The sequence below is a fragment of the Pseudoliparis swirei genome, chromosome 5, assembly GCF_029220125.1.
Source record: "Pseudoliparis swirei isolate HS2019 ecotype Mariana Trench chromosome 5, NWPU_hadal_v1, whole genome shotgun sequence".
In the NCBI taxonomy this organism is placed as follows: Eukaryota; Metazoa; Chordata; class Actinopteri; order Perciformes; family Liparidae; genus Pseudoliparis; species Pseudoliparis swirei.
This window is the reverse complement of record NC_079392.1, coordinates 28,181,439-28,252,463: the sequence shown is the minus strand read 5'-3', so window position 1 is coordinate 28,252,463 and position 71,025 is coordinate 28,181,439. Positions and strand designations below refer to the sequence as shown.

At 47.4% G+C, this 71,025-nt stretch overlaps 2 protein-coding genes and 2 long non-coding RNA genes across 8 annotated transcripts; 3 read left to right on the top strand and 1 right to left on the bottom strand.

Moving 5' to 3' along the window:
* The first annotated feature begins 21,954 nt into the window (after positions 1-21,954).
* On the top strand, positions 21,955-52,530 carry cdc14ab (cell division cycle 14Ab). The gene is made up of 13 exons (XM_056413969.1): positions 21,955-21,972; positions 22,184-22,263; positions 27,368-27,434; positions 27,508-27,570; positions 27,792-27,879; positions 27,981-28,211; positions 29,048-29,186; positions 29,340-29,475; positions 29,605-29,705; positions 29,795-29,842; positions 44,626-44,754; positions 49,479-49,749; positions 52,403-52,530. The coding sequence occupies exons 1-13, from the start codon at positions 21,955-21,957 to the stop codon at positions 52,430-52,432; spliced, it is 1,401 nt and encodes a 466-aa protein (XP_056269944.1). The 3' UTR covers positions 52,433-52,530.
* Positions 24,838-26,278, top strand: LOC130193920 (uncharacterized). The gene is made up of 2 exons (XR_008831726.1): positions 24,838-25,575; positions 25,930-26,278. It is a non-coding gene; the product is annotated as an uncharacterized LOC130193920 (long non-coding RNA).
* Positions 31,794-35,991, bottom strand: LOC130193921 (uncharacterized). Its single transcript, XR_008831727.1, has 2 exons — positions 35,864-35,991; positions 31,794-32,496 (listed from the first exon to the last, which is right to left on the bottom strand). It is a non-coding gene; the product is annotated as an uncharacterized LOC130193921 (long non-coding RNA).
* A 2,901-nt stretch (positions 52,531-55,431) lies between the features above and the next one.
* Positions 55,432-66,598, top strand: vcam1b (vascular cell adhesion molecule 1b). 5 transcript variants are annotated; one of them, XM_056415293.1, is made up of 11 exons: positions 55,432-55,517; positions 58,117-58,419; positions 59,862-60,167; positions 61,860-62,120; positions 62,612-62,881; positions 63,754-64,026; positions 64,304-64,377; positions 64,498-64,606; positions 64,680-64,952; positions 65,635-65,895; positions 65,991-66,598. In XM_056415293.1, exons 1-11 carry the CDS (start codon positions 55,487-55,489, stop codon positions 66,158-66,160), a joined length of 2,331 nt encoding a protein of 776 aa, XP_056271268.1. In that variant the 5' UTR covers positions 55,432-55,486; the 3' UTR covers positions 66,161-66,598. The 5 variants fall into 5 exon arrangements, with proteins under 5 accessions (XP_056271268.1, XP_056271267.1, XP_056271266.1 ...); XM_056415292.1 differs by having other exon boundaries at positions 64,477-64,606; XM_056415291.1 differs by having other exon boundaries at positions 62,639-62,881; positions 64,304-64,606.
* Positions 66,599-71,025: the final 4,427 nt, after the last annotated feature.

Below are 71,025 nucleotides of genomic sequence, written 5' to 3'. Positions count from 1 at the left end.
AGAGGAGAGAGGATGCTCTAGCAGAGTGAAGGATAAGGACAGAGGAGAGAGGATGCTCTAGCAGAGTGAAGGATAAGGACAGAGGAGAGAGAGGATGCTCTAGCAGAGTGAAGGATAAGGACAGAGGAGAGAGGATGCTCTAGCAGAGTGAAGGATAAGGACAGAGGAGAGAGAGGATGCTCTAGCAGAGTGAAGGATAAGGACAGAGGAGAGAGGATGCTCTAGCAGAGTGAAGGATAAGGACAGAGGAGAGAGAGGATGCTCTAGCAGAGTGAAGGATAAGGACAGAGGAGAGAGAGGATGCTCTAGCAGAGTGAAGGATAAGGACAGAGGAGAGAGGATGCTCTAGCAGAGTGAAGGATAAGGACAGAGGAGAGAGGATGCTCTAGCAGAGTGAAGGATAAGGACAGAGGAGATGAGGCTAGCAGAGTGAAGGATAAGGACAGAGGAGAGAGAGGATGCTCTAGCAGAGTGAAGGATAAGGACAGAGGAGAGAGAGAGGATGCTCTAGCAGAGTGAAGGATAAGGACAGAGGAGAGAGAGGATGCTCTAGCAGAGTGAAGGATAAGGACAGAGGAGAGAGGATGCTCTAGCAGAGTGAAGGATAAGGACAGAGGAGAGAGAGGATGCACTAGCAGAGTGAAGGATAAGGACAGAGGAGAGAGGATGCTCTAGCAGAGTGAAGGATAAGGACAGAGGAGAGAGGATGCTCTAGCAGAGTGAAGGATAAGGACAGAGGAGAGAGGATGTTCTAGCAGAGTGAAGGATAAGGACAGAGGAGAGAGAGGATGCTCTAGCAGAGTGAAGGATAAGGACAGAGGAGAGAGAGGATGCTCTAGCAGAGTGAAGGATAAGGACAGAGGAGAGAGAGGCTGCTCTAGCAGAGTGAAGGATAAGGACAGAGGAGAGAGGATGCTCTAGCAGAGTGAAGGATAAGGACAGAGGAGAGAGAGGATGCTCTAGCAGAGTGAAGGATAAGGACAGAGGAGAGAGGATGCTCTAGCAGAGTGAAGGATAAGGACAGAGGAGAGAGGATGCTCTAGCAGAGTGAAGGATAAGGACAGAGGAGAGAGGATGCTCTAGCAGAGTGAAGGATAAGGACAGAGGAGAGAGAGGATGCTCTAGCAGAGTGAAGGATAAGGACAGAGGAGAGAGAGGATGCTCTAGCAGAGTGAAGGATAAGGACAGAGGAGAGAGAGAGGCTGCTCTAGCAGAGTGAAGGATAAGGACAGAGGAGAGAGAGGATGCTCTAGCAGAGTGAAGGATAAGGACAGAGAGAGAGAGGATGCTCTAGCAGAGTGAAGGATAAGGACAGAGGAGAGAGGATGCTCTAGCAGAGTGAAGGATAAGGACAGAGGAGAGAGGATGCTCTAGCAGAGTGAAGGATAAGGACAGAGGAGAGAGGATGCTCTAGCAGAGTGAAGGATAAGGACAGAGGAGAGAGAGGATGCTCTAGCAGAGTGAAGGATAAGGACAGAGGAGAGAGAGGATGCTCTAGCAGAGTGAAGGATAAGGACAGAGGAGAGAGAGGATGCTCTAGCAGAGTGAAGGATAAGGACAGAGGAGAGAAGGACAGAGGAGAGAGAGGATGCTCTAGCAGAGTGAAGGATAAGGACAGAGGAGAGAGGATGCTCTAGCAGAGTGAAGGATAAGGACAGAGGAGAGAGAGAGGATGCTCTAGCAGAGTGAAGGATAAGGACAGAGGAGAGAGAGGCTGCTCTAGCAGAGTGAAGGATAAGGACAGAGGAGAGAGAGGATGCTCTAGCAGAGTGAAGGATAAGGACAGAGGAGAGAGAGGATGCTCTAGCAGAGTGAAGGATAAGGACAGAGGAGAGAGGATGCTCTAGCAGAGTGAAGGATAAGGACAGAGGAGAGAGGATGCTCTAGCAGAGTGAAGGATAAGGACAGAGGAGAGAGAGGATGCTCTAGCAGAGTGAAGGATAAGGACAGAGGAGAGAGGATGCTCTAGCAGAGTGAAGGATAAGGACAGAGGAGAGAGAGGATGCTCTAGCAGAGTGAAGGATAAGGACAGAGGAGAGAGAGGATGCTCTAGCAGAGTGAAGGATAAGGACAGAGGAGAGAGGATGCTCTAGCAGAGTGAAGGATAAGGACAGAGGAGAGAGGATGCTCTAGCAGAGTGAAGGATAAGGACAGAGGAGAGAGAGGCTGCTCTAGCAGAGTGAAGGATAAGGACAGAGGAGAGAGGATGCTCTAGCAGAGTGAAGGATAAGGACAGAGGAGAGAGAGGATGCTCTAGCAGAGTGAAGGATAAGGACAGAGGAGAGGATGCTCTAGCAGAGTGAAGGATAAGGACATAGGAGAGAGGATGCTCTAGCAGAGTGAAGGATAAGGACAGAGGAGAGAGGATGCTCTAGCAGAGTGAAGGATAAGGACAGAGGAGAGAGAGGATGCTCTAGCAGAGTGAAGGATAAGGACAGAGGAGAGAGGATGCTCTAGCAGAGTGAAGGATAAGGACAGAGGAGAGAGGATGCTCTAGCAGAGTGAAGGATAAGGACAGAGGAGAGAGAGGATGCTCTAGCAGAGTGAAGGATAAGGACAGAGGAGAGAGAGGATGCTCCAGCAGAGTGAAGGATAAGGACAGAGGAGAGAGGATGCTCTAGCAGAGTGAAGGATAAGGACAGAGGAGAGAGGATGCTCTAGCAGAGTGAAGGATAAGGACAGAGGAGATATGGGATGCTCTAGCAGAGTGAAGGATAAGGACAGAGGAGAGAGGATGCTCTAGCAGAGTGAAGGATAAGGACAGAGGAGAGAGGATGCTCTAGCAGAGTGAAGGATAAGGACAGAGGAGAGAGGATGCTCTAGCAGAGTGAAGGATAAGGACAGAGGAGAGAGGATGCTCTAGCAGAGTGAAGGATAAGGACAGAGGAGAGAGAGGATGCTCTAGCAGAGTGAAGGATAAGGACAGAGGAGAGAGGATGCTCTAGCAGAGTGAAGGATAAGGACAGAGGAGAGAGATGCTCTAGCAGAGTGAAGGATAAGGACAGAGGAGAGAGAGGATGCTCTAGCAGAGTGAAGGATAAGGACAGAGGAGAGAGGATGCTCTAGCAGAGTGAAGGATAAGGACAGAGGAGAGAGAGGATGCTCTAGCAGAGTGAAGGATAAGGACAGAGGAGAGAGGATGCTCTAGCAGAGTGAAGGATAAGGACAGAGGAGAGAGGATGCTCTAGCAGAGTGAAGGATAAGGACAGAGGAGAGGATGCTCTAGCAGAGTGAAGGATAAGGACAGAGGAGAGAGAGGATGCTCTAGCAGAGTGAAGGATAAGGACAGAGGAGAGAGGATGCTCTAGCAGAGTGAAGGATAAGGACAGAGAGAGAGGATGCTCTAGCAGAGTGAAGGATAAGGACAGAGGAGAGAGGATGCTCTAGCAGAGTGAAGGATAAGGACAGAGGAGAGAGAGGATGCTCTAGCAGAGTGAAGGATAAGGACAGAGGAGAGAGGATGCTCTAGCAGAGTGAAGGATAAGGACAGAGGAGAGAGGATGCTCTAGCAGAGTGAAGGATAAGGACAGAGGAGAGAGGATGCTCTAGCAGAGTGAAGGATAAGGACAGAGGAGAGAGAGGATGCTCTAGCAGAGTGAAGGATAAGGACAGAGGATGCTCTAGCAGAGTGAAGGATAAGGACAGAGGAGAGAGAGGATGCTCTAGCAGAGTGAAGGATAAGGACAGAGGAGAGAGAGGATGCTCTAGCAGAGTGAAGGATAAGGACAGAGGAGAGAGAGGATGCTCTAGCAGAGTGAAGGATAAGGACAGAGGAGAGAGGATGCTCTAGCAGAGTGAAGGATAAGGACAGAGGAGAGAGAGGATGCTCTAGCAGAGTGAAGGATAAGGACAGAGGAGAGAGGATGCTCTAGCAGAGTGAAGGATAAGGACAGAGGAGAGAGGATGCTCTAGCAGAGTGAAGGATAAGGACAGAGGAGAGAGAGGATGCTCTAGCAGAGTGAAGGATAAGGACAGAGGAGAGAGGATGCTCTAGCAGAGTGAAGGATAAGGACAGAGGAGAGAGGATGCTCTAGCAGAGTGAAGGATAAGGACAAGGACAGAGGAGAGAGAGGATGCTCTAGCAGAGTGAAGGATAAGGACAGAGGAGAGATGCTCTAGCAGAGTGAAGGATAAGGACAGAGGAGAGAGATGCTCTAGCAGAGTGAAGGATAAGGACAGAGGAGAGGATGCTCTAGCAGAGTGAAGGATAAGGACATAGGAGAGAGGATGCTCTAGCAGAGTGAAGGATAAGGACAGAGAGAGAGGATGCTCTAGCAGAGTGAAGGATAAGGACAGAGGAGAGAGAGGATGCTCTAGCAGAGTGAAGGATAAGGACAGAGGAGAGAGGATGCTCTAGCAGAGTGAAGGATAAGGACAGAGGAGAGAGAGGCTGCTCTAGCAGAGTGAAGGATAAGGACAGAGGAGAGAGGATGCTCTAGCAGAGTGAAGGATAAGGACAGAGGAGAGAGGATGCTCTAGCAGAGTGAAGGATAAGGACAGAGGAGAGAGGATGCTCTAGCAGAGTGAAGGATAAGGACAGAGGAGAGAGGATGCTCTAGCAGAGTGAAGGATAAGGACAGAGGAGAGAGAGGATGCTCTAGCAGAGTGAAGGATAAGGACAGAGGAGAGAGAGGATGCTCTAGCAGAGTGAAGGATAAGGACAGAGAGAGAGGCTGCTCTAGCAGAGTGAAGGATAAGGGCAGAGGAGAGAGGATGCTCTAGCAGAGTGAAGGATAAGGACAGAGAGAGAGGATGCTCTAGCAGAGTGAAGGATAAGGACAGAGGAGAGAGAGGATGCTCTAGCAGAGTGAAGGATAAGGACAGAGGAGAGAGAGGATGCTCTAGCAGAGTGAAGGATAAGGACAGAGGAGAGAGATGCTCTAGCAGAGTGAAGGATAAGGACAGAGGAGAGAGGATGCTCTAGCAGAGTGAAGGATAAGGACAGAGGAGAGAGAGGATGCTCTAGCAGAGTGAAGGATAAGGACAGAGGAGAGGATGCTCTAGCAGAGTGAAGGATAAGGACAGAGGAGAGAGGATGCTCTAGCAGAGTGAAGGATAAGGACAGAGGAGAGAGGATGCTCTAGCAGAGTGAAGGATAAGGACAGAGGAGAGAGGATGCTCTAGCAGAGTGAAGGATAAGGACAGAGGAGAGAGAGGATGCTCTAGCAGAGTGAAGGATAAGGACAGAGGAGAGAGGATGCTCTAGCAGAGTGAAGGATAAGGACAGAGGAGAGAGGATGCTCTAGCAGAGTGAAGGATAAGGACAGAGGAGAGGATGCTCTAGCAGAGTGAAGGATAAGGACAGAGGAGAGAGAGGATGCTCTAGCAGAGTGAAGGATAAGGACAGAGGAGAGAGGATGCTCTAGCAGAGTGAAGGATAAGGACAGAGGAGAGAGGATGCTCTAGCAGAGTGAAGGATAAGGACAGAGGAGAGAGGATGCTCTAGCAGAGTGAAGGATAAGGACAGAGGAGAGAGGATGCTCTAGCAGAGTGAAGGATAAGGACAGAGGAGAGAGAGGATGCTCTAGCAGAGTGAAGGATAAGGACAGAGGAGAGAGGATGCTCTAGCAGAGTGAAGGATAAGGACAGAGGAGAGAGGATGCCTCCAGCAGAGTGAAGGATAAGGACAGAGGAGAGAGAGGATGCTCTAGCAGAGTGAAGGATAAGGACAGAGTCGAGAGGATGCTCTAGCAGAGTGAAGGATAAGGAGAGAGAGAGAGAGGATGCTCTAGCAGAGTGAAGGATAAGGACAGAGGAGAGAGGATGCTCTAGCAGAGTGAAGGATAAGGACAGAGGAGAGAGGATGCTCTAGCAGAGTGAAGGATAAGGACAGAGGAGAGAGAGGATGCTCTAGCAGAGTGAAGGATAAGGACAGAGGAGAGAGAGGATGCTCTAGCAGAGTGAAGGATAAGGACAGAGGAGAGGATGCTCTAGCAGAGTGAAGGATAAGGACATAGGAGAGAGGATGCTCTAGCAGAGTGAAGGATAAGGACAGAGGAGAGAGTATGCTCTAGCAGAGTGAAGGATAAGGACAGAGGAGAGAGAGGATGCTCTAGCAGAGTGAAGGATAAGGACAGAGGAGAGAGGATGCTCTAGCAGAGTGAAGGATAAGGACAGAGGAGAGAGGATGCTCTAGCAGAGTGAAGGATAAGGACAGAGGAGAGAGGATGCTCTAGCAGAGTGAAGGATAAGGACAGAGGAGAGAGGATGCTCTAGCAGAGTGAAGGATAAGGACAGAGGAGAGAGGATGCTCTAGCAGAGTGAAGGATAAGGACAGAGGAGAGAGAGGATGCTCTAGCAGAGTGAAGGATAAGGACAGAGGAGAGAGGATGCTCTAGCAGAGTGAAGGATAAGGACAGAGGACAGAGAGGCTGCTCTAGCAGATTGAAGGAGAGAGAGGATGCTCAAGTAGAGTGAAGGATAAGGACAGAGGAGAGAGGATGCTCTAGCAGAGTGAAGGATAAGGACAGAGGAGAGAGGATGCTCTAGCAGAGTGAAGGACAGAGGAGAGAGAGGATGCTCTAGCAGAGTGAAGGATAAGGACAGAGGAGAGAGGATGCTCTAGCAGAGTGAAGGATAAGGACAGAGGAGAGAGGATGCTCTAGCAGAGTGAAGGATAAGGACAGAGGAGAGAGAGGATGCTCTAGCAGAGTGAAGGATAAGGACAGAGGAGAGAGGATGCTCTAGCAGAGTGAAGGATAAGGACAGAGGAGAGGATGCTCTAGCAGAGTGAAGGATAAGGACAGAGGAGAGAGGATGCTCTAGCAGAGTGAAGGATAAGGACAGAGGAGAGAGGATGCTCTAGCAGAGTGAAGGATAAGGACAGAGGAGAGAGGATGCTCTAGCAGAGTGAAGGATAAGGACAGAGGAGAGAGGATGCTCTAGCAGAGTGAAGGATAAGGACAGAGAGAGAGGATGCTCTAGCAGAGTGAAGGATAAGGACAGAGGAGAGAGGATGCTCTAGCAGAGTGAAGGATAAGGACAGAGAGAGAGGATGCTCTAGCAGAGTGAAGGATAAGGACAGAGGAGAGAGGATGCTCTAGCAGAGTGAAGGATAAGGACAGAGGAGAGAGGATGCTCTAGCAGAGTGAAGGATAAGGACAGAGGAGAGAGGATGCTCTAGCAGAGTGAAGGATAAGGACAGAGGAGAGAGAGGATGCTCTAGCAGAGTGAAGGATAAGGACAGAGGAGAGAGAGGATGCTCTAGCAGAGTGAAGGATAAGGACAGAGGAGAGAGGATGCTTCAGCAGAGTGAAGGATAAGGACAGAGGAGAGAGGATGCTCTAGCAGAGTGAAGGATAAGGACAGAGGAGAGAGGATGCTCTAGCAGAGTGAAGGATAAGGACAGAGGAGAGAGAGGATGCTCTAGCAGAGTGAAGGATAAGGACAGAGGAGAGAGGATGCTCTAGCAGAGTGAAGGATAAGGACAGAGGAGAGAGAGATGCTCTAGCAGAGTGAAGGATAAGGACAGAGGAGAGAGGATGCTCTAGCAGAGTGAAGGATAAGGACAGAGGAGAGAGATGCTCTAGCAGAGTGAAGGATAAGGACAGAGGAGAGAGGATGCTCTAGCAGAGTGAAGGATAAGGACAGAGGAGAGAGGATGCTCTAGCAGAGTGAAGGATAAGGACAGAGGAGAGGATGCTCTAGCAGAGTGAAGGATAAGGACAGAGGAGAGAGGATGCTCTAGCAGAGTGAAGGATAAGGACAGAGGAGAGAGGATGCTCTAGCAGAGTGAAGGATAAGGACAGAGGAGAGAGAGGATGCTCTAGCAGAGTGAAGGATAAGGACAGAGGAGAGAGAGGATGCTCTAGCAGAGTGAAGGATAAGGACAGAGGAGAGAGGATGCTCTAGCAGAGTGAAGGATAAGGACAGAGGAGAGAGGATGCTCTAGCAGAGTGAAGGATAAGGACAGAGGAGAGAGAGGATGCTCTAGCAGAGTGAAGGATAAGGACAGAGGAGAGAGAGGATGCTCTAGCAGAGTGAAGGATAAGGACAGAGGAGAGAGGATGCTCTAGCAGAGTGAAGGATAAGGACAGAGGAGAGAGAGGATGCTCTAGCAGAGTGAAGGATAAGGACAGAGGAGAGAGAGGATGCTCTAGCAGAGTGAAGGATAAGGAGAGAGGATGCTCTAGCAGAGTGAAGGATAAGGACAGAGGAGAGGATGCTCTAGCAGAGTGAAGGATAAGGACAGAGGAGAGAGGATGCTCTAGCAGAGTGAAGGATAAGGACAGAGGAGAGAGAGGATGCTCTAGCAGAGTGAAGGATAAGGACAGAGGAGAGAGGATGCTCTAGCAGAGTGAAGGATAAGGACAGAGGAGAGAGGATGCTCTAGCAGAGTGAAGGATAAGGACAGAGGAGAGAGGATGCTCTAGCAGAGTGAAGGATAAGGACAGAGGAGAGAGAGGCTGCTCTAGCAGAGTGAAGGATAAGGACAGAGGAGAGAGAGGATGCTCAGCAGAGTGAAGGATAAGGACAGAGAGAGAGAGGATGCTCTAGCAGAGTGAAGGATAAGGACAGAGGAGAGAGGATGCTCTAGCAGAGTGAAGGATAAGGACAGAGAGAGAGAGGATGCTCTAGCAGAGTGAAGGATAAGGACAGAGGAGAGAGAGGATGCTCTAGCAGAGTGAAGGATAAGGACAGAGGAGAGAGTGACTGCTCTTGCAGAGTGAAGGATAAGGACAGAGGAGAGGAGGATGCTCCAGCAGAGTGAAGGATAAGGACAGAGGAGAGGAGATGCTCTAGCAGAGTGAAGGATAAGGACAGAGGAGAGAGAGGATGCTCTAGCAGAGTGAAGGATAAGGACAGAGGAGAGAGAGGATGCTCTAGCAGAGTGAAGGATAAGGACAGAGGAGAGAGGATGCTCTAGCAGAGTGAAGGATAAGGACAGAGGAGAGAGGATGCTCTAGCAGAGTGAAGGATAAGGACAGAGGAGAGAGAGGATGCTCTAGCAGAGTGAAGGATAAGGACAGAGGAGAGAGAGGATGCTCTAGCAGAGTGAAGGATAAGGACAGAGGAGAGAGAGGATGCTCTAGCAGAGTGAAGGATAAGGACAGAGGAGAGAGGATGCTCTAGCAGAGTGAAGGATAAGGACAGAGGAGAGAGAGAGGCTCTAGCAGAGTGAAGGATAAGGACAGAGGAGAGAGGATGCTCCAGCAGAGTGAAGGATAAGGACAGAGGAGAGAGAGGATGCTCTAGCAGAGTGAAGGATAAGGACAGAGGAGAGAGAGGATGCTCTAGCAGAGTGAAGGATAAGGACAGAGGAGAGAGGATGCTCTAGCAGAGTGAAGGATAAGGACAGAGGAGATAGGATGCTCCAGCAGAGTGAAGGATAAGGACAGAGGAGAGAGAGGATGCTCTAGCAGAGTGAAGGATAAGGACAGAGGAGAGAGGATGCTCTAGCAGAGTGAAGGATAAGGACAGAGGAGAGAGGATGCTCTAGCAGAGTGAAGGATAAGGACAGAGGAGAGAGGATGCTCTAGCAGAGTGAAGGATAAGGACAGAGGAGAGAGAGGATGCTCTAGCAGAGTGAAGGATAAGGACAGAGGAGAGAGATGCTGCTCTAGCAGAGTGAAGGATAAGGACAGAGGAGAGAGAGGATGCTCTAGCAGAGTGAAGGATAAGGACAGAGGAGAGAGGATGCTCTAGCAGAGTGAAGGATAAGGACAGAGGAGAGAGGATGCTCTAGCAGAGTGAAGGATAAGGACAGAGGAGAGAGGATGCTCTAGCAGAGTGAAGGATAAGGACAGAGGAGAGAGGATGCTCCAGCAGAGTGAAGGATAAGGACAGAGGAGAGAGGATGCTCTAGCAGAGTGAAGGATAAGGACAGAGGAGAGAGAGGATGCTCTAGCAGAGTGAAGGATAAGGACAGAGGAGAGAGAGGATGCTCTAGCAGAGTGAAGGATAAGGACAGAGGAGAGAGGATGCTCTAGCAGAGTGAAGGATAAGGACAGAGGAGAGAGAGGATGCTCTAGCAGAGTGAAGGATAAGGACAGAGAGAGAGAGGATGCTCTAGCAGAGTGAAGGATAAGGACAGAGGAGAGAGAGGATGCTCTAGCAGAGTGAAGGATAAGGACAGAGGAGAGAGAGGATGCTCTAGCAGAGTGAAGGATAAGGACAGAGGAGAGAGAGGATGCTCTAGCAGAGTGAAGGATAAGGACAGAGGAGAGAGGATGCTCTAGCAGAGTGAAGGATAAGGACAGAGGAGAGAGGATGCTCTAGCAGAGTGAAGGATAAGGACAGAGGAGAGAGGATGCTCTAGCAGAGTGAAGGATAAGGACAGAGGAGAGAGAGGATGCTCAGCAGAGTGAAGGATAAGGACAGAGGAGTGAAGGATAAGGACAGAGGAGAGAGAGGATGCTCTAGCAGAGTGAAGGATAAGGACAGAGGAGAGAGAGGATGCTCTAGCAGAGTGAAGGATAAGGACAGAGGAGAGAGAGGATGCTCTAGCAGAGTGAAGGATAAGGACAGAGGAGAGAGAGGATGCTCTAGCAGAGTGAAGGATAAGGACAGAGGAGAGAGAGGATGCTCTAGCAGAGTGAAGGATAAGGACAGAGGAGAGAGGATGCTCTAGCAGAGTGAAGGATAAGGACAGAGGAGAGAGAGGATGCTCTAGCAGAGTGAAGGATAAGGACAGAGGAGAGAGAGGATGCTCTAGCAGAGTGAAGGATAAGGACAGAGGAGAGAGGATGCTCTAGCAGAGTGAAGGATAAGGACAGAGGAGAGAGAGGATGCTCTAGCAGAGTGAAGGATAAGGAGAGAGAGGATTCTCTAGCAGAGTTTAGGATAAGGGCAGAGGAGAGAGGATGCTCTAGCAGAGTGAAGGATAAGGACAGAGGAGAGAGAGGATGCTCTAGCAGAGTGAAGGATAAGGACAGAGGAGAGAGGATGCTCTAGCAGAGTGAAGGATAAGGACAGAGGAGAGAGGATGCTCTAGCAGAGTGAAGGATAAGGACAGAGGAGAGAGAGGATGCTCTAGCAGAGTGAAGGATAAGGACAGAGGAGAGAGGATGCTCTAGCAGAGTGAAGGATAAGGACAGAGGAGAGAGGATGCTCTAGCAGAGTGAAGGATAAGGACAGAGGAGAGAGAGGATGCTCTAGCAGAGTGAAGGATAAGGACAGAGGAGAGAGAGGATGCTCTAGCAGAGTGAAGGATAAGGACAGAGGAGAGAGGATGCTCTAGCAGAGTGAAGGATAAGGACAGAGGAGAGAGAGGATGCTCTAGCAGAGTGAAGGATAAGGACAGAGGAGAGAGAGGATGCTCTAGCAGAGTGAAGGATAAGGACAGAGGAGAGAGGATGCTCAGCAGAGTGAAGGATAAGGACAGAGGAGAGAGAGGATGCTCTAGCAGAGTGAAGGATAAGGACAGAGGAGAGAGGATGCTCTAGCAGAGTGAAGGATAAGGACAGAGGAGAGAGATGCTGCTCTAGCAGAGTGAAGGATAAGGACAGAGGAGAGAGAGGATGCTCTAGCAGAGTGAAGGATAAGGACAGAGGAGAGAGGATGCTCTAGCAGAGTGAAGGATAAGGACAGAGGAGAGAGGATGCTCTAGCAGAGTGAAGGATAAGGACAGAGGAGAGAGAGGATGCTCTAGCAGAGTGAAGGATAAGGACAGAGGAGAGAGGATGCTCTAGCAGAGTGAAGGATAAGGACAGAGGAGAGAGGATGCTCTAGCAGAGTGAAGGATAAGGACAGAGGAGAGAGAGGATGCTCTAGCAGAGTGAAGGATAAGGACAGAGGAGAGAGGATGCTCTAGCAGAGTGAAGGATAAGGACAGAGGAGAGAGAGGATGCTCTAGCAGAGTGAAGGATAAGGACAGAGGAGAGAGAGGATGCTTTAGCAGAGTGAAGGATAAGGACAGAGGAGAGAGGATGCTCTAGCAGAGTGAAGGATAAGGACAGAGGAGAGAGAGGATGCTCTAGCAGAGTGAAGGATAAGGGCAGAGGAGAGAGAGGCTGCTCTAGCAGAGTTTAGGATAAGGACAGAGGAGAGAGGATGCTCTAGCAGAGTGAAGGATAAGGACAGAGGAGAGAGAGGATGCTCTAGCAGAGTGAAGGATAAGGACAGAGGAGAGAGGATGCTCTAGCAGAGTGAAGGATAAGGGCAGAGGATGCTCTAGCAGAGTGAAGGATAAGGACAGAGGAGAGAGAGGATGCTCTAGCAGAGTGAAGGATAAGGACAGAGGAGAGAGAGGATGCTCTAGCAGAGTGAAGGATAAGGACAGAGGAGAGAGGATGCTCTAGCAGAGTGAAGGATAAGGACAGAGGAGAGAGGATGCTCTAGCAGAGTGAAGGATAAGGACAGAGGAGAGAGAGGATGCTCTAGCAGAGTGAAGGATAAGGACAGAGGAGAGAGGATGCTCTAGCAGAGTGAAGGATAAGGACAGAGGAGAGGATGCTCTAGCAGAGTGAAGGATAAGGACAGAGGAGAGAGGATGCTCTAGCAGAGTGAAGGATAAGGACAGAGGAGAGAGGATGCTCTAGCAGAGTGAAGGATAAGGACAGAGGAGAGGATGCTCTAGCAGAGTGAAGGATAAGGACAGAGGAGAGAGAGGATGCTCTAGCAGAGTGAAGGATAAGGGCAGAGGATGCTCTAGCAGAGTGAAGGATAAGGACAGAGGAGAGAGGATGCTCTAGCAGAGTGAAGGATAAGGACAGAGGAGAGGATGCTCTAGCAGAGTGAAGGATAAGGGCAGAGGAGAGAGGATGCTCTAGCAGAGTGAAGGATAAGGACAGAGGAGAGGATGCTCTAGCAGAGTGAAGGATAAGGACAGAGGAGAGGATGCTCTAGCAGAGTGAAGGATAAGGACAGAGGAGAGAGGATGCTCTAGCAGAGTGAAGGATAAGGACAGAGGAGAGAGATGCTGCTCTAGCAGAGTGAAGGATAAGGACAGAGGAGAGAGGATGCTCTAGCAGAGTGAAGGATAAGGACAGAGGAGAGAGGATGCTCTAGCAGAGTGAAGGATAAGGACAGAGGAGAGAGGATGCTCTAGCAGAGTGAAGGATAAGGACAGAGGAGAGAGGATGCTCTAGCAGAGTGAAGGATAAGGACAGAGGAGAGAGGATGCTCTAGCAGAGTGAAGGATAAGGACAGAGGAGAGAGGATGCTCTAGCAGAGTGAAGGATAAGGACAGAGAGAGAGGATGCTCTAGCAGAGTGAAGGATAAGGACAGAGAAGAGGATGCTCTAGCAGAGTGAAGGATAAGGACAGAGGAGAGAGATGCTTTAGCAGAGTGAAGGATAAGGACAGAGGAGAGAGGATGCTCTAGCAGAGTGAAGGATAAGGACAGAGGAGAGAGGATGCTCTAGCAGAGTGAAGGATAAGGACAGAGGAGAGTGAGGATGCTTTAGCAGAGTGAAGGATAAGGACAGAGGAGAGGATGCTCTAGCAGAGTGAAGGATAAGGACAGAGGAGAGTGAGGATGCTTTAGCAGAGTGAAGGATAAGGACAGAGGAGAGAGGATGCTCTAGCAGAGTGAAGGATAAGGACAGAGGAGAGAGGATGCTCTAGCAGAGTGAAGGATAAGGACAGAGGAGAGAGGATGCTCTAGCAGAGTGAAGGATAAGGACAGAGGAGAGAGGATGCTCTAGCAGAGTGAAGGATAAGGACAGAGGAGAGAGGATGCTCTAGCAGAGTTTAGGATAAGGGCAGAGGAGAGAGGATGCTCTAGCAGAGTGAAGGATAAGGACAGAGGAGAGAGAGGATGCTCTAGCAGAGTGAAGGATAAGGACAGAGGAGAGAGAGGATGCTCTAGCAGAGTGAAGGATAAGGACAGAGGAGAGAGGATGCTCTAGCAGAGTGAAGGATAAGGACAGAGGAGAGAGAGGATGCTCTAGCAGAGTGAAGGATAAGGACAGAGGAGAGAGGATGCTCTAGCAGAGTGAAGGATAAGGACAGAGGAGAGAGGATGCTCTAGCAGAGTGAAGGATAAGGACAGAGGAGAGAGAGGATGCTCTAGCAGAGTGAAGGATAAGGACAGAGGAGAGAGATGCTCTAGCAGAGTGAAGGATAAGGACAGAGGAGAGAGGATGCTCTAGCAGAGTGAAGGATAAGGACAGAGGAGAGAGGATGCTCTAGCAGAGTGAAGGATAAGGACAGAGGAGAGAGGATGCTCTAGCAGAGTGAAGGATAAGGACAGAGGAGAGAGGATGCTCTAGCAGAGTGAAGGATAAGGACAGAGGAGAGAGGATGCTCTAGCAGAGTGAAGGATAAGGACAGAGGAGAGAGAGGATGCTCTAGCAGAGTGAAGGATAAGGACAGAGGAGAGAGGATGCTCTAGCAGAGTGAAGGATAAGGACAGAGGAGAGAGGATGCTCTAGCAGAGTGAAGGATAAGGACAGAGGAGAGAGGATGCTCTAGCAGAGTGAAGGATAAGGAGAGAGGATGCTCTAGCAGAGTGAAGGATAAGGACAGAGGAGAGAGGATGCTCTAGCAGAGTGAAGGATAAGGACAGAGGCGAGGATGCTCTAGCACAGTGAAGGATAAGGACAGAGGAGAGGATGCTCTAGCAGAGTGAAGGATAAGGACAGAGGAGAGAGGATGCTCTAGCAGAGTGAAGGATAAGGACAGAGGAGAGAGGATGCTCTAGCAGAGTGAAGGATAAGGACAGAGGAGAGAGGATGCTCTAGCAGAGTGAAGGATAAGGACAGAGGAGAGAGGATGCTCTAGCAGAGTGAAGGATAAGGACAGAGGAGAGAGGATGCTCTAGCAGAGTGAAGGATAAGGACAGAGGAGAGAGGATGCCCTAGCAGAGTGAAGGATAAGGACAGAGGAGAGAGGATGCTCTAGCAGAGTGAAGGATAAGGACAGAGGAGAGAGAGGATGCTCTAGCAGAGTGAAGGATAAGGACAGAGGAGAGAGGATGCTCTAGCAGAGTGAAGGATAAGGACAGAGGAGAGAGGATGCTCTAGCAGAGTGAAGGATAAGGACAGAGGAGAGAGAGGATGCTCTAGCAGAGTGAAGGATAAGGACAGAGGAGAGAGGATGCTCTAGCAGAGTGAAGGATAAGGACAGAGGAGAGAGAGGATGCTCTAGCAGAGTGAAGGATAAGGACAGAGGAGAGAGGATGCTCTAGCAGAGTGAAGGATAAGGAGAGAGAGGATGCTCTAGCAGAGTGAAGGATAAGGACAGAGGAGAGAGAGGATGCTCTAGCAGAGTGAAGGATAAGGACAGAGGAGAGGATGCTCTAGCAGAGTGAAGGATAAGGACAGAGGAGAGAGGATGCTCTAGCAGAGTGAAGGATAAGGACAGAGGAGAGAGAGGATGCTCTAGCAGAGTGAAGGATAAGGACAGAGGAGAGGATGCTCTAGCAGAGGAAGGATAAGGACAGAGGAGAGAGGATGCTCTAGCAGAGTGAAGGATAAGGACAGAGGAGAGAGGATGCTCTAGCAGAGTGAAGGATAAGGACAGAGGAGAGAGGATGCTCTAGCAGAGTGAAGGATAAGGACAGAGGAGAGGATGCTCTAGCAGAGTGAAGGATAAGGACAGAGGAGAGAGGATGCTCTAGCAGAGTGAAGGATAAGGACAGAGGAGAGAGAGGATGCTCTAGCAGAGTGAAGGGCAGAGGATGCTCTAGCAGAGTGAAGGATAAGGACAGAGGAGAGAGGATGCTCTAGCAGAGTGAAGGATAAGGACAGAGGAGAGAGGATGCTCTAGCAGAGTGAAGGATAAGGACAGAGGAGAGAGAGGATGCTCTAGCAGAGTGAAGGATAAGGACAGAGGAGAGAGGATGCTCTAGCAGAGTGAAGGATAAGGACAGAGGAGAGAGGATGCTCTAGCAGAGTGAAGGATAAGGACAGAGGAGAGAGGATGCCTAGCAGAGTGAAGGATAAGGACAGAGGAGAGAGGATGCTTCAGCAGAGTGAAGGATAAGGACAGAGGAGAGAGGATGCTCTAGCAGAGTGAAGGATAAGGACAGAGGAGAGAGGATGCTCTAGCAGAGTGAAGGATAAGGACAGAGGAGAGAGGATGCTCTAGCAGAGTGAAGGATAAGGACAGAGGAGAGAGAGGATGCTCTAGCAGAGTGAAGGATAAGGACAGAGGAGAGAGGATGCTCTAGCAGAGTGAAGGATAAGGACAGAGGAGAGAGGATGCTCTAGCAGAGTGAAGGATAAGGACAGAGGAGAGAGGATGCTCTAGCAGAGTGAAGGATAAGGACAGAGGAGAGAGGATGCTCTAGCAGAGTGAAGGATAAGGACAGAGGAGAGAGGATGCTCTAGCAGAGTGAAGGATAAGGACAGAGGAGAGAGGATGCTCTAGCAGAGTGAAGGATAAGGACAGAGGAGAGAGGATGCTCTAGCAGAGTGAAGGATAAGGACAGAGGAGAGAGAGGATGCTCTAGCAGAGTGAAGGATAAGGACAGAGGAGAGAGGATGCTCTAGCAGAGTGAAGGATAAGGACAGAGGAGAGAGGATGCTCAGCAGAGTGAAGGATAAGGACAGAGGAGAGAGAGGATGCTCTAGCAGAGTGAAGGATAAGGACAGAGGAGAGAGGATGCTCTAGCAGAGTGAAGGATAAGGACAGAGGAGAGAGGATGCTCTAGCAGAGTGAAGGATAAGGACAGAGGAGAGAGAGGATGCTCTAGCAGAGTGAAGGATAAGGACAGAGGAGAGAGGATGCTCTAGCAGAGTGAAGGATAAGGACAGAGGAGAGAGGATGCTCTAGCAGAGTGAAGGATAAGGACAGAGGAGAGAGGATGCTCTAGCAGAGTGAAGGATAAGGACAGAGGAGAGAGGATGCTCTAGCAGAGTGAAGGATAAGGACAGAGGAGAGAGATGCTGCTCTAGCAGAGTGAAGGATAAGGACAGAGGAGAGAGGATGCTCTAGCAGAGTTTAGGATAAGGACAGAGGAGAGAGGATGCTCTAGCAGAGTGAAGGATAAGGACAGGAGAGAGGATGCTCTAGCAGAGTTTAGGATAAGGGCAGAGGAGAGAGGATGCTCTAGCAGAGTGAAGGATAAGGACAGAGGAGAGAGGATGCTCTAGCAGAGTGAAGGATAAGGACAGAGGAGAGAGGATGCTCTAGCAGAGTGAAGGATAAGGACAGAGAGAGAGGCTGCTCTAGCAGAGTGAAGGATAAGGACAGAGGAGAGAGGATGCTCTAGCAGAGTGAAGGATAAGGACAGAGGAGAGAGAGGATGCTCTAGCAGAGTGAAGGATAAGGACAGAGGAGAGAGGATGCTCTAGCAGAGTGAAGGATAAGGACAGAGAGAGAGGATGCTCTAGCAGAGTGAAGGATAAGGACAGAGGAGAGAGGATGCTCTAGCAGAGTGAAGGATAAGGACAGAGGAGAGAGGATGCTCTAGCAGAGTGAAGGATAAGGACAGAGGAGAGAGAGGATGCTCTAGCAGAGTGAAGGATAAGGACAGAGGAGAGAGGATGCTCTAGCAGAGTGAAGGATAAGGACAGAGGAGAGAGATGCTCTAGCAGAGTGAAGGATAAGGACAGAGGAGAGAGGATGCTCTAGCAGAGTGAAGGATAAGGACAGAGGAGAGAGGATGCTCTAGCAGAGTGAAGGATAAGGACAGAGGAGAGAGATGCTGCTCTAGCAGAGTGAAGGATAAGGACAGAGGAGAGAGAGGATGCTCTAGCAGAGTGAAGGATAAGGACAGAGGAGAGAGGATGCTCTAGCAGAGTGAAGGATAAGGACAGAGGAGAGAGGATTCTCTAGCAGAGTTTAGGATAAGGGCAGAGGAGAGAGGATGCTCTAGCAGAGTGAAGGATAAGGACAGAGGAGAGAGGATGCTCTAGCAGAGTTTAGGATAAGGGCAGAGGAGAGAGGATGCTCTAGCAGAGTGAAGGATAAGGACAGAGGAGAGAGGATGCTCTAGCAGAGTGAAGGATAAGGACAGAGGAGAGAGGATGCTCTAGCAGAGTGAAGGATAAGGACAGAGGAGAGGATGCTCTAGCAGAGTGAAGGATAAGGACAGAGGACAGAGGATGCTCTAGCAGAGTGAAGGATAAGGACAGAGGAGAGAGAGGATGCTCTAGCAGAGTGAAGGATAAGGACAGAGGAGAGAGGATGCTCTAGCAGAGTGAAGGATAAGGACAGAGGAGAGAGGATGCTCTAGCAGAGTGAAGGATAAGGGCAGAGGAGAGGATGCTCTAGCAGAGTGAAGGATAAGGACAGAGGAGAGAGGATGCTCTAGCAGAGTGAAGGATAAGGACAGAGTCGAGAGGATGCTCTAGCAGAGTGAAGGATAAGGAGAGAGAGGATTCTCTAGCAGAGTTTAGGATAAGGGCAGAGGAGAGGATGCTCTAGCAGAGTGAAGGATAAGGACAGAGGAGAGAGGATGCTCTAGCAGAGTTTAGGATAAGGACAGAGGAGAGAGGATGCTCTAGCAGAGTGAAGGATAAGACAGAGGAGAGAGGATGCTCTAGCAGAGTGAAGGATAAGGACAGAGAGAGAGGATGCTCTAGCAGAGTGAAGGATAAGGACAGAGGAGAGGATGCTCTAGCAGAGTGAAGGATAAGGACAGAGGAGAGAGGATGCTCTAGCAGAGTGAAGGATAAGGACAGAGGAGAGAGGATGCTCTAGCAGAGTGAAGGATAAGGACAGAGGAGAGAGTATGCTGCAGCAGAGTGAAGGATAAGGACAGAGGAGAGAGAGGATGCTCTAGCAGAGTGAAGGATAAGGACAGAGGAGAGAGGATGCTCTAGCAGAGTGAAGGATAAGGACAGAGGAGAGAGGATGCTCTAGCAGAGTGAAGGATAAGGACAGAGGAGAGAGGATGCTCTAGCAGAGTGAAGGATAAGGACAGAGGAGAGAGGATGCTCTAGCAGAGTGAAGGATAAGGACAGACGAGAGAGGATGCTCTAGCAGAGTGAAGGGTAAGGACAGAGATGAGAGGATGCTCTAGCAGAGTGAAGGATAAGGACAGAGGAGAGAGGATGCTCTAGCAGAGTGAAGGATAAGGACAGAGGAGAGAGGATGCTCTAGCAGAGTGAAGGATAAGGACAGAGGAGAGAGGATGCTCTAGCAGAGTGAAGGATAAGGACAGAGGAGAGAGAGGATGCTCTAGCAGAGTGAAGGATAAGGACAGAGGAGAGAGGATGCTCTAGCAGAGTGAAGGATAAGGACAGAGGAGAGAGGATGCTCTAGCAGAGTGAAGGATAAGGACAGAGGAGAGAGGATGCTCTAGCAGAGTGAAGGATAAGGACAGAGGAGAGAGGATGCTCTAGCAGAGTGAAGGATAAGGACAGAGGAGAGAGGATGCTCTAGCAGAGTGAAGGATAAGGACAGAGGAGAGAGAGGATGCTCTAGCAGAGTGAAGGATAAGGACAGAGGAGAGGATGCTCTAGCAGAGTGAAGGATAAGGACAGAGGAGAGAGGATGCTCTAGCAGAGTGAAGGATAAGGACAGAGGAGAGAGGATGCTCTAGCAGAGTGAAGGATAAGGACAGAGGAGAGGATGCTCTAGCAGAGTGAAGGATAAGGACAGAGGAGAGAGGATGCTCTAGCAGAGTGAAGGATAAGGACAGAGGAGAGAGGATGCTCTAGCAGAGTGAAGGATAAGGACAGAGGAGAGAGGATGCTCTAGCAGAGTGAAGGATAAGGACAGAGGAGAGAGATGCTCTAGCAGAGTGAAGGATAAGGACAGAGGAGAGAGGATGCTCTAGCAGAGTGAAGGATAAGGACAGAGGAGAGAGGATGCTCTAGCAGAGTGAAGGATAAGGACAGAGGAGAGAGAGGATGCTCTAGCAGAGTGAAGGATAAGGACAGAGGAGAGAGGATGCTCTAGCAGAGTGAAGGATAAGGACAGAGGAGAGAGGATGCTCTAGCAGAGTGAAGGATAAGGACAGAGGAGAGAGGATGCTCTAGCAGAGTGAAGGATAAGGACAGAGGAGAGAGGATGCTCTAGCAGAGTGAAGGATAAGGACAGAGGAGAGAGAGGATGCTCTAGCAGAGTGAAGGATAAGGACAGAGGAGAGAGGATGCTCTAGCAGAGTGAAGGATAAGGACAGAGGAGAGAGGATGCTCTAGCAGAGTGAAGGATAAGGACAGAGGAGAGAGGATGCTCTAGCAGAGTGAAGGATAAGGACAGAGGAGAGAGAGGATGCTCTAGCAGAGTGAAGGATAAGGACAGAGGAGAGAGGATGCTCTAGCAGAGTGAAGGATAAGGACAGAGGAGAGAGAGGATGCTCTAGCAGAGTGAAGGATAAGGACAGAGGAGAGAGGATGCTCTAGCAGAGTGAAGGATAAGGACAGAGGAGAGAGGATGCTCTAGCAGAGTGAAGGATAAGGACAGAGGAGAGAGGATGCTCTAGCAGAGTGAAGGATAAGGACAGAGGAGAGAGGATGCTCTAGCAGAGTGAAGGATAAGGACAGAGAGAGAGGATGCTCTAGCAGAGTGAAGGATAAGGACAGAGGAGAGAGGATGCTCTAGCAGAGTGAAGGATAAGGACAGAGAGAGAGAGGATGCTCTAGCAGAGTGAAGGATAAGGACAGAGGAGAGAGGATGCTCTAGCAGAGTGAAGGATAAGGACAGAGGAGAGGCTGCTCTAGCAGAGTGAAGGATAAGGACAGAGGAGAGAGGATGCTCTAGCAGAGTGAAGGATAAGGACAGAGGAGAGAGGATGCTCTAGCAGAGTGAAGGATAAGGACAGAGGAGAGAGGATGCTCTAGCAGAGTGAAGGATAAGGACAGAGGAGAGAGGATGCTCTAGCAGAGTGAAGGATAAGGACAGAGGAGAGAGGATGCTCTAGCAGAGTGAAGGATAAGGGCAGAGGAGAGGATGCTCTAGCAGAGTGAAGGATAAGGACAGAGGAGAGAGAGGATGCTCTAGCAGAGTGAAGGATAAGGACAGAGGAGAGAGGATGCTCTAGCAGAGTGAAGGATAAGGACAGAGGAGAGAGAGGATGCTCTAGCAGAGTGAAGGATAAGGGCAGAGGAGAGAGGATGCTCTAGCAGAGTTTAGGATAAGGACAGAGGAGAGAGGATGCTCTAGCAGAGTGAAGGATAAGGACAGAGGAGAGAGGATGCTCTAGCAGAGTGAAGGATAAGGACAGAGGAGAGAGGATGCTCTAGCAGAGTGAAGGATAAGGACAGAGGAGAGAGAGGATGCTCTAGCAGAGTGAAGGATAAGGACAGAGAGAGAGGATGCTCTAGCAGAGTGAAGGATAAGGACAGAGGAGAGAGAGGATGCTCTAGCAGAGTGAAGGATAAGGACAGAGGAGAGAGGATGCTCTAGCAGAGTGAAGGATAAGGACAGAGGAGAGAGGATGCTCTAGCAGAGTGAAGGATAAGGACAGAGGAGAGAGAGGATGCTCTAGCAGAGTGAAGGATAAGGACAGAGGAGAGAGGATGCTCTAGCAGAGTGAAGGATAAGGACAGAGGAGAGAGGATGCTCTAGCAGAGTGAAGGATAAGGACAGAGGAGAGAGGATGCTCTAGCAGAGTGAAGGATAAGGACAGAGGAGAGAGGATGCTCTAGCAGAGTGAAGGATAAGGACAGAGGAGAGAGGATGCTCTAGCAGAGTGAAGGATAAGGACAGAGGAGAGAGGATGCTCTAGCAGAGTGAAGGATAAGGACAGAGGAGAGAGAGGATGCTCTAGCAGAGTGAAGGATAAGGACAGAGGAGAGAGGCTGCTCTAGCAGAGTGAAGGATAAGGACAGAGGAGAGAGAGGATGCTCTAGCAGAGTGAAGGATAAGGGCAGAGGAGAGAGGATGCTCTAGCAGAGTGAAGGATAAGGACAGAGGAGAGAGAGGATGCTCTAGCAGAGTGAAGGATAAGGACAGAGGAGAGAGGATGCTCTAGCAGAGTGAAGGATAAGGACAGAGGAGAGAGGATGCTCTAGCAGAGTGAAGGATAAGGACAGAGGAGAGAGATGCTGCTCTAGCAGTGAAGGATAAGGACAGAGGAGAGTGAGGATGCTTTAGCAGAGTGAAGGATAAGGACAGAGTGGAGGTCACCAAGGTAAGAACTTGATTAGGAGACAGTGGGGGTGAAAAAGGGGGGGGATGAAGAAGTTGATGGAAGTGAAGTGATAGAAGATGGATTAGTAATTCTACTCTGCGTTCAGGGGCAGCTGTGAGGATCAGACAAGAACGTGATGTTGAGAATTAATTAAAAATGTTAGTTTTCTGCCTGAGGGGCTTGTGTTCCTGTATGATGCAACGTGCTTAGCTTAGCATTACGACTGTTGGCTCCATGACATCCAGTCACTGTTTACCCGTGTGTCTCCATTAGGTGATCTACCTGAAGAAAACTCCAGAGGAGGCTTACAGAGCTCTGACGTCTGGGTCCAACTCCTCCTACCTGCCCTTCAGGTGAATCCTCCACTGCAGCAGTACCTCTACCTAGCGCTACCCATCGTAATACCTCTACCCATTGTAGTACCTCTACCCATTGTAGTACCTCTACCCATCATAGTACCTCTACCCATTGTAGTACCTCTACCCATTGTAGTACCTCTACCCATCATAGTACCTCTACCCATTGTAGTACCTCTACCCATTGTAGTACCTCTACCCATTGTAGTACCTCTACCCATTGTAGTACCTCTACCCATTGTAGTACCTCTACCCATCGTAGTACCTCTACCCATTGTAGTACCTCTACCCATCGTAGTACCTCTACCCATTGTAGTACCTCTACCCATTGTAGTACCTCTACCCATTGTAGTACCTCTACCCATTGTAGTACCTCTACCCATCGTAGTACCTCTACCCATTGTAGTACCTCTACCCATCGTAGTACCTCTACCCATTGTAGTACCTCTACCCATCGTAGTACCTCTACCCATCGTAGTACCTCTACCCATCGTAGTACCTCTACCCATCGTAGTACCTCTACCCATCGTAGTACCTCTACCCATCGTAGTACCTCTACCCATCGTAGTACCTCTACCCATCGTAATACCTCTACCCATCGTAATACCTCTACCCATCGTAATACCTCTACCCATCGTAGTACCTCTACCCATCGTAGTAACGCTACCCATCGTAATACCTAGCGCTACCCATCGTAATACCTCTACCCATCGTAGTACCTCTACCCATCGTAGTACCTAGCGCTACCCATCGTAATACCTCTACCCATCGTAGTACCTAGCGCTACCCATCGTAATACCTCTACCCATCGTAATACCTCTACCCATCGTAGTACCTAGCGCTACCCATCGTAATACCTCTACCCATCGTAATACCTCTACCCATCGTAGTACCTAGCGCTACCCATCGTAGTACCTCTACCCATCGTAGTACCTCTACCCATCGTAATACCTCTACCCATCGTAGTACCTAGCGCTACCCATCGTAATACCTCTATCCATCGTAGCTACCCATCGTAATACCTAGCGCTACCCATCGTAATACCTCTACCCATCGTAGTACCTAGCGCTACCCATCGTAATACCTAGCGCTACCCATCGTAATACCTCTACCCATCGTAGTACCTAGCGCTACCCATCGTAGTACCTCTACTCATTGTAGTACCTCTACTCATTGTAGTACCCACCCATCTACCATTGTAGTACCCTACCATTGTAGTACCCCTACTCGTTGTAGTACCTACCTCTACTCATTGTAGTACCTACCGTTACTTGTTGTAGTACCTCTACTCATTGTAGTACCTCTTCTCATTGTAGTACCTCTACTCATTGTAGTACCTCTACTCATTGTAGTACCTCTACTCATTGTAGTACCTACCTCTACTCATTGTAGGGCCCCTACTCATTGTAGTACCCCTACTCATTGTAGTACCTACCTCTACTCATTGTAGTACCTACCTCTACTCATTGTAGTACCCCTACTCATTGTAGTACCTCTACTCCACCAGTAGTACCTACCGTTACTCATTGTAGTACCTCTACTCATTGTAGTACCTACCGTTACTCATTGTAGTACCTCTACTCATTGTAGTACCTACCGTTACTCATTGTAGTACCTACCGTTAATCATTGTAGTACCTACCGTTAATCATTGTAGTACCTACCTCTACTCATTGTAGTACCTCTACTCATTGTAGTACCTACCGTTACTCATTGTAGTACCTACCTCTACTCATTGTAGTACCTCTACTCATTGTAGTACCTACCCCTACTCATTGTAGTACCTACCGTTACTCATTGTAATACCCCTATTCATTGTAGTACCTACCTCTACTCATTGTAGTACCCCTACTCATTGTAGTACCCCTACTCATTGTAGTGCCTACCGTTACTCGTTGTAGTACCTACCTCTACTCATCGTAGTACCTCTACTCATTGTAGTACCTACCGTTACTCATTGTAGTACCTCTACTTATTGTAGTACCTACCGTTAATCGTTGTAGTACCTCTACTCATTGTAGTACCTACCGTTACTCATTGTAGTACCTCTACTCATTGTAGTACCTACCGTTAATCATTGTAGTACCTCTACTCATTGTAGTACCTACCGTTACTCATTGTAGTACCTCTACTCATTGTAGTACCTACCGTTAATCATTGTAGTACCTCTACTCATTGTAGTACCTACCGTTACTCGTTGTAGTACCTACCTCTACTCATTGTAGTACCTCTACTCATTGTAGTACCTACCCCTACTCATTGTAGTACCTACCGTTACTCATTGTAGTACCCCTACTCATTGTAGTACCTACCGTTACTCGTTGTAGTACCCCTACTCATTGTAGTACCTACCGTTACTCGTTGTAGTACCTACCTCTACAGGGTGTCCGCGGGTCCTTAAAAAGTCTTAAAAAGTCTTAAATTGCTTTTCCTAAAAATAAGGCCTTAAAAAGTCTTAAATTGTCTTAAATTCAGATTGGATTGGTCTTAAATTTTTTGGGTGTCATGTCCAGGGGTTTTCCTGGGTTAAAATGGGTCTTCGGTGCTCCCAAAAAATATGTTTAGCTGCGCGCGCACCGTCTATTCGTGCAGGTCGGGCTGTTGAGTGATCAGCAGCTGTCCGCTCGGTCCATTCGCGCACCTCACAGTTGCGTATTGATCAGACAAGAAGACACGCTTATCAACTCCAGTGTTTCCCCTATAACAGGGTGAAATCCCCCCCCCGCAAACAATTCTCGGCTCGCGCGACAGAGCGATGTGCGCGCCGGCATCGAAGCTCTGCCGTGATGCGCGCACACGGGTGAGCACCGCGTATTCGGTCCCATCCCCTACAACATGAAGCATCGGCTACTTTAGAAAACATGGCAGGATGCAAGTTCAACAACGGCTTGAAAAGAACGAGTGTTTCTGGTCACGGTGGGTGAAATGCTTCTGAAGCTGCGTTATGTGTCGCGAGACTTTCCAGCGGTGGAATCTCACGAGCAGAGCAAGAAGCACAGAGACTAGCGAAGGCCGCCAGCAGCCCGCGGGGCTAGCTCCTGCTCCGCCGCTAGCTGCTGCTCCGCCGCCCGCAACGACGTCAACTACAACGCTGGAGGTCACCGGAGGAAATCCAGCGCCTTGCAACAAAGAGCTCATCACCGAAGACCAACGCTGCAGTGCGTTCTTCATTCTGTTCCACGAGACTCTGGACCAGACCACCGCGAGCAGACAGCTGGACTTCATGTGCTCTTGGTGAAATGACCACGTCCAGTCAGGATCCTATGGAGCTCATGGGCCATGACACCAGGACCTACTTCAGCACCTCAAAGTAAGTCTAACATAAATATATGTATTAACTATCCTCTTGTATATGAGTATGTGTTTCATATAGTTAAGCTTTACTCATGTGTCAAGTTAATAACAGCTATGCATAGGCGCACTACACATTAATTAGACTAATTAAAAATAGTTTTAGAATGGTAGTAAGTAGAGTGGTGTTTACCTGTCAATATGTCTACATAGTGTTCACTAGGCTCAAGAGATGGCTCACGTTGCTTAATTTGTAAAAATAGTATTCATTCCTATTTATCCAGTCTGACATTAATCTGAAGTGGTGGTGTCATGAAGAGATGTGGTGACTGTTGTATGGCTAATGTCTGCCTTTTTTCTTTCTTTTTTCCAGGAGAATGGACCAAATGTCAACTGGAAGTTTTTATATTAATACAGTTTGAAAAGGATTGTTTTCCTAGTATATTCACAAAAGCTCAGCAGTAGACATGAACCTGTGCACAAACATCCATCACATAGAGACATGAGAACTCACACTCACCCACACACACATACATTCTATTATGTAAATGAATTTGCATTTTAAAAGCAGCTGGAAATGTTATTTGTTATTTTATGGATTTTTTTTGTTCAAAAGGAACTATGTTGCATGTATTTTCTAAATATATTTACTTAATTTTAGAGACATTTGTTCATGGGACTTAAATGTTCTGAAAATAAATTAATAAATATAATTTACAACAGCAATGACATTTGTGTTATCCTTTTGCATTACACCATACTGTTAATTTTGAACAGACATCAGTGTGTTTACTTTGAATTAATTAATTTAGATTAATGTATATTTCCATCGTAAATTAGGTCTTAAATTTTATTTAGACGTGGTCTTAAAAAGTCTTAAAAAGTCTTAAATTTCACTGGTTTATTCCTGTAGACACCCTGCTCTACTCATTGTAGTACCTCTACTCATTGTAGTACCTACCGTTACTCATTGTAGTACCTCTACTCATTGTAGTACCTACCGTTACTCGTTGTAGTACCTACCTCTACTCATTGTAGTACCTCTACTCATTGTAGTACCTACCGTTACTCGTTGTAGTACCTACCTCTACTCATTGTAGTACCTCTACTCATTGTAGTACCTCCCGTTACTCGTTGTAGTACCTACCTCTACTCATTGTAGTACCTCTACTCATTGTAGTACCTACCGTTACCCATGATATCGAGGTCTGGGGGCGGGGTTCTATGCTGAGTTTGTCCAAGGTTCAAACTAAGTGTACGCGAGGAGCATCAAGAGAAGAAGTTACACCTGCTTCTCCAACAATGTTCTATCAAAACAATACAGAGGGAGCACCAACCATCTAATGTTCCTAGACACAAATGCACAGGGCACCCCAAACATACCTACTGTCCTCACCCTCCCCCCACTAACCGAGCAGTCAGTGTGTCCTCCAACAAACAAACCTGAACTCTTCAGGCTTCCTCACTTTAAAACGCGGCCCACTCCACTGATTGGCCATCTTCAGGAATCCAGGTGCAGCCGGATTGACCTGTACAGGTGGCACTTGATTGGCACCTGACTCCATTGACTGAGTGAAACTGAGGGAGACTAAGGATCAATATAAAGCACAAGCCGACTCAAAGGCTGCAACGTGAATGGAGACAGACCAAATAAACACATTTATTCAAAGAATACATCAATTTAACAAACATGGAGTCAGTAGTGTGTGTGTGTGTGGTTGTGTGTGTGGTGCACAGGTTTAGCTATAGATCAAGAAATGAGATCATGTGACATCAGCTATGTATTGATCGGCTTGTCTCTGTCTCTTCAGGGACGCTTCCTTTGGGAATTGCACCTTCAACCTCACGGTGCTCGACTGTCTGCAGGGCATCCGGAAGGTGAGTTGTGATTGGCTGGATGGGAGCAGACTTCATCAACACTGAGCTGTCTCACAGTGCGTTGGTGTTTCAGGCTCTGCAGCACGGCTTCTTTGACTTTGAGACGTTTGACGTGGACGAGTACGAACACTACGAGGTAAAGGCATCCCAGTACTGAACTGCTACTGACACCAGTATAGGTACTAGAAGTACCACCAGCGCTAGCCCTACACCTAGTACCACCAGTACCACTAGCGCTACCAGTACCGCTAGTGCTAGCCCTACACCTAGTACCACCAGTACCACTAGATGGACCTGATGGAACCTGTAATGTTTCCCGTGTCTGAGCCACAGACTTGAACCTGCTTCTGTCTGCAGCGGGTTGAGAATGGAGATCTGAACTGGATCGTCCCGGGGAAGTTTCTGGCCTTCAGCGGACCTCATCCTAAAACTAAGCTAGAGAACGGTGCGTTAACAGAGACTCCCTGACTCTGTCCCTCAGTATGACTTCACCTGATGAAGTGTGGTGAAGCTGTGTAACCCCTGTGGTTGCTCCGCCTCCTGCAGGTTACCCTCTCCACGCCCCCGAGGCCTATTTCCCGTACTTTAGGAAACACAGCGTGACCACCGTCGTCCGTCTGAACAAGAAGATCTATGACTCCAAACGCTTCACCGACGCCGGCTTCGACCACTTCGACCTCTTCTTCTTAGACGGCAGCACGCCCAGTGACATCATCACACGCCGCTTCCTGCACATCTGTGAGAGCACGGACGGCGCCATCGCCATCCACTGCAAGGGTGAGGGTTAACACAGAGACGTTGATTTGGAGAAACTTCCTGCCCTGGGGTATAACTACTTCCTGCCCTGGGGTATAACTACTTCCTGCCCTGGGGTATAACTACTTCCTGCCCTGGGGTATAACTACTTCCTACCCTGGGGTATAACTATATCCTGTCCTGTGGTATATATACTTCCTCTCCTGTAGTATAACTACTTCCTCTCCTCTAGTATAACTACTTCCTGTCCTGTAGAATATATACTTCCTCTCCTCTAGTATAACTACTTCCTGTCCTGTAGTATATATACTTCCTGTCCTGGGGTATACCTATATCCTGTCCTGTAGTATATATACTTCCTCTCCTGTAGTATAACTACTTCCTCTCCTCTAGTATAACTGCTTCCTGTCCTGTAGAATATATACTTCCTGTCCTTGGGTATAACTACTTCCTACTTCCTGTCCTGTCATATAACTACTTCCTCTCCTGTAGTATAACTACTTCCTCTCCTCTAGTATAACTACTTCCTGTCCTGTAGTGTGTGTGTGTGTATATATATATACTTCCTGTCCTGAGGTATAACTACTTCCTGTCGTGGGATATAACTACTTCTTGTCCTGTTGTGTGTGTATATATACTTCCTGTCTTGAGATATAACTACTTCCTGTCCTGTACTATAACTACGTCCTGTCCTGTAGTATAACTACTTCCTGTCCTGTCGTATAACTACTTCCTGTCCTGGGCTATAACTCCTCCCTCCAGTAGGTTTGATATTAAAATGAGTTTTGTTGACAACAAACTAAATAAACCCGTCTGTCAGATAAGTGCAGCTCACTTCATGACTCTGTCTCCACCAGCCGGTCTGGGCAGGACGGGCTCTCTGATTGGCTGTTACCTGATGAAACACTACCGCTTCACGGCAGGTGAGGCCGTTGCCTGGATCAGAGTGTGCAGACCGGGCTCTGTGATTGGACCACAGCAGAACTTCCTGGAGGAGTGAGTCTGTGTGTGTGTGTGTGTGTGTGTGTGTAAGATGGAGATGCACTAGTAAGATGAGAAGTATTATTAATATAGCAATACTATCATACTACAGTTTTACTGTTTTTGTTTCACTGCAGTAAACTATAATAATAATTTGTATAATAACAGGAAGCAAGCGGCGCTCTGGTTGCTAGGTGACAGCCAGCGTTCCCAGAAGGCCAAGCTGGAGGAGAGAGGGGTGCATCATCTCATCACCACCATGGACGACCTCTCACTAAACTCCGCCCACAACAGTCTGCACGAGGTCCGACACACACAATATATATATGTGTATATATATATGTATGTGTGTATATATATATATATGTGTATATATATATAAATAAATATATTGATACAGTATCTGTCAAGGTGTGTTTGTTTTCTCCACCAGAGCGAGGCGGTGGACAGCGGACCGGTCCTCACTCAGGGAGACAAACTGAGAGCCTTGAAGAGTCGCCGTCTACCCCGACCCGCCACCACAGGAGCCCTCAGGTACCAGGCCCAAGAGCGGGACCAGAACCTCCAGTGTATCTTCGGTACTGTGGTCTTACGCCACGCCCACATTGTGTCGTTCCTTTCAGAGTGGAGGAGGTGAAGGTTCACAGCAGGTCGGCCTCGCAGCCGCTCAGGTAACTTCTACACCACGACATCACGAACCAGGAATGTTCCGGAGAGGGTTTGATAATCGTAAGGACCCCCTGTACACCTGAGACCTCCTGGAACATAGCTGTAGGACTCATGAGCTTTAAAGTAACATTATGAAACAATTGTACCTTAAAATAACAGCTTGAAAAAATTGTGCCGCTACAATGACTTTTAATATGGCGATTTGCGGCTCCGCCGTCGGGGGTCTGTGGGGAAATAACTCCGCCATGTAGGATTCTGGAGCCGCCCGCTCCGGGGCGGATGTACTTCGACCTGCTTTCTGGCAGTGATTACGCATTGTCATATAGTGCCACTCCACGCTCGCAGCTCCAGTATAAGGGTAGCTTTTTATGTAGCTTTTTGGTGTTGTCAACAATATTGTATTCGATCACACGTACTCCACATTCAAACATTTAGAAACTAGAATGGGCACTCGGTAGAGCGCATACCTTCGCATATCACAAGATTGGGCATTGAATTATGAACATTTTGGCATTAGTTGCATGCCAGTTGGACAAAAATGTATCGTGCTATGGTAAAAAAAGAGTTTGACCTTTCCATGACCTTGACCTTTGACCCGATTGATCCCAAAATCTAATCAAATGGTCCCCGGATAATAACCAATCATCCCACCAAATTTCATGCGATTCAAGAACATTTTGACCTGTTTTTGACCTTGACATTTGACCCGATCAATCCCAAAATCTAATCAACTGGTCCCCGGATAATAAACAATCATCCCACCAAATTTCATGTGATTCGGTTCAATACTTTTTGAGTTTTGCGAATAACACGCATACAAATAAATAAATAAATAAATACACGGCGATCAAAACATAACCTTCAGGCATTTTCAATGCGAAGGTAAACAACGTATATAGGCTGAAAACGCGATCGGTATTTCATCTCAACTAAATGTTGTCATTCTTTTGGTTATGTTGTTTCATTCGCCCTTTGCAACTCAATCAAGGGGAAAAAGTATAATACTGCGAGTTCTTGTGTTAACTCTGCTCAAATGGTCGTAAAAGAAAAACACACAGTCGATATGCGGAAACCCAAATGTTATTAAATTAAATTCAATGCATCTGCAAGCCCCCAAAATGAACACATCCACTACAAACAATCAAACCCACTCAAAACGAAGTATAATCCCCGGATCCCGACAGTCCCAAAGTCTTTGCAGTCGACCAAAACAAAAGTAAATGACTGCACGCACACACCCCCCCCCCTCCCCCCAAAAGCCGGCAAACAGCTGACCGACCAGGCGGAAACGTGGCGGCGCCGCCGCGTTCAATCCCCGCGCTACTTCACCCTAGTCCGTCGGTGCTGGCCCAGTTCAGTGTTCCTGCGCAGTCTTCTATTAGTGATCCCGCCCGTTGATATAAATCCAAAATAGAAACAGTCGTCGGATTGCTGCCGTCCTGAGTCCGCTCTCCAAACAAAAAACCCTCGCGTCACCTCCCCCTAGTCACCTTTTATAACCCGTGACACGTACAAATAATAACAATAATAATAATAATTAAAGCTGCAAGCAGCGATGAACGGGTCCTCTTTCCCGCTTCGCACGTCGGGGGTGCCGCCGACGCCGCCCTCGCCGAGCGCATGCACGGCGTTCGGACGTTTGACCGTTTGTCACGCGACACTGATTTTACTTTGCTAGTCGGTGGCGCTTTGACTCTGAGTGAAAAAAGGCTTGTTGATATCCTCAGGCCGTGAATTCTACGAAGCATGAGAAGTTTGGAGCAGATTTGAGCGAGTCCAGGGTTGCCAGCAGGGGGCGCTGTGACAATTTGAACATATACATGCATCATGTGTATCCACGTGAAGTCTTGACCTTGTCATGTAAATTACATGTGAATTAGGGCTGCAACTAACGATTATTTTGATAATCGGTTGATTATTTTATCGATTAATCGGATAAAAAAACAAAAAAACTTTAATTTTGAACCCTTTATTCAAAACAGGGTCCGTACGGTCATGGAAAACCTGGAAAAGTCATGGAATTTTTAAATGGCTATTAGCAGGCCTAGAAAAGTAATTGAAAAAAATAAAATCCCAAAATATTTGGAAAAGTAATGAAAATTTGTTTTATTCAAATGTTAATTTACACGGTATATATACGGTATGCTTTGGAATTCTCATTGTTATTTTAAACACTACATCTTCTCACTTTGTCACGTATAGACAGAGTTTTCACAAAATGTTTAATCATGGAAATTTGGTTTAAAGTCATGGAAAGGTCCTGGAGACCCACTGGTCACCATGGTGATGAACCTGTTCACTGGTCACCATGGTGATGAACCTGTCCACTGGTCACCATGTGATGAACCTGTTCACTGGTCACCATGGTGATGAACCCTGTTCACTGGTCAGCATGGTGATGAACCTGTTCACTGGTCACCATGGTGATGAACCCTGTTCACTGGTCACCATGTGATGAACCTGTTCACTGGTCAGCATGGTGATGAACCTGTTCACTGGTCACCATGGTGATGAACCTGTTCACTGGTCAGCATGTGGATGAACCTGTTCACTGGTCACCATGTGATGAACCTGTTCACTGGTCACCATGGTGATGAACCCTGTTCACTGGTCACCATGGTGATGAACCTGTACACTGGTCACCATGGTGATGAACCTGTTCAGAATCAGAATCAGAAACAGTTTTATTGCCAGGAATGTTTACACAAACGAGGAATTTTTTTTGGCGGAAGGTGCAACATTTGGACATGACAAACAAACAACAATCAACACGACAGAAAGACAACAAATAATGTGAAAGTGTTTGGGTGTGTGCTTCAAGTGGTGTGTTTTAGTTAAAAGTGTATGTTACGCGTGGCGTGTGTTTAAGTTAAAGTACATGTAAATAAAGTGGCGTGTGTGGAGGAGGCCTCAAGTTAAAGTGCATGTTAAAGTGACGTGTGTGGAGGAGGCCTCCAGGAGGGAAGAAGAAGGAGGAGGGAGGAGGAGTGGGAGGAAGAGGGAGGAGGAGGAAGAAGAGGAAGGAGCGGGAAGAAGGAGGAGAGAGGAAGGTAGTCCTGGGGGTGACAGTCAGTCAGTCCCGGGTTCCATTGATGAGCCCGACTGCCGACGGGAAAAAACTTTTGGTGTGGCGGGAGGTCTTTGTCCTGATGGACCGCAGCCTCCTCCCCGAGGGGAGGGACTCGAACAGGGAGTGTCCAGGGTGGGAGGGGTCAGCGACAATCTTTCTGGCCCGCTTCAGTGACCTGGAAGTGAACAGGACCTGGAGGGAAGGCAGATTGCAGCCGATAACCCTCTCGGCCGAGCGGATGATGCTCTGCAGCCTGCGCTTGTCTTTGGCTGTGGCTGCAGGGTGCCAGACGGTGATGGAGGAGCAGATGATGGACTCAACGATGGCCGTGTAGAAGTGTACCATCATTCTCCCTGGCAGGTTGAATTTCCTCAGCTGCCTCAGGAAGAACATCCTCTGCTGGGCCTTCTTGGTGATGGAGCCGATGTTCAGCTCCCACTTGAGGTCCTGGGTGATGATGGAGCCCAGGAAGCGGAAGGACTCCACAGCGTCGACGGGGGAGTCACACAGGATGAGAGGGGCGGGTGGGGCTGCATTCCTCCTGAAATCCACAACCATCTCCACTGTCTATAGAGCGTTGAGCTCCAGGTTGTTCTGGCTGCACCAGGTCACCAGGTGGTCAGTCTCCCACCTGTAGGCGGTCTCGTCCCCACCAGAGATGAGCCCAATGAGGGTGGTGTCATCCGCAAACTTCAGGAGCTTGACGGACTGGTGACTGGAGGTGCAGCTGTTGGTGTACAGGGAGAACAGCAGAGGGGAAAGAACACAGCCTTGGGGGGAACCTGGTGGTCCGGGAGCCTGAGACGTGTTTCCCCAGCCTCACGTGCTGCTTCCTGTCGGTCAGGAAGTCTGTGATCCACCTGCAGGTGGAGTCGGGCACGTGCAGCTGGGAGAGCTTGTCCTGCAGCAGGGACGGGATGATTGCATTGAAAGCAGAGCTGAAGTCCACAAACAGGATCCTGGCGTAGGTTCCTGGGGAGTCCAGATGCTGGAGGATGTAGTGAAGGGCCATGTTGACTGCATCGTCTACAGACCTGTTGGCTCTGTAGGCGAACTGCAGTGGGTCCAGGAGTCGGTCGGTGATGGTCTTGTGGTGTGACAGGACCAGTGTTCAAAGGACTTCATGACCACAGAGGTCAGAGCGACGGGCCTGTAGTCATTGAGTCCTGTGATCTTGGGTTTTTTGGGGACGGGGATGATGGTGGAGGCCTTGAAGCAGGCTGGAACGTGGCATGTCTCCAGGGAGGTGTTGAAGATGTCGGTGAACACGGAGACAGCTGGTCAGCACAGTGCTTCAGGGTGGAGGGAGACGGAGTCCGGGCCCGCTGCTGCGGGGTTCTGCTTTTAAACAGCCTGTTGACGGCTCTCCAGGATGACGAGGTCGTCGCTGAGTTGATGGAGGGTGCTCCAGAGGTGTGAGCCCCTGATGGGCTGGGGAGGGTGGGCTGATGGTCTGTGGCTTGTTGATGGGGCTGTGGGGATTGTCTCAGGACTGCTCCATTGTCTTTCAAAGCGGCAGTAGAACTCATTGAGCTCGTCTGCCAGAAGCACATTGTTCATGGAGTGGGGTGATTTGGGCCTGTAGTTGGTGATCTGCCTGAGCCTCTCCAGACAGAAGCAGAGTCGTTTGCTGAGAGCTGCTGTTGCAGTTTCTCAGAGTACAGACGTTTAGCATCTCTCACCGCCTTGCTAAACCTGTATTTGGACTCTGTGTACAGGTCCTTGTCCCCACTCCTGAATGCCTGGTCCTTCTGCAGTCTTAGCTTCCTGAGCTCCGCTGTGAACCAGGGTTTGTCGTTGTTATAACTCACCCTGGAGCTGGATGGAATACAGCTGTCCTCACAGAAGCTGATGTAGGAAGTTACAGCCTCTGTGTACTCATCCAGGCTGTTGGTAGCAGTCCTGAAGACATCCCAGTCAGTACAGTCCAAGCACGCCCGTAGATCCTCCAGAGCCTCACTGGTCCACTTCTTGAACTTCCTCACCACAGGTTTGCAGAGCTTTAGTCTCTGCCTGTATGAGGGAATCAGATGAACCATGACGTGGTCAGAGTTTCCCAGTGCAGCTCGAGGGACGGCGTGATAGGCCCTGCTGATTGTTGTGTAGCAGTGGTCCAGAATGCTCTTCTCTCTGGTAGGGCATTTAATTAACTGTCTATATTTAAGTTCGTGGCTGAGGTTTCCTTTGTTAAAATCCCGAGTACAATAACTAAAGAGTCCGGGAAGGTCCGCTCCACACACCGTATCTGTTCAGCGAGGTCCGCTGTGCCTCTTGCACGTTCCTGCGGCATGTAAACTCCGCCAGGATGAATGCGAACTCACGGGGGAGAAGGGTTTGCAGTGAATGATAAAAGATTCCAGGTCCGGCGAACAGTGCTGTAGAATCACCGTTACGTCGTTGCACCAGCCGTTGTTGAGGTAGAAGATTCTCCACCCTTTGTTTTCCGGAGAGCTCCGTGTCCCGTCCGCTCGAACAGCTGGAAGCCAGCGAGCTGGGCGCAGAATCTGTTATCGATCCACTTAGCCATGATTCCGTAAAACACAGGACGGAGGATGAGGAGAAGTCTCTGTCTCTCCCACCAGCAGCTGGAGTTCGTCCAGTTTGTTGCACAGTGAGCGGACATTGAGAGAAATATGCCCGGCAGCGCTGTACGAGATCCCGTTTCGTAGCCGTAAGCGCCCTGAACGTTTCCAACGGCGTCTCACCGCGTGAGCGAAGGTGAGCACACCTTTCACAAAAATGTCCAGTAACTCCACAGAAGTTAAAAACGTTGGAAATAAATCCGCTGGAGTTGTTCCCCTGATGTTCATGAGCTCTTCTCTGGTGAAAGAGCTCCGGGAATCACAGCAGAAAACAGTATTTAAGACGAAAACAACAAAAAACATCGCGCACCAACGCACCGAGGCGGCCGTCCGCGGCGCCATCAGGAAGTAAGGTCACCATGGTGATGAACCCTGTTCACTGGTCACCATGGTGATGAACCTGTTCACTGGTCACCATGGTGATGAACCGTCACAAACAGACTGACAGCTCTCCTCTCCTGAGCAGTGGTCCCCATGTGGCCCCGCCCCCTGAACAATACCAGAGACGTTACGATTTATTATTGTGTTCACCTGGCCGCTGCCGTTGAGATTGCAGTGAGGCGGAAAAATGTGAAGTCGTGCTCTTCACAATAAAACATCTTTGATGAGACGTGTCGCGTCTCGGCCAATCAGCGTTCAGATGTCCACAGCGTTTGGGAAGTTAGGTTAGCTTGAATGTTAGTCCGCTACATCTGCTGCTGTCACGCTGCACGGTGTAGCGATGCTAACAAAGTACCCGTACGTTAAAAACGATGTGATTTAGCATATTTTTAGTAGCGATACTTCATTAAAAGAGCGATCAGAGCGCACGCTGCTCCGTTAAATGTTGTCTGCACGCGCAGCGCTCACAGCGAATGGCGTCGTGGCTTATGCTTAGGGCAGCACGGTGGCTCAGTGGTTAGCACTGTCGCCTCACAGCAAGAAGGCCCTGGGTTCCAATCCCGGTCATTCCAGGTCCTTTCTGTGTGGAGTTTGCATGTTCTCCTTGTGTTCTCTTCTCCTCTTGTTCTCCTCGTGTTCTCCTCGTTCTCGTGTTCTCCTCTTGTTCTCCTCGTGTTCTCCTCTTGTTCTCGTGTTCTCCTCGTGTTCTCCTCTTGTTCTCGTGTTCTCCTCTTGTTCTCGTGTTCTCCTCGTGTTCTCCTCTTGTTCTCCTCGTGTTCTCCTCTTGTTCTCCTCTTGTTCTCCTCGTGTTCTCTTCTTGTTCTCGTGTTCTCCTCGTGCCTGCGTGGGTTTCCTCCGGCTCCTCCTGTTTCCCCCACCATCATAAAGACATGCCCCGCAGCCTCACCCCGGTTCGTATGGATGTGAATGAATGTTGGTGGTGGGGGAGGTGCCGTAGGCGCTGATTGGGGGAGGGGCCGTAGGCGTTGATTGGCTGCCACGCTTCCATCAGTCTGCTCCAGGGCAGCTGTGGCTCCTGATGTAGCTCCACCACCGGGACGACTGTGTGTGACTCCTGGACTCTGAACTGTAAAGCGACTTTGAGTGTCTAGAGAAGCGCTATATAAAATAAATGATGATTAGGGTCCTCGTCGACTTCGTCGTAGAGGAACCTATTGTTATTGAAAGGATTATTCTCGGTCCGCAAGAAACGTCGACTGTCCGCATCCGCACCCCAGCAGACTTAAATTCCACATGCAGAAGCAGACTGGTGAAAATTTTCATATTATTGAGTTTTCCATTAGTACATAAAGAAATGGCTCTATAGCGCCCCTACAAACTTTCTTTTCGTAGCAATAGTTTTCTTCCCCGATGACGGATTGACTTGAGATTTGGTCCAGAGGTCAGAATTGACCTGCTCTACAAGCCCTCTCAGACCCCTAAGCTCCGCCTACTTTTCCGCCATTTTAAATTTTGTTAAAAACACTTTTGTTTAACTCCTCTGAAACGCTTCGTCGAATCATACACAACTTGCTGTGGTTCATTATCGGTTCGATGCCATCATAAATCTTTGAACGATTGTTGATATGTCATTGTTTCAAAAGATATGGACCAATGAACATCCAAGGGTGTGGTCTAATATGTAAAGACAAATAACTTCCAAATCACTTGGTCTATCTTCACCAAATTTGTAGCCTATGTCCACAAGGACACCTTAACCTACCTTGATGTCTTCATAATATTTGAACATTATGGGGCGCTACAATCAATCCCTCAAAATATGCCTTTTTTGCCTTTTTCCATGTTTTTAGGGGTTGTAAAACAGTTAACTCCTCCTAGAGCTTAAACCCGATTCATTCCAAACTTGGCCAGTATTGTCTTGAGACCTTTGTCTTGAACAATCTTTGAAAGATTTCAAAAATATTAAACTATGTGCGTTTGCCAGACCGGCAAAGAAATTCGCCATTCGAAAATGAAATTGACGTTGTTGTAACTCAGCCATACATAATGGAATCTGCTCCATATTTCTCATACATCATGACATAATGACCCTGAAGACATCCATATGCTAATTTTTCCATATGCTAATTTTCTTTTCTGGAAAGAAACGCCATTCGCCATGAAAATTGACGCTGTTGTAACTCAGCCATACATAATGGAATCTGCTCCATATTTCTCATACATCATGACATAATGACCCTGAAGACATCCATATGCTAATTTTTCCATATGCTAATTTTTTTGGCGGAAAGAAACGCCATTCGCCATGAAAATTGACGTTGTTGTAACTCAGCCATACATAATGGAATCTGCTCCATATTTCTCATACATCATGACATAATGACCCTGAAGACATCCATATGCTAATTTTTTTTTCTGGACTTAGCGCCAACTAGTGGCACTAGGAAGTTACATGTTTTTTACTTTTATACACTGCTCCTCGCAGATTATTCAGATCGCTCTCAAAATATACCAGAATAGACCTAAGACCTCGATGATGCTTCCCTGTGGAGCTGCGACACGTTGAATCACATTCACATGTAATTTACATGACAAGGTCTAGACTTCACATGGATACACATGATGCATGTATATGTTCACATTGTCACAGCGTCCCCTGCTGCTAACCTTGGACTCGCTCAAATCTGCTCACATGACAAGGTCTAGACTTCACATGGATACACATGATGCATGTATATGTTCACATTGTCACAGCGTCCCCTGCTGCTAACCCTGGACTCGCTCAAATCTGCTCCAAACTTCTCATGCTTCGTAGAATTCAAGGCCTGAGGATATCAACAAGCCTTTTTCGCTAGAGTCAAAGCGCCACCGAATAAAGTAAAATCAGTGTCGCATCACCCCAACGCCCCAAACGCCCTCGGCCGGCGGCGGCCGCTCCCGCCAGCACCCGGCGCTGGCCCCACGAAAGGAAGCAGGAAGAGAAGAGCTGCTGCTTGCTTTGCTTTATTATTAATTATTATTATTATTATGCTTTTCTCCATGAAAATATTTCCGCTATCCCGCCACGAATAAATAAAATATGCTTTTCACGTTTCTACTCTTGTGGAAATGCCACACACGTCGTGACATGTAGCCAGGGATGGATTAACCAACGGGTCTACCGGGCCCAGGCCCAGGGGCCCATGAGCTCAGGGGGCCCCTGGGCCTGAGCCTCCAGCGTCGCTGACGGCTGTGATTAACATTGTATTGATATGAATATGATGATATGACACGATGCGCCGTAGCCGGTATATGCTGGGCTTAAGTCATTCATGTCAGTAACAGGGCCCCAATAGTCCTCCTGAGGGATGGATTACCCAACGAGACTACCGGCACCAGGGGCCTGTGAGCTCAGGGGGCCCGTGAGTTCAGGGGGCCCGTGAGCTCAGGGGGCCCTGAGCTCAGGGGCCCCTGGCCTGAACCTCCGAGTGGCGTCGCTGTTATTAACATTGTATTGATATGAATATGATGATATGACACGATGCGCCATGGCCGGTATATGCTAGGCTTAAGTCATTCATGTCAGTAACAGGGCCCCAATAGTCCGACTGAGAAACTAAAGAATAGCCTAAACATTCACTTTGAAGATGTCACAAGAAAGAAACCATCATGATACCTTTCAAGTGAGTGTTTATCCCCTCAGTTTATCTAGAGGACTTTAGAGGAGCTGAGTACTCCATGCAATATGGGCCCTTCAACTCTGTAGGGAGAAATCCAAAAAGCAAGTGCAAAACAATAGCAGTAGAGCTCTGTCTAAGCACCCCAACACACACAAATGCGCTGTTTATGTATTTCTGTAAAGTTGTTCTTCATGAAGACCCCATTATGATGTTATCCACCCCTGATCTGTCTGAATGGAGCCCCTCAATCATAACACATCATAACATTTCACTGTATGCTCCTTTAAATAGGTTTTACTGGTAGGCCTTAACTGGGACAAGTGAGATTCCTTACATGAGCTTAAAAAAACTATTTTGAACAGTTTATTAAAAAAAATATCTCGCGGTAAACTCGCGATAAAAAAATGAACGGCGTTAAAATGGGTTTGCGTTAACACCGTTAAACTGACAACACTAGTTACAACTATCGAATATTTAAAGTTAGTAAACTGGAGACAGGCAAGTTCACGATAAGGTTTTTTATTATTTTTATTTTTAATTTTTAAAAAAACCTTTATTGTATTTTTGCGGAAGGGGGGGGGGGGGCCTTGACACGTCCAGGCCCAGGGGCCCGTGGTTTCTTAATCCGTCTATGCATGTAGCGCCCTGGTGTCTGGGTTCATGACGTCACCCGTTGGCGCACTTATCTCCGTGAATGTCTCCGACGACGTGAAGGACTTCCGCATCCAGCGCCACGTGAGCAGCAGCAGCCAATTAGATTCATCAACAGCGGAGCAGCTCAGCGCTGATTGGCTCTCACAACGCAGCGTTCTCTCCTCTCCCTCCGCTCTGGTTTCTCCTGCGCCGCTCTGCGCTCAACTCAACTTTGTTTATACTCCGTGACTTATTGAGCGCCGTAATAATCGCGCGACACAACGAATCGATAATGAAATTTGTTGCCAACTATTTTAATAATCGATTTTTATCGATTTTATCGATTCGTTGTTGCAGCCCTAATAATGTGAATGTGATGCTTTTTAGGCTGATTTGCTTTGGCCAATCGGTGGCGCTATGACTAGAATTTTAAATTAGCATATGGATGTCTTCACGGTCATTATGTAATGACATACGAGGAATATGGAGCAGATTGGATAATGTATGGACGAGTTACATCATCTTACATGTTAATGGCGAATGGCGTTTCTTTGCCGGTCCGGAGAACGCACAAACTTTAATATTTTTAAAATCTTTCAAAGATTTTTGAAGACAAAGGTCTCAAGACTATACTGGCCTAGTTTGGAATGAATCGGATTTAAGCTCTAGGAGGAGTTGACTGTTTAACAACCCCCCAAAATGTGAGAAAATAATGCAAAAAAGGCATATATTGAGGGATTGATTGTAGCGCCCCCTAATGTTCAAATATTCTGAAATAATTAGGGTACTTTAACCCTTGTGTTGCCTTAGGGTCATTTTGACCCGATTCAATGTTTCACCCTCCTGTTACCTTTATATTTACTAACATATTTTACCCTTTGGGTTCAATTTGACGCCAGCAATTAAAACCTCCAGAAAATTATTAGAATTAATATTGTTTTCCAAGTTTAAGTGTGAGGCACTTTATGTTTGTTTGTTGACTACCGAAAGAACACCGACATTAAATATTGAATGGGGTCAAATTAATCCTAAGGCGGGGGGAGGGTGTAATATTGATTCGGGTCAAAATGACCCTAAGGCAACACAAGGGTTAAGGGATGTCATGTGAACAGTCTAGTAATTTGGTGAGGATTGGCCCATTGATTTGGAAGTTAGGTGTCTTTAAATATCAGGCCACACCCCTCGGATGTTCATTTGTTCATATTCTCTGAACGCAATGAGATATCAACAATGTTTTAAAGATTTTTGATTGCATTGAAATAATAATGAACCACAACAAGTCGTGTATGAATCACAACTATCGTTTTGGAGGAGTTGAAAAGAATGTGTTTTTTACAAAATTCAAAATGGCGCAAAATCAAAGTGGGCGGAGCTAATGGTCATAATATAATTTTTTTTAGAGCAGGTCTAAGAGGACATGTGTAATGAATTTCAAGGTAATTGGTTATCGGGGGCAAATAAAGTACCCTTTTGAACATAAAATACAGTCTAGGGGGCGCTATTGAGCCATAATAGCATTTCAAAGCTTTCAAATCATGTCATGTAACTACATCTTTGACAGTAAATGTGTGTGCTAAGTTTAGTTACGTTACAAGCATTTTAAGTCCTTCTAAAGCCCCTTCGTTGTTTGAAGCGAAGAATGGGTTGCCAAGGCAACAGTGTTAGACGAAACATAAAATGCCTCGTCTTCTGGCATCATGAAAGTCTAAGCATGTGGAACAAATTTGATGTTGATCTGATGTACCTTCTCAGAGAAGGAAGCCAAAGAATAAACCATTGTTGTTCCCGTTGCCACTAGGTGGCGCTAAGACCATAATACAAAATTAGCATATGGATGTCTTCAGGGTCAGTATGTCATGACATATGAGAAATATGGAACAGATTCCATAATGTATGGCCGAGTTACAACAACGTCCATCTTCATGGCGAATGGCGTTTGTTTGCCGGTCCGGCAAACGCCAATTGTTTAATATTTTTGAAATTTTTCAACGATTTTTCAAGACAAAGGTCTCAAGACCATACTGGCCAAGTTTGGAATGAATCGGGTTTAAGCTCTAGGAGGAGTTAACTGTTTTACAACCCCTAAAAACATGAAAAAAAGGCATATTTTGAGGGATTGATTGTAGCGCCCCCTAATGTTCAAATATTATGAAAAAATTAAGATAGGTTAAGGGTGTCCTTGTGGACATAGGCTACCAATTTGGTGAAGATAGTCAAAGTGATTTGGAAGTTAGATGTCTTTACATATTAGGCCACACCCCTTGGATGTTCATTGGTCCATATCTTCTGAAAACAATGACATATCAACAATCTTTCAAAGATGTTTGATGGCATTGAACCAATAATTAACCACAACAAGTTTTGTATGATTCGGACCAGGCGTTTAGGAGGAGTTAAACAAAAAGTGTTTAAACAAAATTCAAAATGGCGGAAGATCTAAGTTGCCGTAGCTTATGGTCATAATAATATTTTTTGTAGAGCAGGTCCAACCGGACATGTATGCTGAATTACGAGTCAATTCGTCATTGGAGGCAAATAACTTGGGCTTTTGAACGAAAATTCATTCTAGGGAGCGCTATCGAGCCATATTGTCAATCCGAAGCATACAAATCATATCAGGTAACTACATATTTGACTTTAAATGTGTGTGCCAAGTTTAGTCACGTTTCGAGCACATTACATTGTTTATTTGTTCACGGCGAAGGATCAAAGTTTGCTGATGCTACGACTCGCCACACTTCAATGTGTCATTACGACCTTCACAGGGAAGCATTATCAAGGTCTTACATCTATTCTGGTATATTTTGAGAGGGATCTGAATAATCTGTGAGGAGCAGTGTATAAAAGTAGAAAACATGTAACTTCCTGTTGCCATTAGGTGGCGCTAAGACCATAGTTAAAAATTAGCATATGGATGTCTTCAGGATCAGCATGTCATGATATGAGAAATATGGAGCAGATTACATAATGTATGGGCGAGTTACATCAACTTGGATTTTTATGGCGAATGGTGTTTTTTGATGTTCGACCCACCGCACAAAGTTACATTTTTTTTAAATCTTTCAAAGATTTTTCACGGCAAGTCTCAAGATCATACTGGGCAAGTTTGGAATGAATCGGGTCTAAACTCTAGGAGGAGTTAACAGTTTTACAACTGCCCAAAACATGAAAAAAGGCTAAAAATGCAGATATTGAGGGATTTATTGCAGCGCCCCCTAATGTTCAAATATTATGAAAAGAATTAAGTAGTTTAAGGGATACGATATGGACATAGGCTAGCAATTTGGTGAGGATAGGCCAAATAATGTAGAAGTTGTGTGACTTCAAATATCAGGCCACACCCCTTGAATGTTCATTGGTCTATATTCTCTGAATGCAATACGATATCAACAAGATTTTCAGTAGTTATGATGACATTGAACCAATAATGGACCCCAGAAATTTTCGCATGAATCGGACAGTGTTTTGGAAAAAAGTGAAAAAAATATTTTTTTACAAAATTCAAAATGGCGGAAAATCTAAGTAGGCGCATTTGATGGCCACCATTAACTTATTTGTAGAGCAGGTCCAGGTTAACCTATTTACCAAATTTCAAGTCAATCGGTCATTGTTGAAAAAAAGTATTAGCTTTCTAGCTCAAGGAAGCGCTAGAGAGACAGTTTTTTATAAACAAATACGAAAACTAAAAAAGCATAAATTTTTCACGAGTTCTGATATGCGTGTGAAATTTCACTTGGTTGCGGTCTGAGGTGTGCGGCCAGACGACGTTTGAACACGACAAAGGATAATAATCCTTTGAAAAACAATAGGTTCCTCTACGACTTCGTCGTAGTAGAGGACCCTAATAATTATAATACAGGACAACACATGATCCCAACTCAATACAAGTGTATGCGAGGCAGCGTCTATCGTAACTGGGTATTTACGACACTGAAGTAAACGTTAAATACCTCAACAACTGAAGGGGCGCTTAAAGGGAAAAACTAAAAACTACATAATGGGGCTTTAAGTATGTGAGCTCAATGCTGACGAACCCCAACACACCTGGAGGCTGACGCGCGTGTGATTGGCTAAGAAGCAGAGGAGACATCTGATTGGCTGAAGATCATTTCCTGTTTGCTTATTGAACACAAACACAGTGAAGTTCTTTCTTCGTAGCTTCACTTTTTAGAGTAATGGAACATCCACATAGTTTTTTTTAAATCCTATAAAATAATTCTTTTTCTCTTTTTACATTTATCTTTTAACTTTTAGTGCGTCAGAAATATATTTGTGAGTCTAATTTAGTTTGACCTGGATCAATCCTATTGGTGTGTGTGCCCTCTTGACTCCAGGAAACATCCAAGAGGTTCTCCGGTTCTGGGTCTTTAGGGTTCGATGAGGAGCTCAAAGACTCATGACTGACTGAAACTGAGTTGTTTCTCACGAACCAGTTGCTTTGCTGATAATTACCAGTAATCAATACATGTATTGATCATAATATCTGTTACCATTTTTAGATGGTCAATAGGTGGGGGTCAGGGCCCATCCTCCCCCCTCAAGTCTTCCAATTTCCCAGCATCCTCTGCTTCTGCTGCCGCCAAGAGGATTGGAAGGAGTCCGTCAGCAACGGCCTCCAACATCAGGAGGTCAGTGTTACCACTGACTTCCTGTGTGACTCATCCCACTTCCTGTGTGACTCATCCCACATCCTGTCTGGCTCATCCCACTTCCTGTCTGACTCATCCCACTTCCTGTCTGACTCACCCCACTTCCTGTCTGACTCATCCCACTTCCTAGATGTCATGTGACCAGATGAACAATAGATGTGACCAGATGAACAATAGATGTGACCAGATGAACAATAGATGTCATGTGACCAGATGAACAATAGATGTCATGTGACCAGATGAACAATAGATGTCATGTGACCAGATGAACAATAGATGTCATGTGACCAGATGAACAATAGATGTCATGTGACCAGATGAACAATAGATGTCATGTGACCAGATGAACAATAGATGTCATGTGACCAGGTGATCAATATATGTCATGTGACCAGATGAACAATAGATGTCATGTGACAAGATGAACAATAGATGTCATGTGACCAGGTGAACAATAGATGTCATGTGACCAGATGAACAATAGATGTCATGTGACTAGATGAACAATAGATGTGACCAGATGATCAATATATGTCATGTGACCAGGTGAACAATAGATGTCATGTGACCAGATGATCAATAGATGTCATGTGACCAGATGATCAATAGATGTCATGTGACCAGATGATCAATAGATGTCATGTGACCAGATGAACAATAGATGTCATGTGACCAGATGAACAATAGATGTCATGTGACCAGATGAACAATAGATGTCATGTGACCAGATGAACAATAGATGTCATGTGACCAGATGAACAATAGATGTCATGTGACCAGATGAACAATAGATGTCATGTGACCAGGTGAACAATAGATGTCATGTGACCAGATGAACAATAGATGTCATGTGACCAGATGAACAATAGATGTCATGTGACCAGGTGAACAATAGATGTCATGTGACCAGGTGAACAATAGATGTCATGTGACCAGGTGAACAATAGATGTCATGTGACCAGGTGAACAATAGATGTCATGTGACCAGGTGAACAATAGATGTCATGTGACCAGGTGAACAATAGATGTCATGTGACCAGATGAACAATAGATGTCATGTGACCAGGTGAACAATAGATGTCATGAGACCAGGTGAACAATAGATGTCATGTGACCAGATGAACAATAGATGTCATGTGACCAGATGAACAATATATGTCATGTGACCAGATGAACAATAGATGTCATGTGACTAGATGAACAATAGATGTCATGTGACCAGATGAACAATAGATGTCATGAGACCAGATGAACAATAGATGTCATGTGACCAGATGAACAATAGATGTCATGTGACCAGATGAACAATAGATGTCTTGTGACCAGATGATCAATAGATGTCATGTGACCAGATGATCAATAGATGTCATGTGACCAGATGAACAATAGATGTCATGAGACCAGATGAACAATAGATGTCATGTGACCAGATGAACAATAGATGTCATGAGACTAGATGAACAATAGATGTCATGTGACCAGATGAACAATAGATGTCTTGTGACCAGATGATCAATAGATGTCATGTGACCAGATGAACAATAGATGTCATGTGACTAGATGTCATGTGACCAGATGAACAATAGATGTCATGTGACCAGGTGAACAATAGATGTCATGTGAACAGATGAACAATAGATGTCATGTGACCAGATGAACAATAGATGTCATGAGACTAGATGAACAATAGATGTCATGTGACCAGATGAACAATAGATGTCATGTGACTAGATGTCATGTGACCAGATGAACAATAGATGTCATGTGACCAGGTGAACAATAGATGTCATGTGACCAGATGAACAATAGATGTCATGTGACCAGATGAACAATAGATGTCATGTGACCAGATGAACAATAGATGTCATGAGACTAGATGAACAATAGATGTCATGTGACCAGATGAACAATAGATGTCATGTGACCAGATGAACAATAGATGTCATGAGACTAGATGAACAATAGATGTCATGTGACCAGATGAACAATAGATGTCATGTGACCAGATGAACAATAGATGTCATGTGACTAGATGTCATGTGACCAGATGAACAATAGATGTCATGTGACCAGATGAACAATAGATGTCATGTGACCAGATGAACAATAGATGTCATGTGACCAGATGAACAATAGATGTCATGTGACCAGATGAACACTAGATGTCATGTGACCAGATGAACAATAGATGTCATGTGACCAGATGAACAATAGATGTCATGTGACCAGATGAACAATAGATGTCATGTGACCAGATGAACAATAGATGTCATGTGACCAGATGAACAATAGATGTCATGTGACCAGATGAACAATAGATGTCATGTGACCAGATGAACAATAGATGTCATGAGACTAGATGAACAATAGATGTCATGTGACCAGATGAACAATAGATGTCATGTGACCAGATGAACAATAGATGTCATGTGACCAGATGAACAATAGATGTCATGTGACCAGATGAACAATAGATGTCATGTGACCAGATGAACAATAGATGTCATGTGACCAGATGAACAATAGATGTCATGTGACCAGATGAACAATAGATGTCATGTGACTAGATGAACAATAGATGTCATGTGACCAGATGAACAATAGATGTCATGTGACCAGATGAACAATAGATGTCATGTGACCAGATGAACAATAGATGTCATGTGACCAGATGAACAATAGATGTCATGTGACCAGGTGAACAATAGATGTCATGTGACCAGATGAACAATAGATGTCATGTGACCAGATGAACAATAGATGTCATGTGACCAGATGAACAATAGATGTCATGTGACCAGATGAACAATAGATGTCATGTGACCAGATGAACAATAGATGTCATGTGACCAGGTGAACAATAGATGTCATGTGACCAGATGAACAATAGATGTCATGTGACCAGATGAACAATAGATGTCATGTGACCAGATGAACAATAGATGTCATGTGACTAGATGAACAATAGATGTCATGTGACCAGATGAACAATAGATGTCATGTGACCAGATGAACAATAGATGTCATGTGACCAGATGAACAATAGATGTCATGTGACCAGATGAACAATAGATGTCATGTGACCAGGTGAACAATAGATGTCATGTGACCAGATGAACAATAGATGTCATGTGACCAGGTGAACAATAGATGTCATGTGACCAGATGAACAATAGATGTCATGTGACCAGATGAACAATAGATGTCATGTGACCAGATGAACAATAGATGTCATGTGACCAGATGAACAATAGATGTCATGTGACCAGATGAACAATAGATGTCATGTGACCAGATGAACAATAGATGTCATGTGACCAGATGAACAATAGATGTCATGTGACCAGATGAACAATAGATGTCATGTGACCAGATGAACAATAGATGTCATGTGACCAGATGAACAATAGATGTCATGTGACCAGATGAACAATAGATGTCATGTGACCAGATGAACAATAGATGTCATGTGACCAGATGAACAATAGATGTCATGTGACCAGATGAACAATAGATGTCATGTGACCAGATGAACAATAGATGTCATGTGACCAGATGAACAATAGATGTCATGTGACCAGATGAACAATAGATGTCATGTGACCAGATGAACAATAGATGTCATGTGACCAGATGAACAATAGATGTCATGTGACCAGATGAACAATAGATGTCATGTGACCAGATGAACAATAGATGTCATGTGACTAGATGAACAATAGATGTCATGTGACCAGATGAACAATAGATGTCATGTGACCAGGTGAACAATAGATGTCATGTGACCAGATGAACAATAGATGTCATGTGACCAGATGAACAATAGATGTCATGTGACCAGATGAACAATAGATGTCATGTGACCAGATGAACAATAGATGTCATGTGACCAGATGAACAATAGATGTCATGAGACTAGATGAACAATAGATGTCATGTGACCAGGTGAACAATAGATGTCATGTGACTAGATGAACAATAGATGTCATGTGACCAGATGAACAATAGATGTCATGTGACCAGATGAACAATAGATGTCATGTGACCAGATGAACAGACCATGATCCATCAGATGGAGGTAGAGGAGGAGGAGTGGGCGGGGCTTCAGCAGCGCCATGACATCAGACCAGCAGGTCCAATGGACCCTCTGAGACGTGAAGTCACAAGGAGAGAGGAGAGGAAGCCGAGTTAGTAATGTGTGACGGAGAGATGTAAAAGAAGGCAGAAGCAGAAGTGGAGCAGAGAGAGCGGGTGTGAGGTTTGAAGCGGATGCTGCTCCACCGGTGGAGGAGGAGTTTAGCAGTGTGGGTGGAGTTAGACTGAAGACCAGTCGAGCTGCTGCATTCAGGATGAGCTGCAGAGGTTGGATGGCCTTAGCAGGTAGACCTGCCACAACTTCCTGTCTGACCCACATGACTTCCTGTTCGACTCAACATACTTCCTGTCTGACTTCCTGATTGACTCACCTAACGTCCTGTTTGACTCACCCGACTTCCTGTTTGACTCACCTAACTTCGGCCCAATCACAATCTCCACCGCTCACTCGTGCAAATCGGCTTAAACTGGTCCGACCCAGTTTAAACTGGTGTTTTTATTCTAGTGTGAACTGGTTTGAACCAGTGTATAAAACTGGTGTTTTAAACTAGTGTGAACCGGTTTGAGCTGGTTCATGTGTGTATTAATGTTGACCTGTCCTCCCCCAGCTCTCGGTTGGCCAGCTCTCTCTCTGATCTTTATGTTGAGGAGGACTCCTCCCCCTTCTCTCCTCTGACCCCGCCCTCTCTCTATCGCTATGGTAATGGCCCTCGCGGCGCGCAGCACGAGGTCAACAACAACAACAACAGCGGTCCGTACGAGGGCTCTGTGGCGCCCGGCGGCAGGCCGGGCCCTCAGGACTTCATCCCCTACAGGAGCCCTGGGCCCTACAGTCCCCTGAAGGCCCCATCAGGACGCTACCTGAGCCGCTCCATACCTGTAAGCCCCACCCCTCTCTGCTGATTGGTTATGTTCTATAGTCACATGACCAGGAGTGAAGCATGTTATATAGTCACATGACCAGGTGTGAAGCATGTTCTATGTCACATGACCAGGTGTGAAACATGTTATATAGTCACATGACCAGGAGTGAAGCATGTTATATAGTCACATGACCAGGTGTGAAGCATGTTCTATGTCACATGACCGGTGTGAAGCATGTTATATAGTCACATGACCAGGTGTGAAGCATGTTCTATAGTCACATGACCAGGTGTGAAGCATGTTCTATAGTCACATGACCAGGAGTGAAGCATGTTATATAGTCACATGACCAGGTGTGAAGCATGTTCTATAGTCACATGACCAGGTGTGAAGCATGTTCTATAGTCACATGACCAGGTGTGAAGCATGTTCTATGTCACATGACCAGGTGTGAAGCATGTTCTATGTCACATGACCAGGTGTGAAGCATGTTCTATAGTCACATGACCGGTGTGAAGCATGTTCTATAGTCACATGACCGGTGTGAAGCATGTTCTATAGTCACATGACCGGTGTGAAGCATGTTCTATGTCACATGACCGGTGTGAAGCATGTTATATAGTCACATGACCAGGTGTGAAGCATGTTCTATGTCACATGACCAGGTGTGAAGCATGTTCTATGTCACATGACCGGTGTGAAGCATGTTCTATGTCACATGACCGGTGTGAAGCATGTTATATAGTCACATGACCAGGTGTGAAGCATGTTCTATGTCACATGACCAGGTGTGAAGCATGTTCTATAGTCACATGACCGGTGTGAAGCATGTTCTATAGTCACATGACCGGTGTGAAGCATGTTCTATAGTCACATGACCGGTGTGAAGCATGTTCTATGTCACATGACCAGGTGTGAAGCATGTTCTATGTCACATGACCAGGTGTGAAGCATGTTCTATAGTCACATGACCGGTGTGAAGCATGTTCTATAGTCACATGACCGGTGTGAAGCATGTTATATAGTCACATGACCAGGTGTGAAGCATGTTCTATGTCACATGACCAGGTGTGAAGCATGTTCTATGTCACATGACCAGGTGTGAAGCATGTTCTATAGTCACATGACCGGTGTGAAGCATGTTATATAGTCACATGACCAGGTGTGAAGCATGTTCTATGTCACATGACCAGGTGTGAAGCATGTTCTATGTCACATGACCAGGTGTGAAGCATGTTCTATGTCACATGACCAGGTGTGAAGCATGTTCTATAGTCACATGACCGGTGTGAAGCATGTTCTATGTCACATGACCGGTGTGAAGCATGTTATATAGTCACATGACCAGGTGTGAAGCATGTTCTATGTCACATGACCAGGTGTGAAGCATGTTCTATAGTCACATGACCAGGTGTGAAGCATGTTCTATAGTCACATGACCGGTGTGAAGCATGTTCTATGTCACATGACCAGGTGTGAAGCATGTTCTATAGTCACATGACCAGGTGTGAAGCATGTTCTATAGTCACATGACCAGGTGTGAAGCATGTTATATAGTCACATGACCAGGTGTGAAGCATGTTATATAGTCACATGACCAGGTGTGAAGCATGTTATATAGTCACATGACCAGGTTTGAAGCATGTTCTATGTCACATGACCAGGTGTGAAGCATGTTATATAGTCACATGACCTGGTGTGAAGCATGTTCTATGTCACATGACCAGGTGTGAAGCATGTTATATAGTCACATGACCAGGTGTGAAGCATGTTCTATGTCACATGACCAGGTGTGAAGCATGTTCTATGTCACATGACCAGGTGTGAAGCATGTTCTATAGTCACATGACCGGTGTGAAGCATGTTATATAGTCACATGACCGGTGTGAAGCATGTTCTATGTCACATGACCAGGTGTGAAGCATGTTCTATGTCACATGACCAGGTGTGAAGCATGTTCTATGTCACATGACCAGGTGTGAAGCATGTTCTATGTCACATGACCGGTGTGAAGCATGTTCTATGTCACATGACCGGTGTGAAGCATGTTATATAGTCACATGACCAGGTGTGAAGCATGTTCTATAGTCACATGACCGGTGTGAAGCATGTTCTATGTCACATGACCAGGTGTGAAGCATGTTCTATAGTCACATGACCGGTGTGAAGCATGTTCTATAGTCACATGACCAGGTGTGAAGCATGTTCTATGTCACATGACCAGGTGTGAAGCATGTTATTTAGTCACATGACCGGTGTGAAGCATGTTCTATAGTCACATGACCGGTGTGAAGCATGTTCTATGTCACATGACCAGGTGTGAAGCATGTTCTATAGTCACATGACCAGGTGTGAAGCATGTTCTATGTCACATGACCAGGTGTGAAGCATGTTATTTAGTCACATGACCACGTCGGGGTCACCTATGACCACGTCGGGGTCACCTATGACCACGTCGGGGTCACCTATGATGTTACATGTTACATTCACACACTGTAGAACAGGTAACTCTGGGGTCAGTGTCTTGCTCAAGGACTCGTGGACAAGGCGGGGATTGAACCTCCGATCCTGACTGGAAGACGCTCACCGCGGAGCCCGTGTGTGTTCATCTTGGTGTGTAACTTATAAACACGGAGGATAACTCTTGTCTTCATGTTTTGTCTTTCAGTCTCTTCAGTCCGAGTTCATCCAATACTAGAACTACAGAATCCACCTGCGGACACATTACCCACAATCCCCTGTGTTGGATGCTCAAAGGGAAACTATTAAAGCAGCAGTGAGTGAAGTTAACGAGCCGTATGTTAATCATATGTACGTTAGTGGTATTTTAAACATGATGTAAATAGGATTGATGATCATCGACAGACATTTGTTTGGCAGAAGAAGAGGAAGAAGAAGATATATTTCGATAAAGAAGACCGATTTTTCATATTTGTGACAGAAGAAGATATTTTTGTTTAGTTTTTTATGAAGTGAGGTCACACCCTCCGGCATCATGCGGACAGTATTTACTTCCAGTCTCTTACCAGTGGTTGGGTCGTGTTCATGGTTTTGTAATCACAGCAATAATAATAATGGTAGAAGAAGAAGGGAACACAAACTCAGGAAAAGTGTCGCTCTGATGTGTTTACTGACCAGAGGCAATGCAGTAAAGGGGAACTCTGTCACTCCTGAGTGAGCAAAGCAAACGATTCACCGTCCGGTCGGCCCGTACTGATCAGGGTCCATCACGATGCATTCTGGGTAGATTTGTGTTGCTCTGATGTCATGAACACATCGTCATTAATGAACTCACAATGGCCCAATGCATGATGGGAAATGCCTGATCAGAGAGCTGATCTGATCACAGATTTAACAACAAACGCCACGTTTTGTAGAAGATCCTATTTTTATTATTTAACTCTAGATTGTTATTCATTCGTCTGTGTGGTGGAAAACTGTTCAACTTTACCCCGGTGGTTTGACTCATTGACTCCGCCCCCTGATGCTGTCGCCTCATGACGTGGCTCATGGCCTGGCTCATGGCCTGGCTCATGACGTGGCTCATGACGTGGCTCGTGGCCTGGCTCATGATGTGGCTCGTGGCCTGGCTCATGATGTGGCTCGTGGCCTGGCTCATGATGTGGCTCGTGGCCTGGCTCATGACGTGGCTCATGACGTGGCTCGTGGCCTGGCTCATGACGTGGCTCGTGGCCTGGCTCATGACGTGGCTCGTGGCCTGGCTCATGACGTGGCTCGTGGCCTGGCTCATGACGTGGCTCGTGGCCTGGCTCATGACGTGGCTCGTGGCCTGGCTCATGACGTGGCTCGTGGCCTGGCTCATGACGTGGCTCGTGGCGTGGCTCATGACGTGGCTCATGACGTGGCTCGTGGCCTGGCTCATGACGTGGCTCGTGGCCTGGCTCATGACGTGGCTCGTGGCCTGGCTCATGACGTGGCTCGTGGCCTGGCTCATGACGTGGCTCGTGGCCTGGCTCATGACGTGGCTCGTGGCCTGGCTCATGACGTGGCTCGTGGTCTGGCTCATGACGTGGCTCGTGGCCTGGCTCATGACGTGGCTCGTGGCCTGGCTCATGACGTGGCTCGTGGCCTGGCTCATGACGTGGCTCGTGGCCTGGCTCATGACGTGGCTCGTGGTCTGGCTCATGACGTGGCTCGTGACGTGGCTCGTGGCCTGGTTCATGACGTGGCTCGTGGCCTGGCTCATGACGTGGCTCGTGGCCTGGCTCATGACGTGGCTCATGACGTGGCTCGTGGTCTGGCTCATGACGTGGCTCGTGGTCTGGCTCATGACGTGGCTCGTGGCCTGGCTCATGACGTGGCTCGTGGCCTGGCTCATGACGTGGCTCGTGGCCTGGCTCATGACGTGGCTCGTGGCCTGGCTCATGACGTGGCTCGTGGCCTGGCTCATGACGTGGCTCGTGGCCTGGCTCATGACGTGGCTCGTGGCCTGGCTCGTGACGTGGCTCGTGACGTGGCTCGTGGCCTGGCTCGTGACGTGGCTCGTGGCCTGGCTCGTGGCCTGGCTCGTGGCCTGGCTCGTGGCCTGGCTCGTGACGTGGCTCGTGGCCTGGCTCGTGACGTGGCTCGTGGCCTGGCTCGTGACGTGGCTCGTGACGTGGCTCGTGGCCTGGCTCGTGGCCTGGCTCGTGACGTGGCTCGTGGCGTGGCTCGTGACGTGGCTCGTGGCGTGGCTCGTGACGTGGCTCGTGGCCTGGCTCGTGACGTGGCTCGTGGCCTGGCTCGTGGCCTGGCTCGTGACGTGGCTCGTGGCCTGGCTCGTGGCCTGGCTCGTGACGTGGCTCGTGGCCTGGCTCGTGACGTGGCTCGTGGCCTGGCTCGTGACGTGGCTCGTGGCCTGGCACGTGACGTGGCTCGTGGCCTGGCTCGTGACGTGGCTCGTGGCCTGGCTCATGACGTGGCTCGTGGTCTGGCTCATGACGTGGCTCGGGGTGTCTCTGATGATTCTTGTGGCGTGGTTTGTGACTCAAAAGCCTATTCGTCAGTTGATGTTGAGTCAACTCTTCCTGTCCCAACCTCTTCCTTCTCATCAACTCTCCAGACCTCAGGTTGTTTTCATCTTGTTCTGCTGGTTGAATGTTTCTCCGCCTTTTATCTACTGAGGAGATTTAAATGAAGAACTTTGATTGTTCTCATTCTGTATTTTAATGTTGAAATATTTAGTTTTATCAATAAATAACAAATAACTCTTCTGACGGCTTTTCATCTTTTAAATATTTGTTGGAAGGTGATAATAAGTAACGTACTCAAGACACTATGAACTCTGGGTAACGGAGACGAGGTGACTGGTCACATGACTCGTCCTCAGTGATGTGTTATCTCTCATGGTGATCAATAAATCAATCATCATCTCCATCGCTGCACTATAAAACTAAAAGCTTCAAATCATTTCTACTACTTCAAAACAGTTTGATTACCAAAGATGGAGATGATGAACTTAGTTTGAACGACATGGTAATTGATCGTGATGAGCTCATCAAACTATAACTTATAACTTTCTGTAAGGAGACGGAACGAAAGAGAAAGAAAGAAGCAACACGAACGTCTCAGGTCGTCCTGCAGAGGGCGCTGTGGTCTGTAGCCGGGTGGTCTCACAGGGGGGGGGGGGGCTTGGAGAAAAGGGGAGGAGGAGGAGGAGGAGGAGGAGACGACCAGAGGCCATTCAGACATCGAGGGTCCACCGAAGGAGAAGGAGACGCCGCTTTGTTCTCCTTTCCTCAGGAGGAGTGAGATGTCTGTCGGTGGGATCTTTCTTCTCACAGGTAACTTTGTGTTTTTAGGGTTTCACTACGTGTATTTTTCATAGTATTTTCTCACCTTCATTTTCTGTTGAATGGCTTTTGTAGACATTTCATTCTTATTGTAAAACTGCATCATAATTATTGAATGAAGTTTCTGTTTGATCCTAAATAAGTCTGTTTATCAGAGTGGGTAAACAAGTGGTGACTCCATGAGGGGTCACGACCCAGAGGTTGAGAAACCCTGTCATGGATTTATTTTACTTGAACAGTTTCTGACAGTTTGAGCCTAAAACAGTTTCAAACGACACGTGTTTCATCTGAAGATAAAAGCTGATATTTATTATTCAACAATATACCGCAGCTCTGAACCCTGTGGGGCGTTCAGGGACCAGAGGCTAAATGGCATTAGGTCCAACAGTCAGGGAACAGGTGACACACATGTGACAGTCGCAGTGTGACCACTAGGGGGCAGCAGTCACAATATAAAGAGTGACCACTAGGGGGCAGCAGTCACAATATAAAGAGTGACCACTAGGGGGCAGCAGTCACAATATAAAGAGTGACCACTAGGGGCAGCAGTCACAATATAAAGAGTGACCACTAGGGGCAGCAGTCACAATATAAAGAGTGACCACTAGGGGCAGCAGTCACAATATAAAGAGTGACCACTAGGGGCAGCAGTCACAATATAAAGAGTGACCACTAGGGACAGCAGTCAAAATATAAAGAGTGACCACTAGGGGAAGCAGTCACAATATAAAGAGTGACCACTAGGGGTCAGCAGTTACAATATAAAGAGTGACCACTAGGGGCAGCAGTCACAATATAAAGAGTGACCACTAGGGGCAGCAGTCACAATATAAAGAGTGACCACTAGGGGCAGCAGTCACAATATAAAGAGTGACCACTAGGGCAGCAGTCACAATATAAAGAGTGACCACTAGGGGGCAGCAGTCACAATATAAAGAGTGACCACTAGGGGCAGCAGTCACAATATAAAAAGTGACCACTAGGGACAGCAGTCAAAATATAAAGAGTGACCACTAGGGGGCAGCAGTCACAATATAAAGAGTGACCACTAGGGGGCAGCAGTCACAATATAAAGAGTGACCACTAGGGGCAGCAGTCACAATATAAAGAGTGACCACTAGGGATCAGCAGTTATAATATAAAGAGTGACCACTAGGGGCATCAGTCACAATATAAAGGGTGACCACTAGGGGCATCAGTCACAATATAAAGAGTGACCACTAGGGGGGCAGCAGTCACAATATAAAGAGTGACCACTAGGGGCAGCAGTCACAATATAAAGAGTGACCACTAGGGGCAGCAGTCACAATATAAAGAGTGACCACTAGGGGGCAGCAGTCACAATATAAAGAGTGACCACTAGGGGCAGCAGTCACAATATAAAGAGTGACCACTAGGGGCAGCAGTCACAATATAAAGAGTGACCACTAGGGGCAGCAGTCACAATATAAAGAGTGACCACTAGGGGAAGCAGTCACAATATAAAGAGTGACCACTAGGGGGCAGCAGTCACAATATAAAGAGTGACCACTAGGGGCATCAGTCACAATATAAAGAGTGACCACTAGGGGGGCAGCAGTCACAATATAAAGAGTGACCACTAGGGGGCAGCAGTCACAATATAAAGGGTGACCACTAGGGGCAGCAGTCACAATATAAAGAGTGACCACTAGGGGGCAGCAGTCACAATATAAAGAGTGACCACTAGGGGCAGCAGTCACAATATAAAGAGTGACCACTAGGGGAAGCAGTCACAATATAAAGAGTGACCACTAGGGGGCAGCAGTCACAATATAAAGAGTGACCACTAGGGATCATCAGTTATAATGTAAAGAGTGACCACTAGGGGGCAGCAGTCACAATATAAAGAGTGACCACTAGGGGCAGCAGTCACAATATAAAGAGTGACCACTAGGGGCAGCAGTCACAATATAAAGAGTGACCACTAGGGGCAGCAGTCACAATATAAAGAGTGACCACTAGGGGGCAGCAGTCACAATATAAAGAGTGACCACTAGGGGCAGCAGTCACAATATAAAGAGTGACCACTAGGGGGCAGCAGTCACAATATAAAGAGTGACCACTAGGGGGCAGCAGTCACAATATAAAGAGTGACCACTAGGGGGCAGCAGTTACAATATAAAGGGTGACCACTAGGGGGCAGCAGTCACAATATAAAGAGTGACCACTAGGGGGCAGCAGTCACAATATAAAGAGTGACCACTAGGGGGCAGCAGTCACAATATATAGAGTGACCACTAGGGGTCAGCAGTTGGTGTTTGATGAAGCGCGTTCATGTTTTTGTAGCGTTGTAACAACCCGTATACGTCGGGGACACGACGTAACAAAGTTCGGCAAAGTTGGAGGGGCCGGAGGGGCTAGAGGCTGGGAGGGAGGGAGGGGCCGGAGGATTATTATTATCATTATCATAATAATAATAATAATTATTATTTTTTTCATTCTTATCATAATCGTTCATGACGTGTTTCTAGGTGATGACTCCTGATGCATAAGCAGGTGAAAGTGAAGTGTTCATGAATAGAAGTCACATCAATGTGATAGTTGTTGTTGTTGTTGTTTACTTTCCCAGCTTTGCTGCTGATGTCATTGTGCTGCGTTCAGTGCTTCCATGTGGAGGTGTTTCCCAGGAGGCCTCTGTTCAAGCTGGGGCAGCGGCAGCAGCTGGTCTGCCAGGTCCAGGACTGCCCCACCACGCCCAGCCTGTCCTGGTCTGTGCTGGGGGACCGGCCTCTGGCGGCCTCCGTCAGCACCAACAGGACCTGGTCTGTGATGACCTTTGACCCCGTGAGGATGGAGCACGAGGGAGCTCTGCTGTGCCGAGTCGGCTGTGGAGGAGGGAACAAGCAGATCAAGACCTCTGTGCAGGTTTACTGTGAGTTTACACTTCCATTTACCCAAGTACTGTTCTGAAGTACTCATCATGTGGTAACTGATAAACTGGAGGATGAAGTGTTCCTTCATGTGATGATGAATGTTTATGATAAACTGAAGGATGAAGTGTTCCTTCATGTGATGAATGTTTATGATAAACTGAAGGATGAAGTGTTCCTTCATGTGATGAATGTGTATGATAAACTGAAGGATGAAGTGTTCCTCGATGTGATGATGAATGTTGATGATAAACTGAAGGATGAAGTGTTCCTCTGTGATGATGAATGTTGATGATAAACTGAAGGATGAAGTGTTCCTCTGTGATGATGAATGTTGATGATAAACTGAAGGATGAAGTGTTCCTCTGATGATGAATGTTGATGATAAACTGAAGGATGAAGTGTTCCTCTGTGATGATGAATGTGTATGATAAACTGAAGGATGAAGTGTTCCTTCATGTGATGATGAATGTTTATGATAAACTGAAGGATGAAGTGTTCCTTCATGTGATGAATGTTTATGATAAACTGAAGGATGAAGTGTTCCTCTGTGATGATGAATGTTGATGATAAACTGAAGGATGAAGTGTTCCTCTGTGATGATGAATGTTGATGATAAACTGAAGGATGAAGTGTTCCTCTGTGATGATGAATGTTGATGATAAACTGAAGGATGAAGTGTTCCTCTGTGATGATGAATGTGTATGATAAACTGAAGGATGAAGTGTTCCTCTGTGATGATGAATGTGTATGATAAACTGAAGGATGAAGTGTTCCTTCATGTGATGATGAATGTTTATGATAAACTGAAGGATGAAGTGTTCCTTCATGTGATGAATGTTTATGATAAACTGAAGGATGAAGTGTTCCTCTGTGATGATGAATGTTTATGATAAACTGAAGGATGAAGTGTTCCTTCATGTGATGAATGTTTATGATAAACTGAAGGATGAAGTGTTCCTTCATGTGATGAATGTTTATGATAAACTGGAGGATGAAGTGTTCCTTCATGTGATGAATGTTTATGATAAACTGAAGGATGAAGTGTTCCTCTGATGATGAATGTTGATGATAAACTGAAGGATGAAGTGTTCCTCTGTGATGATGAATGTTGATGATAAACTGAAGGATGAAGTGTTCCTCTGTGATGATGAATGTTGATGATAAACTGAAGGATGAAGTGTTCCTCTGTGATGATGAATGTGTATGATAAACTGAAGGATGAAGTGTTCCTCTGTGATGATGAATGTTTATGATAAACTGAAGGATGAAGTGTTCCTTCATGTGATGAATGTTTATGATAAACTGAAGGATGAAGTATTCCTTCATGTGATGATGAATGTTTATGATAAACTGGAGGATGAAGTGTTCCTCTATGTGATGATGATGATGATGAATGTTTATGATAAACTGGAGGATGAAGTGTCCTCTTTTATGGGTGCAGCATTCCCATCAGCCCCTCTGATCAGGGGCCAGGACCACCTGAGTCTGGGGGCGGAGTCCATCCTCACCTGCCAGGTGTTAGACCTTTACCCCTCTGAGCTGTTGACCCTCAACTGGCTCAGAGGTGAGGCCGTCCTGCAGAGCATTATGGGAGCTCCTGGATCTGGCTCAGTCCGGTCTGAGTACAGATTCACCCCCCTGGAACTGGACTCGGGAGGAAACCTCAGCTGCAGGGCCACGATGGACCTGCAGGAGCTGCCGGCTGAGGACAGGACCAAAGTCACCACTGTGGCCCTAGACCTGCACTGTGAGTCCTTCAGAGTCTGACTTCAGACCCTCATTAGTTTACAACCAGTTATCCATTGTCCTACAGGACTGCCCATTGTCCTACAGGACTGTCCATTGTCCTACAGGACTGCCCATTGTCCTACAGGACTGTCCATTGTCCTACAGGACTGCCCATTGTCCTACAGGACTGCCCATTGTACTACAGGACTGTCCATTGTCCTACAGGACTGTCCATTGTCCTACAGGACTGCCCATTGTCCTACAGGACTGTCCATTGTCCTACAGGACTGCCCATTGTACTACAGGACTGTCCATTGTCCTACAGGACTGTCCATTGTCCTACAGGACTGCCCATTGTACTACAGGACTGTCCATTGTCCTACAGGACTGTCCATTGTCCTACAGGACTGTCCATTGTCCTACAGGACTGCCCATTGTACTACAGGACTGTCCATTGTCCTACAGGACTGCCCATTGTCCTACAGGACTGTCCATTGTCCTACAGGACTGTCCATTGTCCTACAGGACTGTCCATTGTCCTACAGGACTGCCCATTGTCCTACAGGACTGTCCATTGTCCTACAGGACTGCCCATTGTACTACAGGACTGTCCATTGTCCTACAGGACTGCCCATTGTACTACAGGACTGTCCATTGTCCTACAGGACTGCCCATTGTACTACAGGACTGTCCATTGTCCTACAGGACTGCCCATTGTACTACAGGACTGTCCATTGTCCTACTGGACTATCCATTGTCCTACAGGACTGTCCATTGTCCTACAGGACTGCCCATTGTACTACAGGACTGCCCATTGTCCTACAGGACTGTCCATTGTCCTACAGGACTGCCCATTGTACTACAGGACTGTCCATTGTCCTACAGGACTGCCCATTGTCCTACAGGACTGTCCATTGTACTACAGGACTGTCCATTGTCCTACAGGACTGCCCATTGTCCTACAGGACTATCCATTGTATTACAGGACTATCCATTGTCCTACAGGACTGTCCATTGTATTACAGGACTATCCATTGTCCTACAGGACTATCCATTGTCCTACAGGACTATCCATTGTATTACAGGACTGTCCATTGTCCTACAGGACTGCCCATTGTATTACAGGACTATCCATTGTCCTACAGGACTGTCCATTGTCCTACAGGACTGTCCATTGTCCTACAGGATTGTCCATTGTCCTGTCCATTGTCCTACAGGACTGTCCATTGTCCTACAGGACTGCCCATTGTCCTACAGGATTGTCCTGTCCATTGTCCTACAGGACTGCCCATTGTACTACAGGACTATCCATTGTCCTACAGGACTGCCCATTGTCCTACAGGACTGCCCATTGTCCTACAGGACTGCCCATTGTACTATAGGACTGCCCATTGTCCTGTCCATTGTCCTACAGGACTGCCCATTGTCCTACAGGATTGTCCTGTCCATTGTCCTACAGGACTGCCCATTGTACTACAGGACTATCCATTGTCCTACAGGACTGCCCATTGTCCTACAGGACTGCCCATTGTCCTACAGGACTGCCCATTGTCCTACAGGACTGCCCATTGTCCTACAGGACTGCCCATTGTCCTACAGGACTGTCCATTGTCCTGTTCATTGTCCTACAGGACAGGGAACTGTTTGATAACCACCAGCTGACTCTTCCAGTTTTCGTCCTCGTGGTGTAACAGGTCTTCGTCCTCTTCAGACGCTCCTGTAGTGAAGACGCTCTCAGACTCTGAGTCGGTGATGGCCGGCTCTCCGCTCACTCTCACCTGCGTCGTGGAGGGGAACCCCGAGCCGAGCGTCACCTGGAGCTTCGGCTCAGCAGACGGTGGGGCTGAGTGGCGAGGTGAAGGCCGCCAGCTGGTCCTTCCAGCGGTGAGGCCGTCTGAGGCCGGACGGTACCACTGTGAGGCCCAGAACTCAGAGGGGACCCGGACCGCCGGGGTGGAGGTCACTGTTCATGGTGAGGGGGGGGGTCATTCACTATCTTTACCTTATGTTACATTACATTACATTATATTATTTAGCTGACGCTTTTATCCAAAGCGACTTACAATCAGTGAATTCAACCATGAGTAAAAACTCAGAACTCACTACCGAGGAACTCGATCTTCCACGAGGAGCTCGATCCTTCACAGAGGAGCTTGTTCCACCATTGAGGAGTTTCTTGGGTGTGAGTTAGACCAGGTCCTGGGTGTGAGTTAGACCAGTCGAGCAGCAGCATTCTGGATGAGCTGCAGAGGTCGATGGCCTTAGCAGGTAGACCTGCCAGGAGGGAGATACAGGAGGGAGTTACAGTTGTCTAGGCGTGAGATGACCAGAACCTGAACCAGAACCTGGACCACAACCTGTGCCGCCTTGTGAGTGAGAAGGGGACGTGTTCTCCTGGACCTACAGGAAAGTGTTGTCGTAGTGATCTCTGGAGAACTCACACTCTGTCTCCTTCTCCCACAGCTCCGCCCACTAACACCTCCCTCTCAGTGAGTCCAGGTGAGGAGGTGCTGGAGGGCCAGCAGGTGACGCTGACCTGCCACTCAGATGGATATCCGCCCACCATGCTGGTGCTGAGGAGGAAGGGGGTGGAGCTTCAGAGATCTGACCCCGCCTCCTCCTCGCTCTCCTTCAGCCTCTCCTCCGCCCAGCTGCAAGACTCCGCCCACTACCAGTGTGATGCCTCCAACCAACATGGATCCCAGCTGGTCACCAGGTCCGTCACGGTCTCAGGTACTGGTTTACTTTGACATCATCCTGAGATCGACTTTTAGATTCCGGTTCAGTTTTATTTGGAGGCTCAAAAGCGGACAGTTCCCGAGATGGAGGGCTAGCTAGCTTGCTAATTCCACCGTGCTTGAATGCTACACTGCTTACAGAATATAAGCTGTTGATTTATGTGTTTTCCACACAGACGTGTGTGGATGAGGTATTTTAAGTTGTTCAATTTGACTAATAACCTCAGTGAGTCTGTTTACTTTATACGGATGTTAGCCTGCGACTACGGCTACAACGGCTACAACGGCTACTACGACTTCTACGGCTACGACTTCTACGGCTACGACTACAACAGCTACTACGGCTACAACGGCTAATACGGCTACTACGGCTACAATGGCTACAACGACTTCGACGGCTTCTACGGCTACGACGGCTAATACGGCTACGGCTACGATAGCTAATACGGCTAATATGGCTACGGCTACTACGGCTACAACGGCTACGACGGCTAATACGGCTAATGCGGCTACGGCTACTACTACTACGGCTACTACGGCTACGACTACTACGGCTACGGCTACAACAGCTACTACGGCTACGACTACTACGGCTACTACGGCTACTACGGCTACTACGGCTACGACTACAACAGCTACTACGGCTACGGCTAATACGGCTACTACGACTACAACAGCTACACCGGCTAATACGGCTACAACGTCCTCTGACCTTCCAGCTCTGTTTGGAATCGACTCTTTTTTATTTCTATAGTTTAAGGCTCATGTTAATGTTAATATTTAAAGCTAATGTTTAAAGCTAATGCTACAAACAACTTAATAATAGACTGCACATTAATCCAAACTGATATCTCCGTGCTCCGTCAGCTCACCCTCTGCAGGTGGAGGTGAGTCCTGCGGTCTCAGCAGCAGAGAGGGGTTCAGGTCTGGTCCTGACATGTGGAGCCTCCGGATGTGTCCACCCTCCCACCTTTACCTGGAAGACAGACCTGCACCGGATCGTCCTCAGGGGGACAGACCAGGATGGACTGTCCTTGCTTCACCTGAGGGACCTGGACCTCCAGGATGAGGGAGGATACAGCTGTGAGGCCGAGTGCGACTCCGTCTTCAGGACCTCCACCGTCCAGGTCCAGGTCTACTGTGAGTCTGAGACCCGAGGCTGCTTTCACACTGTCGTGGGAAACCAATGATGCTGATTGTGAGTCTTATTAGATATGTTATTAACAATAACCAACAGCAATGTGTTTGTGTTGGGGCAACACGAAAGTTTCCAGTGAAACAACAGAAGTTGAACTCTCTCCCCCCCCCCCGTGATCCGGTTCTCGAAGGCCTCGTCTAATCTAGCTAAAGGGGGTTAGGGTCTCAAAGGGGAACCCGAACCCAACAGAGACCAAGTGATCTCGGTTTCTCTTCCCAGCATTCCCGTCTGATCCGGTTCTGGAGAGTCCTGGTCCTGTCCTGCTTGGTCAGGAGGTGGTCCTCCACTGTAACGTGAGCAGTGTCCTCTGGGCCAATCGGATGAGACTCCTGTGGCTGTCGGGGAACACAACGCTGATGTCAGAGTCGTTTGGGTTCTCCGGTTCCCTGCAGAACGTCTCGTCTGTGCTTCAGCTGCAGGTCCAGGAGGACCAGCAGGCTCTGACCTGCAGGGCTGAGCTGTTGCTGGAGGACGGAGGTGTGTGGAGGTCCAGGAGGACCGGCGTGCCCCTGCAGGTCCACTGTGAGTGTCTGAGGACAGACTGGAGGCTTTTATTGGGAAGCAGATTCCGGTTCTGATCATGTTTGTGTTACAGATCCTCCCAGGAGAACCTCCCTCTCAGTAAGTCCAGGTGAGGAGGTGCTGGAGGGCCAGCAGGTGACGCTGACCTGCCACTCAGACGGAGCTCCGCCCACCACGCTGGTGCTGAGGCGGATGGGGGTGGAGCTTCAGAGGTCTGACCCCGCCTCCTCCTCCTCGCTCTCCTTCAGCCTCTCCTCCGTCCAGCTGCAAGACTCCGCCCACTACCAGTGTGATGCCTCTAACCAGCACGGATCCCAACTGGTCATCAAGTCCGTCACGGTCTCGGGTACTGATTCCAGGAACAGGGGGGGGGAGACCCAGAGGAGGAGCTGAGGAGTCCTTCTGCTTCTTGTCTCTGAATAGTTGTGACGGATGTTATCTGAAGAGCCGACCTCTCACTCCTCACACGATGCTGGGACAGAAATAACCTCTGACTCGTCTGTTGAGCAATGTGTCAGACACTTAGAGCCTCCTGCTGCTGATGGAGACCAGATTGAAGTGGACTGAAGGTGACCAGTTCTCAGTCTGGTGTTCATTCAGTTTCACTGAGTCCAGGTGATTCAACACCTGAGGAGGCGGAGCTTCAGAGGCAAAAAGCCTGATGGTGTTTTCTTTAATAAACTGACATGCTGCAAATGTGAATCAGAACAGGAAGTGAACCCAGAGGTCACATGACGTTCTGGTGCAGTACGAGGCGCTGATGTCTCCAAGGGTCAAACATCAACAGGTGTCCTCGCTGCAGCACACTTTCATTCCGTCTGCTTGTGTTTCAAACAGACGAGGAGTCCAATGAAACGTTGTCTTTCTGCTGTTGACGAGACGCCGTTACGTCACGATGATGAACCCTTCACTTGTTTCAGTTATTCATCGTAGTCTTGGTCTTGCTTGGGTCAGGTGCTACAGGATCAACAGGACTTCTTGCTGCTCCTCTGATGTTTCTGTCACTAATCTGGTTTCTTGTGGTCCAGCTCCTCCGAGAAACACCACAGTCCTCGTCCTGCCGTCTACGGTGGTCCAGGAGGGACAAAATGTCACCATTTGCTGCCAGACCGTCAGCTTTCCGCTGTCAGCCATGGTCCTAAAGAAACTGACCAATGGGATGGAGCTGTATTCAACTGATGGCACCTTCCTATTGGTCAACGTCACGGCCAGAGACTCTGGGCTGTACCAGGTCAACGTGACCAACGACCTCGGCTACCAGGTCAAAGTCTTCAGCATCCGCGTCAGAGGTCAGTGAGACCGGTCCTCCCAGTCTGATGGAAACGTAATGTTTGTTTCAGTCGCACAACAATGGCTTTTATTTTATTCTGAAATTCTCTTTCAGTTCACACAGAGAGAAGCACCAGTCTTCCTCCAAGTCTCAGTGCCGTCTTGGTCCCAGTGATCTGCGTTGCCACTGGGCTAGCAGCTGCTGCTCTGCTCCTCGACTACCTGAGGAGATCCAGGAAGAAAGGTTTCTATCAGCTGCCCCAGTCTGCCCCATCTTCAGCCTGAGGCCAACACGTGACTACCAAGACTCCCAACACGTGACTACCAAGACTACCAAGACTCCCAACACGTGACTACCAAGACTCCCAACACGTGACTACCAAGACTCCCAACACGTGACTACCAAGACTCCCAACACGTGACTACCAAGACTCCCAACACGTGACTACCAAGACTCCCAACACGTGACTACCAAGACTACCAAGACTCCCAACACGTGACTACCAAGACACCCAACACGTGACTACCAAGACTCCCAACACGTGACTACCAAGTCTACCAAGACTCCCAACACGTGACTACCAAGACTCCCAACACGTGACTACCAAGACTACCAAGACTCCCAACACATGACTACCAAGACTCCCAACACGTGACTACCAAGACTCCCAACACGTGACTACCAAGACTCCCAACACGTGACTACCAAGACTCCCAACACGTGACTACCAAGACTCCCAACACGTGACTACCAAGACTCCCAACACGTGACTACCAAGACTCCCAACACGTGACTACCAAGACTCCCAACACGTGACTACCAAGACTCCCAACACGTGACTACCAAGACTACCAAGACTCCCAACACGTGACTACCAAGACTCCCAACACGTGACTACCAAGACTCCCAACACGTGACTACCAAGACTCCCAACACGTGACTACCAAGACTCCCAACACGTGACTACCAAGACTCCTAACACGTGACTACCAAGACTCCCAACACGTGACTACCAAGACTACCAAGACTCCCAACACGTGACTACCAAGACTCCCAACACGTGACTACCAAGACTCCCAACACGTGACTACCAAGACTGCCAACACGTGACTACCAAGACTCCCAACACGTGACTACCAAGACTCCCAACACATGACTACCAAGACTCCCAACACGTGACTACCAAGACTCCCAACACGTGACTACCAAGACTCCCAACACGTGACTACCAAGACTCCCAACACGTGACTACCAAGACTCCCAACACGTGACTACCAAGACTCCCAACACGTGACTACCAAGACTCCTAACACGTGACTACCAAGACTCCCAACACGTGACTACCAAGACTCCCAACACGTGACTACCAAGACTCCCAACACGTGACTACCAAGACTCCCAACACGTGACTACCATATCCAAAATGTGGCCACCAATATCTGCGGCATGGACTACTTCCTTGGCAACATATACCATACACCAACTTAATGTGTAACTATCTAATCGTTGGCTACCACTCCTCAACATGTGGCTACTGATACAGAATCAGCTGATTGACATCTGACAACTTTAAAAGCTTTTGAGCTAACGGCTAAAGTACCGGAGGTTGCATTGACTTCAATGATAGGTTCAGGCTCTGCTCAGTGAACATGAGGACTGAAGGTAGATGATAACATTCTTATGGTGTGTTCAGGTGTCATGATGCGTTCAGGTGAGATCATGATTCCACGTTATTAACAGCATAACGACTATAAACACAATATGTTCTGTACTTATTTAAATGTTGTGGTTTTATGAGCATAACCTTTAATAAGACAATAACAAGCTCAACCTGTTGCTGTTTATGACATATTATTTTAATGTGGGCCTGTCCCTTTAAGAAGAGCTTTTATTAAACATATTTATTTCTTCTCTCGTGGTGATTTGACTTCAGTGTTTCTCTTTCACTCTGACGGTAACCATGGTGACACCTACTGTGACGTCGCCATGGAGACTGAGGACAAGGCTTTGTTTCATTATAGTACATTTATATATATATATATATATGTACATTTATAAATGTACATTTACAAATGTACATATATACATATATATGTATATATATATGGACATATAATATATATGTAAATATATATTTATACATATAATATATACATATATATATGTACACATGTATAAATATTCATATATGTCTACAATAACACGGTGCTTCCTGGCCCCGTCTACTTCCTGGCTCAGTCTACTTCCTGGCTCTCTCTCTCTGAGCTGTAAACAAGCTGGATGAATTAATTAATTCTTCTTCTTTTGTTTGTTGTTTTTTTCAACTCGAAGCTCATTGGCTCCTCAGCTCGTCGTCATGAAAACGGCAATGCTGGGTCAGCGACTCCTCAGGGACATTTAGTTTTTTCGGGAGCTTCAAACACATTTCATGGTCTTCATCACACGACCCGAACAACTACATTCACTTTCACTTATATATACATAAACACACATATATATATATGCATACATTTAAATTCAGTTGATTTGTATAGCCCAATTTCACAAATTACAAATTTGTCTGGGAGTGCTTTACAATCTGTACACATAGACACCTTTGACCTCACATCGGATCAGGAAAAACTCCCAAAGAACCCTTCAGGGGGAAAAGGTCAGACCCCTTGAGGAGAGAACAGAGGAGGATCCCTCTCCAGGATGGACAGAACAATAGATGTCATGTGACCAGAAGGACAGATTAGAGTGAAAATACATTCAATGAATATGACAGAGTGTATGAATAGTTCATAGTAGGCATATTCCACGATGGAGACCTCCACCATCCATCAGGCAGATGGCGGTGGGGAGGAGGAGTGGGCGGAGTCTCAACAGTGGGCGGAGTCTCAACAGGACAGTGGCGCAGTCAGGAGCAGGAATTCCACGACCCAGACCTCAATGATCCATCAGCAGATAGGATCTATGCCGTCTCATAGGGTCCGATGACCCCATGAGACGTGAAGTCACAAGGACTCCGGGGAGAAAGAGTTAGTAACGTGTGATTGAGAGATGAACATTCATCCCTAAGGAGAGAGGAGAGGAGAGAGGAGCTCAGTGCATCCTAAACATCCATAAGGAGAGAGGAGAGAGGAGCTCAGTGTATCCTAAACGTTCATAAGGAGAGAGGAGAGAGGAGCTCAGTGTATCCTAAGCGTTCATAAGGAGAGAGGAGAGAGGAGCTCAGTGTATCCTAAACGTCCCTAAGGAGAGAGGAGAGAGGAGCTCAGTGTATCCTAAACGTTCATAAGGAGAGAGGAGAGAGGAGCTCAGTGTATCCTAAACGTTCATAAGGAGAGAGGAGAGAGGAGCTCAGTGTATCCTAAACGTCCCTAAGGAGAGAGGAGAGAGGAGCTCAGTGTATCCTAAACGTCCATAAGGAGAGAGGAGAGAGGAGCTCAGTGTATCCTAAGCGTCCATAAGGAGAGAGGAGAGAGGAGCTCAGTGTATCCTAAACGTCCCTAAGGAGAGAGGAGCTCAGTGTATCCTAAGCGTCCATAAGGAGAGAGGAGAGGAGAGAGGAGCTCAGTGTATCCTAAACGTCCATAAGGAGAGAGGAGAGGAGAGAGGAGCTCAGTGTATCCTAAACGTCCCTAAGGAGAGAGGAGAGGAGCTCAGTGTATCCTAAACGTCCATAAGGAGAGAGGAGAGAGGAGCTCAGTGTATCCTAAACGTCCATAAGGAGAGAGGAGAGGAGCTCAGTGTATCCTAAGCGTCCCTAAGGAGAGAGGAGAGAGGAGCTCAGTGTATCCTAAACGTTCATAAGGAGAGAGGAGAGAGGAGCTCAGTGTATCCTAAACGTCCCTAAGGAGAGAGGAGAGAGGAGCTCAGTGTATCCTAAACATCCATAAGGAGAGAGGAGAGAGGAGCTCAGTGTATCCTAAGCGTCCCTAAGGAGAGAGGAGAGAGGAGCTCAGTGTATCCTAAACGTTCATGAGGAGAGAGGAGCTCAGTGTATCCTAAACGTCCCTAAGGAGAGAGGAGAGGAGCTCAGTGTATCCTAAGCGTCCATAAGGAGAGAGGAGAGAGGAGCTCAGTGTATCCTAAGCGTCCCTAAGGAGAGAGGAGAGGAGCTCAGTGTCTCCTAAACGTCCTTAAGGAGAGAGGAGAGAGGAGCTCAGTGTATCCTAAACGTCCATAAGGAGAGAGGAGAGGAGAGAGGAGCTCAGTGTATCCTAAACGTCCCTAAGGAGAGAGGAGAGAGGAGCTCAGTGTATCCTAAACGTCCATAAGGAGAGAGGAGAGGAGCTCAGTGTATCCTAAACGTCCATAAGGAGAGAGGAGAGAGGAGCTCAGTGTATCCTAAACGTCCTTAAGGAGAGAGGAGAGAGGAGCTCAGTGTATCCTAAACGTCCATAAGGAGAGAGGAGAGGAGCTCAGTGTATCCTAAACGTCCATAAGGAGAGAGGAGAGGAGCTCAGTGTATCCTAAACGTCCTTAAGGAGAGAGGAGAGGAGCTCAGTGTATCCTAAACGTCCTTAAGGAGAGAGGAGAGGAGCTCAGTGTATCCTAAACGTCCATAAGGAGAGAGGAGAGAGGAGCTCAGTGTATCCTAAACGTCCTTAAGGAGAGAGGAGAGGAGAGGAGCTCAGTGTATCCTAAACGTCCATAAGGAGAGGAGAGAGGAGCTCAGTGTATCCTAAACGTCCATAAGGAGAGAGGAGAGAGAGGAGCTCAGTGTATCCTAAACGTCCATAAGGAGAGAGGAGAGAGGAGCTCAGTGTATCCTAAACGTCCATAAGGAGAGAGGAGAGGAGAGGAGCTCAGTGTATCCTAAACGTCCATAAGGAGAGGAGAGAGGAGCTCAGTGTATCCTAAACGTCCATAAGGAGAGAGGAGAGAGGAGCTCAGTGTATCCTAAACGTCCCTAAGGAGAGGAGAGAGGAGCTCAGTGTATCCTAAATGTCCCTAAGGAGAGAGGAGAGAGGAGCTCAGTGTATCCTAAACGTCCCTAAGGAGAGGAGAGAGGAGCTCAGTGTCTCCTAAACGTCCCTAAGGAGAGAGGAGAGAGGAGCTCAGTGTATCCTAAACGTCCCTAAGGAGAGGAGAGAGGAGCTCAGTGTATCCTAAACGTCCCTAAGGAGAGAGGAGAGAGGAGCTCAGTGTATCCTAAACGTCC

Bases quoted from the DNA above. Each gene is read 5' to 3' on its own strand.
- cdc14ab (XM_056413969.1), top strand. The intron at 29,187-29,339 runs GTGAGTCTGTGT...GTATAATAACAG, and splicing joins CAGCAGAACTTCCTGGAGGA to GAAGCAAGCGGCGCTCTGGT. The intron at 49,750-52,402 runs GTAAGCCCCACC...TTTGTCTTTCAG, and splicing joins ACCTGAGCCGCTCCATACCT to TCTCTTCAGTCCGAGTTCAT.
- vcam1b (XM_056415290.1), top strand. From the start codon at position 55,487: ATGTCTGTCGGTGGGATCTTTCTTCTCACAG. The intron at 58,420-59,861 runs GTGAGTTTACAC...TTATGGGTGCAG, and splicing joins GACCTCTGTGCAGGTTTACT to CATTCCCATCAGCCCCTCTG. The intron at 65,896-65,990 runs GTCAGTGAGACC...ATTCTCTTTCAG, and splicing joins CTTCAGCATCCGCGTCAGAG to TTCACACAGAGAGAAGCACC.